Raw genomic sequence first — 72,089 nt, forward strand, 5'->3', positions numbered from 1 at the left:
AGAAATATAAAGAGCCCCTTGAGAGAGAGCAGAAACTTTTCTCTAAAGTAGAAATATCTGTGGGCCATTAGCTTGAGAGAAACGATCTCTTAAGTCATCCCAAACTTCTTTGGCATTGGTAATGTATAAAACACTATTGGCAATTTCTTTGCAAACAACATTTAAAAGCCAAGAGAAAATCATCTTGTTGCCACAACACCAAGCTCCAAAATGAGAGTTATTCTCATCAGGACAAGCAAGAGTTCTATCAAGAAAAACATGTTGTTTTTGGCTTCCAAAGCAATGAGCATGGATTGATGCCAAGAATGATAATTGTCCCCTGAAACAGAGAGGGATCGGGAAACAAGCATTGCGCCTGGGCTCTCCAAATAATGGAGGTAATAAGGGTTTGAAGGATGATCTGATCCAATCACTCTTGGACCCTTGAACTCCTTCCTCCTAGTAATAGACCCATTGGTCACAAGTGGGCGTTCAAAACTAAACTTAAAGTAGATGGATTCATTGAGCATCATAAAGTTCGTCTCATGCCCAAAGGATACACTTAGGTTGAAGGTCTCGACTACCATAACACGTTTGCCCTTGTTGCCAAGTTGGTCACAGTGTGATGTGTTCTTGCTATAGCTGCTACCAGAAACTAGTCCTATGTTTGTCATCTTCATAAATCTCTCTATGGCCTCAAACAAGCTTCTCACAATTGGTTCTCTAAGCTCTCCTCTATTTTGATTACAACTGAATTTCAACATTTTGAGGTTGATCATTCCCTCTTCACTCTTTCCCATGGTTCATCTTTTACTCTCATCCTTCTTTATATTGATGATGCAATGATCCCTCTGCCACTGAGATCAAGAGCTTCCATGCTCAAAAATTCAAAATCAAGGATCTTGGCTGTTTAAAATACTTTCGTGAAATTAGAAGTTGCCCAATCTCCTACTGGTATTTTTCTCAATCTGCACAAATATTCCTTGGATATTCCACACTGATAGTGGTCATTTAGGCACTTGCCCATCTCATTTTTCCATTGAATAGAACCTTAAGCTCACTGACACAGATGGTACCTTTCTCTTTGATCTGAGCTGATATCGTCATTTGGGAGGTAGATAAATCTATCTCACCATTACAAGGTTGGACATTGTTTTCCCTGTCAACATTTTGAATCAATTCATGCATCAACCACACCAACCACATTATGATGTTTTCTTTCTTGTGCTACATTACATCAAATCATCTCATGGTCAAGGCCTTTATTCTCTGTTGATAACTCACTGCAAGTCTCTGCTTTTTTAGACTCAGATTGGGCCAGTTGTCCTCTCGCATTAGGCTAGTTTATTTATCCAACTTGGCACTATTCTTATCACCTGACATAGGAAGAAACAAGCCACAATTTCTCATTCTTATGCTAAAGCTAAGTATCACGCCTTAGCCTACATTACCTGTGAACTTGTTAGTATCAAGACACTCCTTAATGATATTATTGATCCTCATACTTAGCCTATGTTACTTTATTGTGATAGTTAAGTTGCTCTCCACATCGCTCAGAATCTAGTTTTTCATGAACGTACCAATCACATCAAGATCGACTGCCATACTGTTCGTTGAAAGTTATGATCTACCTCTCATGTCTCGACCACCAATTAAGTTGCTGACATTTTCACCAAAGCCTTGGGCCTTATGGACATTCATGCTCCAACTCGAGGGGGAGTATTATTGATCTTGTGGATCCCATCTTTATTATATTTTATTGTATTATATCATCTTTTTATATTGACAACTTTAGTAAACTATTTACTTCCTTTTGTGTTTCATAGCATAAGGTATTTGAATCCCTCCTTTGTATTATATAGGCCACTGTACATCTATTTTGAAAATATACATAAAGTATTCCTTCAATGGCATCGCCTCTGTTTTGCTTACTTCTTAACATGGAGGATGGGACCAAGATGTTTGAAGAGGAATCCAGATAGTGGGTTAATGGACAAGGAAGATAAAGTTGTGTTTGACTACACATCTAACCATAGGATTGTTCATTCGTGTTCCGGCCGGGGAACCCGGGTATACCTGGACCGGAACAAGAGTTTTAAACCTGGGCCAGAACCCGAATGAATCTGAGTTTTGTAAAACCATGATTCTGGGTTCTGAGTTCATCCCGATTTTTTATTTTTTATTATTTTTAAATATTAGAATTCACAAAATACAAAAAAATATATAGTTGTAGCTTTATTTCATTTACAGGTGGTTGGGCCCGTTAGAAAATGTAATTTTTTCAAATTACTCATGAGTATACATGTAACATACTAAACTTATATTTGGGATTTATAAATAAATCATTTAGTTATTATTATTAGGATTATTATTTTTATCAATATTAAGGTTTATTTATTGATTATTATTATATTTTTTTTAAACCCAAAGTCTGTATTAAGTTTTATTGGATGCAGACTGAATCTCTAGTGATTTACCAGATTTTCCTAAGCTGTTTTATCTACACTGAAACCCATTTCAATTAAACCTCTCTACACTTCACATCACCCCCTTCATTATCCCTCTATTTTCGGTGATCAAACCGAGTCTTCCTCTAGCAAACTTCTTAAAGTGCATGAGACACGGTCAAGACGGTTTCTCTATTTATTCATTCATTGTCTGTATTTTTCAACCACAGAAAAGAATTAAGTACCACAAAGTACTCATGCAAGTCTTATTTGCTCTCCATCTTACTCAGAACCGACATTCATCATTTTTACCTGTGACAGGCCTCCCTCAGTGCTCCACCAGCAGCATCTCTTCCTCCCCTTAAGTTCTTTGTTTCCAAACTCCATCCCACTGCTCCTTGTTTCTCATTTGACAGCATCCAATGGTCTCTCTCTCTCTCTCTCTCTCTCTCTCACAGTGCTCTTCAGCCGCACCGCCCACAGTCGATACTCAACTTCATCGCACCGTGCCTACATTCAGACGGTGCCTCTTCCACTCGGTAAGTATTGACGCACTGGTTCTAGAATGCTTAAAGTTGCTTTATTTGTTTTCATTTTTCAAAAAAGTAAGTTCCTATAATTACAAGATGCTTTTAGGTCTTCAAAAAAGTACAAACCTATGTTCCTATAATTACAGGATTGCCATTTAAAGCTTCTTTTTCTCTCATTGCAGGTTGTTACTCTGCAACCTTGTTTTTTTTTTTTTTTTTTATGAAGTGTTGGTCTATCTACTTTAGAGATATTTTTTAAGTTAGGTTGAGTTGATATTTTTTAATTGGACTGGGTTAATATTTAATGGGCTAGTGTTATTCGAATAATTATTTTAATCCAAAAATCCTATGATTTACATAAAATTATCTATGTTATTAATTATTAAATTTTATAGTGAAAGTTCATTAAATTTTATAATAAAGAGTTTAAATTTACTTTGGAAGCCTTAAATGGAGTAAATCTCTTTTTATGAAATGAGTTTCCACTGTTATTTAATATATTTAAATACAATACGATTTCCTACTAAATTAAAATATGTTATTAGTATTTAAATAATTTAAGATATAAACGTTCATTGATTTTATATTAAACAGAATATTTATTCATTATAGTTCAACAGTATTAATTTTAAATTAAGTGGGATATTAGGACATGTTTTCCTAAACAGATTTAGTGACATTTAACACTTCATATAGGTGACAAGCTACGAAGTGAGATTCAGTAAATAGCGTTGCGAGGTAAGTAATTTGATCACAAATTAGGATCATCACAGTTCAGCTTATATATAAGTATTATTCAAGCCAACTCATTGACAATCATTATTTATACACCACTCATGTCATATGCAAATAAGTCATCCAACATAGCATGTGATCATATCATTCCACATCATGTCCAAATTTTGAAATTATAATTATGTATGTATTATGTCATGCATCTCATGTGTATAAGACACGTAAGTAATTTTAAATTCAAGTATAAGATAAGATTAGATCAGTTAATCAGATGGACATTCAGATGCATGGTACTAATGCAATTTCAGGGTGGATGTGCAAGCCACGACCTCAACCGTCGTCCACCTTAGTATGCCAGAATAATTTCAGTGGCTCGCCACGCAGCCGCTGGACGTGGGGCCGGTGCGTAGCCTTGTACACAGGGTTAAGTGTATCGGACAGTCAGATCAATCAGTTAAATCATATCAGTCAGTTAATTCAGATAAATCAATCATGTATAGCATAAACATCAGTATGAACATTCATGAATTTAAGCTCTTAGCATGAAAACTTTTATGAAAACCTTGTTTATTATGTTTATGTTGTGATGGATTTTTTGCTGTGTCTTCCACTCATTTTAGTTTATTTCATGTCTTTTAACCACCCAAGTGTGGATGATGAAGAATAGCAGGTAGGCTAGGATTTGAAGGAGCAATTGATTTAGTTTCAGACTTTCTAGAATAAAATTACTTTTATGACATAAATTTATTCAGTTTATTCATTTAAGTTTTTTGAAAGACTTTTTTATTAGATAAATCTTTTAAAAAATAAATGTTAATTTCATGCTATTAAATATGATATCTCTTGCCGGGTAAACTTTTATGAAAAACATGTGACACTCCTATCCTACGGGAAGGCTTGTTACAATACATGACCCTATAAAGCATACATCTCTGCCAGTGCTCAAGGAGTAGGTCAAAGCTTTTTATAACTTGTAAAAAAAGTAAAAAGCTGGTCTAAGAAAACGAGAGCCCTAAGAGCGTCTTGTAAACCCTCTTTGCTTTCCCACACTACAAAGACGGCTATGACAGAACAAAAACGTATTGCTTTCTCTGTACTTTGAAGAATCTGTGCGGTTCTCAAGAAAAACGATTATGTAATATATGTGGAGTATAACTTTTGGAAGGTTCTTCTGGGGCTTTGAGGATTACGTGAATGCAAGGGAATACTGTAATATTGTGGCATGATCACACAAAAGTTTGAACAAGAAGAAGTTGAATCTGGAAAAAAAAAAAAAGGTACCGGCCCGGGTTTGTTCTAGGTCACAACCTATAATAGGAACCTAATTATCCAGGTTCCGGACCTGGTCGGGAAAAAACCCGACCCAGATGAACAGTCTTATCAATCTAACCTGCATATAGTTGATGGCCAACTGAAACCTTAGGTGTAATTCCCATTCTTTTATTTCAGTATAGGAAATTATATATATGGGTACGATGTTAAAGAACAATGTAACTTTTAATCTATTGAAGTTGTTGTTGATACCATAATTCGAATATAAATTCAAAATACATCATCTAATATTTTAACAACTTAGGCAATTTGATATGGTAAAGTTGCAAAAGTACTAATGGTGCTTCGAGGAAGTTAAAGTATAATTTCTTAAAAAAAAAAAAAAAAAAAAAATAACTGCACATATTATTCAAAAGAAATATTGATGGTATTGATCGGGCAAGAGGCAATGCAGTGCGGAGAGCAAAGTACAACACAAGGCACTTCCGATCAATTTAGCTGTGAACACATACTATTGATATTTAGGTGGAGAAAAGGGCTGGATGCACGATTTGCAATTAAAGAAATGCTACGAGGGACCAGGTCGATGTGTCCGTACCGTGCGCGCATGCCTATGGTGGCGATTGGCTCTTCTCTTCCACGGCCACATTATAATATATATCTCACTGAACAAAGTTCAAATCACGTTTAAGAACATTGTTTTGTGTTCACTAAGAATTACAATCACGTTATGAGTATTGTTTACTAAAATAAACGAAGATATCAATCTTCTTTTCAATTCTTTTTATATTATAATAGTAAGGAAAATACTTTAACCATAAAGACATTTCACAAAAATAAATCTACCAGGTGATCGACGACATTGCTTGACATGGTACATTAGATTGTAAATTATTATTTATATTATAAAATAAATCTAACGTATCATATAAAGTCATGCCAGTTAGTAAATTTATTTTTATGAATCTTTTTATAGTTGTAGCACTTGTAATTGGAGAATCCGTTAATACACACATTATTCATCATTCAATAAATCAACCAATTTGGTCTCCAACTAGAACCCCAATCTTCTTATCTATAAATATTTCTCCCCAAAGCTTCATAAATCATAATAAGATCAGGCCTTCCACCTTTTCGCCTACCAAATTTCCACGGCCACTTCCTAGATAGTTCGAAATTTCTCTCAATTTCTTCCAAAACTTTGGTATATGTGGTGGCTATGAAAAGTAGGATTTTGATCATCGGAGGCACCGGTTACATCGGAAACATGTTGAGTAACTAGCAAACCAAGTGAGACCCTTTCATGGGCATAGTGATAATCTAGTTCAATATGTTTGCTTTGAGCATGAAAAACTGGATTCACAGTAATAAATGAAGAACTCAAATTATCACAAAACAAGGTAGGAGCACGGTCAAGAGGAATATCCAAGTTACAAAGAATGAAAGTAAACCATGTTAACTCTGCAATTGCTTGAGCCTTAGCTCTGTATTCTGCTTCGGAGCTTGATCTTGATATCGTTGGTTGCTTTTTTGAACACCAAGAAATTATATTACCACCAAGATAGGTATAGTATCCAATGGTGGAGCGATGAGTTAAAGGACAACCTGCCCAATCCACATCGGAGAAGGCATAAAATCAAAAGTGCTGGAGGATTGAATATGGAGGCCGAGGTCGACAGTTCCCTTGATGTACAGTAGAATGCGATGAACCATGGTGAAATTGACATTATTATTATTCGGTGCTTGCATGAACTAAGCCACGTAATTGACATTGTAAGAAATGTCGGGCTGAGTCAACATGAGGAATTGTAGAGCTCCAACCAAGGATCGATAATGGTCGAGGATCCTTGTAAGGGGAAGAGGGTGAATCAGGTTTATTTTTCTGGCAGTTGGGAGTGTTGATTGGCTTGGCTTCATGAATGAAATCTCTTTCCAACAAGTCGATCGCATACTTTGTTTGGTGAAGAAGAAGACTACCAGAAACACGTGAGACCTGTACACCCAAAAAATAATGGAGCTTGCCAAGATCTTTCATGACAAATTTAGTATGTAGAGTTGTTGTGAAAGTCTGAATTAAAGAAGCACTTGAGCCCGTAAGAATTAGGTCATCTAGATAAAGAAGTAACAACAAGATACCTTGCTCAGATTTATTGATAAAGAGACTTGTGTCAATTGAGCTGCATTGGCAACTAGTTGCAAGAAGAAATGTGTTGAACCTATCAAATCACGCCCTTGGGGCTTGCTTTAGGCCATAGATGGATTTGTTCAACAAGCATACATGGTTGGGAAAATTCAGATCTTCAAATCCTCGAGGTTGCTCCATATAAACACGCTTATTGAGGAAACGTGAAGAAATGCATTCTTCTGTCGAGTTGTCGAATGCTACATCCTTTACCACGTCAATAGAGAAATCCAACCTGATTGTACCGGGTTTGACAACAGGAGAATGTGTTTCCGAAAGATATATATTATCAATTTGAAGATATCCCTTGGCCACAAAGCATGCCTTCAGACGATCCAACATACCATCTTTGTTGAGCTTTGTCTAAACACCTAGAGAGAGCCAACGATCCCAAAGGGTCTCCCCGGAACCCTGAGGCCTCTAGCAAGAACAACCTCAGTATTATTCTGAGGGGTACCAATGGTTTGTGGCCACCACCTCGTTGGACCTGGACACAGTGAGGAGTTCCTACGAAGTGCCTGACTCCATCGTCTTGGAAGTACTAGGAGCTCGTCATGGTGCCATCAACTCAAAGGGATATGCTAAAAAGGTCACGTTATATCCTTCTATGTTTTCCAACAAATTGTGACTCCCATCCCGTCATCCCGTTTGCAATGTTCTAGATTATCTTGCATTGGCCCCTTCGTAGCTCCATCCTAATGCGTGGAGGATTCTCCTACATTGTTTCATTGTTTGGTGCCTTGTCCTAGGAGCCGAGGATGAGGAGTACCCGACCTAAATGCAAGGCAGTTTTTTATACCCATACAATCCAGTGCCATGATGGCAACTTGTGTGGTTTTTTGTCCCGTACCAAATATTGGGTAACCCTCTTGGCACCCAGTTGTCTTGTGTTAAGGACTGGTTTAAAAGGTTTTTTGTTTTTTGTTTTTTGAGTCATGGTTGGGAATTTCCTACCCGCGAGGCCGCCCGTCAAGAGTTTTCCGTTTGAGCTGTGTGGGGGGGGGGGGGGTTGTTCCAGATGACAAAGAGTTTTCCCTGAACGTGCCCGACCGATAGCGAGCTTGCCTAAAGAAAGTCTACTCTTGTTTCGAGGGACACCAGAAGGAGGTTTGGACTTATAATTATTTTACTAGAGTCAACATCAACTAGTTCTTGGTGATGCAGGAAAGATCGTCGGTTAGTGGCTACAACTTCTAGCACTCTAGTGGGGCAAACTGCTTGAACAACATACCTCACGCGAAGAACAAAGGGATGAGATAAGCCAAATGCCATCTAGTTCCTCCCGCGAAGGAGAGCGGGTTCAGCCCCGAGGCTGCCCGAATGCTTACCCCGACCCGCACTGCGATGAAGGAGTGGACTAGCCACACCGTTGTTCGAATTACCTCCTCGGGGAGAAAGATGCGATTTGGCCTGAGGCATTCCGACCTCTCCTCGGCGGAGAGCGGATCAAGTCCATGGACTACTCGAGTAATGAAGCAAAATACGTGGACATCATCAACAATGAAGAAGGCAACACAAAATATGAATACGGGCATCATCAACAAGCATCGTGAGGCATAGACCGGACAACCCAGGACAGACACTATTATGCTGATGGAAAAAGACATGTAAAGTTTCAAACTACCTAGACTATTTTACTACCCTATGGACCGAGGAGGCTAGTGGGAAAAAACCTCGCACTGAGGGCGAGGTGGTTCATGTGCCAATGGGAGTTATCAGTAGCTCAGGATCCAAGCGGGCAATTCTCTTTCCATTTGTCATCATCGGGAGATATTGGATCGATTCGGTGTGAACCACCTAGCCTGGATAAGGCGTTCAATTTTGTGACAAGGATGGGTTTTTACTGTTCTTCACCCAGTATGCTCTGTCACCCTTATTGGTTTTGCACTTTACCCCACTAGGTGATCGAGGGCTAGCTGATGCCTCCAGCTGGGATGAGGAAGAACTTGAGATGGCCATTTTGTTGGCCTTCCTCAAACCTGTTTCAAGGGGTTCTCACGAACCTGTTCTTGGTGTGCCCTTCGAGGACGTTGCAGAGGTGTCCGATTCCCTGGATGATGATGCTAGGGCATGCACGACCACCTCCAAGGTACTCCTTGGCCCGGCTATGGACAGATCACTGGGTGGTGTTGATGGTAGTGCCTACACTTCTCACTCTATTCCCTCCACAATTTCTGGTGGTAAGAAGCTGACTCTTCCCTTTGTCCCTAGGGGTTTGTCCCAAAATAATCCCTTGGTCATGGATTAGAGTAAGGATAGGATCTTGATACATTCCTCCCTCTTTAGTAATTCCTCTGAGACAGTTGCTTTGCTGGTGGCAATGGAGGAAATCGTGCCATCAACTCCTCCCATGGGTGAGCAGATGACGGATGCACCTGGGGCTTGGATCTTCCACCCCAATTTCCTTCTCCTCTTCCTTCTTACCAACATGGGCAACTACAAAGCTTGAGTCCGGCCTCTCTGAGAGGAAGGCGTGGCTCCTCAGATTGCCCGAATCCTCCAAATCTCATCCTTCTGGGTCCTATCCGAGCATTAATAACACTAGGGCTAAGTATGTTTGCAATACAATCGACAAGGTTAGAAAATTCTTGACCTCGATAAGCTTTCTTAGTGCTCTTCTTTGGTCTAGTTTTTTTTATCATCCCTCTATTAATCGACTTTCATTGGTACATAAGAGAGTTGACTCATTGTTTGCCTAGATTGTTGATGGGAGGGCCGAGCTAGAAGAAAAGGTACGAGTGTTGTGGTCTTTCGCGATTCACGCCCACTAAGAGGTCATCAAGGTGAGGGTTGAGAGGAATAAGGTAGAGGCTGCCTTTGTGCACGTGGACGCTTACTCCCACTCATTAGAGAGGAGTGTCTCTGCTTGTCATAAGGATGCAGCCTACCTTTGAAGTGATATGACGAAAGTGAACCAAGAGATAGCCCGCTGCTACCTCAAGGCCAAGCTATTGAAGGAAGAGAGGGACAGTGGTCAGGATCAGTTGGCCGGCTTGAAGGTGGAGCTGGAGGAGACTAGGAAGCACTGTTAGGGATATGTGGCTAAGTTGGACCAAGTAGAGAGATCTTGTCCAACTTAGCCTTTTGGGTGTAATGAAGAGTCTCAAGACTCAGCATGAGGTTGCTCATAGGGGTTTGAAGAGGATGGAGGAGAAGTATGTGAAGCCAAGTGACTCCTTGAAGTACTTTGCAATAATGTTAATGGAGTTCCTCTCATACATGTTTTTTTCTCTCTTCTTGGGTTCTTCTTTATTTTCTTTGTTTTTAGCTTTTCATTCCCACACTTTGGGGAGTGCACCGGGTGATGAGTGTTAAGTGTTGTGTAGATCTGGTGCTGATTCCACTCTTCGTTGTAGCGGAGGTTGGGGTAAGTTGCTGGGAAACCAAGGGGTTGGATCCACCCTCCATCGCGGGAGGGACAAGATGGCCTTAAGGCGCATCTCATACCTCTCACGGGAAGGTAAGTTACTGGTCTAGTCGACTCTTGACGCTCATAAGGAATGTAAGTGTCGGCTAGCTAAGGGTTGGCTGAGCTCTCCACTGTGAGAGGGATAAAGCAGCCTTTGAGCATAACTCATCCCTTTGGTACCTCGCAAGGAGGTAAGTGTTGGACAACTGAGCAGCCAATCTGCTTTTCACCGTGATCGGGGTGGGGTAAGTTGTCTGGCAACTCAGAAGCCGGACCCGTTCTTCATGTGAGGGAGGTTGGGTCGTCTGCCCACCTTTTAACCCTCATGGGCAGTTTGGGAGTAGACCCACTCCCGCCCGTTGATACCACGGGGAAAGTAAGTGTTGGGTCAGGCTGGTACTGATCCCACTCTTCGTCCTTGCAGAGGTCGACATAAGTTGACAGGCAGCCGAGGGGCTGGACTCACTCTCCATCACGAGTGGGACAAGATGGCCTTAAGGCACATCTCGCCGTTTACCTCCTGTGGGGAGATAAGTAACCGGGCAGTTTGGGACTGGACCCACTCCTGCCTTTTGAGGCTCATGAGGAAGGTAAATATCGGGCAGCCATGGGCTGGCCCGCTCTCCACTGTGAGAGAGGGATAAAGCAGTCTTAGGCGTAACTCACCCCTTTGATGCCTCACGGGAGGTAAGTAGTCATCGATGAAGATTTCAATGATGGAGATACATTCATGGAGATTACTATGATGGAGATTATGTTGGTGGAGATTACGTTGTTAGAGTAAGGAGCCGAGATAGGTGAGACGTATGTTATCCTTGAAAAGTCACGTTTTCATTAATATAATTTACACTGTCGACATGGAAATATAAATTACAAGTCCCCAAATTCTTTCTCCACAAAACTTCCATAGATGCTCGACATCTTATGGGCGTGGACCATGCACATCCCGACATCCCTTCGCTTTAGTTCTTGCATGTAACACTCCTGCGTCAGGACCTATTTTCCTCGAATTTCTCCCACCCCCTGAGAGGTCAGGAACTTCATCTTCAAGTGGTAGGTCGATGTTACTGGCCTTAAGACTGTTGAGAGTGGGTCTGTCGATTATGGCGTGGTATGATGAAGGAGCCTTTACCACCAGGAAGTTGACCACGACAAAGGCCATCATGGGGGTGCTGCCCACCACGACGAACAATGTGATTGTTTCAATCGGCTGAACCATATGCATGGAGAAACCCTTTAGTGGCATGGGGGCTGATTGGAGTCAGGTGGCATCTACCCTCATCCAGGTAAAGGATTCCTAGAATAGGATGTCTGTAGAGCGATCATCGTCTATAAGGATCCTCCTAGTGGTGAAGGTGGCAACCAACATAGTCACTACTATGGCGTCGTTCTGCAGATAGAGGACACCCACCTCCTCTTCCTTGATGGGTTGGCATCTGCTAGTTCATTTCTCTCGTACTTGATAGGGCTGCACTCTGCCGACTACACTTTTCTGTATCTCGCTCGCTTGGCGTGCACCTTCTGACTAGATGAGGTTGTGCCCCCACTAGCAAATCCTCTCACTATGGTTCTAATTTCCCCTAACAGCGACCCTTCTTGGTGTGGCATGCGGGGCGATCATGCTGGGGTCCCTACACTGTTACCCTTTACCTTAGGCTCCCTTCCTTCCTTGGCCTTCTAACTCTCTCTCCACACTTCTTTCTCGAGATCTCCTTCTCTACTCCCACTTTGGCCTCCAGCGGGAGGGTATCGCAACCTCAGCCACCGAGCCTTTACTCTTCCCTCTTTCAAGGAAAGGCAATCTTCATTGTTATGAGTGTTGGACAGATCGTAGGTGCAAAAAAGGCGGCTAGTGCTCTTGCAATTGTCTTTTTTGGTTGGTTGGCGGTCATCTTTCTGGATGACAACCATCGGCAGCTCAAATTGAAGCCCTAGTCCCTTCGTAGGGCTTCTTCTCTTCTGTTGTCGCATGGCCCTTTCTTTGGCTTTTCGCGAGCCTTGCCTCTGGTCGGTGCTTTCCCTTCCTATTCTGCTTGTTCCAGTTTTTTCCTCCTCGACTCGGTTGAAGCCCAAAGTGTGTCCTCGGCATTAATAAAGTTGTTGGCTTGTTCCATGAATTCTCGCATCGTGGCGGGAGTTCTCCTTGCCAATTCTGCCATTAACTGGGATCACCACCTCATTCCTCCTAAAAGCGCCACGAAAGTTATCTTCTCGTCTTAGTCATCCGTAGTCATTCATTCTTTGTTGAACCTGGATAGGTATGTCTTTCAGTCTTTCGTCTTCCCCCTGCTTGATGGTGAGGAGGTACGTCGTGGGGCGTCATATTCTTCAACTCACCATAAATTGTGTGAGGAACAAGCGGACTAGCTCCCCAAAGCTGTCTATGGACCCGGATGTCAAAGACCCAAACAATACTCTCATCGGCCCCCTCAAAGTCTATGGGAAAGCTCTGCAAGCCATTTCTCCAGGGAAACTATGCAGGGTCATGTGGGTCCTGAAGGTTTCTAGGTGTTCAAGGCCAAGGGGGTCTCTAGCCCTATCGTACATGTCCATGAAGGGAACCTGGAACTTTGTTGGTAAGGGCCTAGCCATCACCTCCTTGGTGTAGGGTAGACCTATATTGGTGAGCAATTGGTCTACAGATGACGATGTGCCCATCTTTCTTGCCACTTTTTTGTATTTCCCATTAATGTCGCAGCTCATCCTACAAGTTTTCTCTTTCTTCCTCTGCGTCACCTCCTCCTCCTATGTTTCATGATCATACGTGCTCACTGTTACTTGGTTCTGCTTCATTTTCTGGCTCGTTGGTGGCTACTCTGAGCCTCTCGTTCTCATTTCATAGGTCTTTATCTCGGTAGTTAGCTTTCCTTCAAGTTGTTCCATTGCGGTGAGTCTCACTTCCATGTTTGTTGACATCACTTCTTCTTGTCCCCGAGTTTTCTGAGAACGAGTTGTCGCATGTATATGAAGGACACGTGAAGTCTATAGAGGTGCCATAGACGGCATCACTGTTAACCTAGTATTTCTTAGGCCTTTGGGTTGGGTTCCAGCAACTTGGGTCTTGAGAATTGCTTCAGCACCATTGAGAAAACACGAAGAATGAGGGGGGTCTTGGTGGAGGCTAGGGAGTCTCCGATGCTAAAGTTAGTATATCTTTTTAGTAGTTCATGTGTGTCCTTATTGGAATCAGATAGAGTTCTTCGTACTTGGGGGTCGACTTTTATACTAGGTTTCTGAGTGGGGACGACTCAAACCTGGCTTCAGGGAATCCATGGCACTTCAATTGTTCACATAGTCAAAGTTTTTTAATGCGGCGTGGCTTCTGGAGCGGTATCATTAATGCGATGTACAATTCAGGGAGTGGCGCCATCAATGCGGTGTGGCTGTTAGACTCACTTTTCCCTGCGAACGCTCCCTGTTAAGCCATTCCACGCCTGCTGTCAGAAGATCAAGTGTTGTCCATATTTTTCGCCCACCTGCCTACATAGGTTCCTGAGGGTAGGGTGTCATCAGCGTGGTGTCAAGGTGGCAAGTCTCATCTGCCCTTGCTATCCGAGTTCCCTACGCGTGGGTTGCTTCGTGGGTGGTTTTGCTCGTGGGCTGAGTACTCTGCAAAGGCCCACTGATTCCTTTTATTGTTGGGTCGTTGGGCTTGACTAGGCTTGGCCAGATTCTCTAACTTGCTTCCCCTGTGGTCCATCGTGGGCTTGCTATACGGCTGATGGGGGAGAATCCCCTTACAGAGTTAAAATTATATTACTATGTATTAATTTTAGGATTAAATTACAATAAATCACAAGGGCTTGATTTTTAAATATGACCAAGTCTAAAATTATTGAATCGAATTTTTCGTTATTTTGAATGATTTGGATAAATCATCTAACATGTTATGGGCATTTAAATAATATTAGTATTTCATAGTTTTGCATAAAACAGAACAATTATTAAGTTATTTTCTATAGAATGTATTTAATTAACTAGAATATTATGGCACGCTTTTGTAAAAAGTTTAATAACGTACAGTGCTTTGTATAGGTGACAAGCTATGAAGCGAATCCTTTAAAAAAAGAAAGCTACGAAGTGAGATTTAGGAATTAGCACCACAAGGTTAATAACTTGATCATAAAATTAGGATTAACAAACATTAACTAGTTTAGATAATTAAAGTCCATTATTTGTATAACGACCCGATCCAATATTATTGTGGATAAATTATGGATAATTTCATTGGGCCAAAATTAGGTTAGTGGACCAATAATTGTAGAAGCCCAATTGAGGTTTATTTGATTATTTTAGATAGGTCACGGCCCATAATTTTTCAAAGAAAGTATGAAGCTCAATAAATGACTTAAATCCCATTTAATAGATCAAGTGGGCCCTAACTAATTGATAATAGCTCAAGAACTTTTCTAAAAGCCCATAAAAATTTTATGAGTTACGTTTATTTTATTGGATGAGTTACGTTTATGGCAGGTTTGGAGGGTGGGGTGAGACACAAAATTCTCATCTCTGTACAGAATATAATAAACAATTCAACTTTTTCAAATCTCAATTCAACCTTTTCAAATCTCAAAACAATAACAATACTAAAACATAATATTTTAAACACTAAAACAAAACACAAAATTCTCGTCTCACCCCTAAAACCTGCCTGACTTTTGAGAATTAAGGCTCGATTTATTATATACTCCAAGCACATGAAAGTGTTAAACTCCAAACACAATTACTATTCCACATTCCTCTACATAATACAACTTTACAAATTCACACCCCAGTAGAAGTCTATCCCAACAGAGGTATAACTTTACAAATCGCTTCATGTTAAATTTCGTAAACCAATTCCCTATATATATATACATATATTGAAATCCATGCACAATACATGAATTAGGTTCTACTTCAAGTCCACTTTAATTCCATGGTTGTTACCCTTAGCACGCCGCAAGAGACCTCACTCACGCACAACGCCCCTTTGCTTACACAAACGACCTCCCATAAACCTTATAAAATGCCGAAAACCACCCACTATCCCTTCCTCCCTCACAGCTCATAGCCTCCACTCAGTGGCTGCCACCTCCTCCCCAAAACCAACTTACGCCCCAAGCTGCAAGTCTTCCACCGAGAGAGACTAGATTTTAGCCACCTCCACACACACAACCAAAGCTCACCGTAGCTCAACCCAAGACACCACCACTACCACACAGTTTTGAGCAACTGTTGAACCAACCAAACTGCCCTAGTCCACCGTAAGCCACGGACAACCCCATACGGTAAGCCCTGTTTTACCACCCAAAAACAGAGCAACAATGAGGCCCAGTCGTGTTCTTTTCCTCCATGTTTATGTCGTGATTCATGTCCTAGGAAACTCCACGCTGCTGAGCTCGGTCTGGATCCTATTGAGATAGAGAATGGAGCACTTGAGGTACCGTGGTACCTCCTATGCCATAGTTAGTTGTTAGGTTGAAGTAAAAGAAAGAAGTATTCAATTAGAGAGAATGTGAGATGAAGTATGAAAGAGTCTGAACCCCTCTCCTGGCTGGGGGGGGTATTTATACCTAGCCTGGGTGATCCCCGAGGTGGAGATGGTGGATGTGCCACTCCGTACTGGGGTCGGGTGTCCCTGCCACCTCCTTGCTGCATAACAATTCTGCCAGACCTGACTGCGACTATCACTGACACCCAGGAAGCACGTTGTTGTGTGATAAGCCTCGCGATGCATTAAATGTGGAGTGGCTCCCTGTTGTCGCGTGCCTGTCTCCATTCCATTAAATGCGGCGTGGTTCTTGTTAGGTACATCCATCCCTTCGACCTGTCTAGATGCTAGGGTTCATGGACAGAGGATGTCCTTAAATGTCGGCCAGTAATGGTATCAGACAGTCTTGCCTTTCATCCTCTCTTGTCAGTGTGCTATGCCTGGTCGCTTCCCCTCCTGGGCCAACCTAGCCCAGCCCTTCTCCTCTGGCCTGGGACTCTTCGGGCCTCATGGGCCTGGCCTACTCTCCCGGCCCGGCCTCTCAAATTCGTAGCACACATGTGGTGGGAATTCAAAACATTCTTGACGTGCCTTCCTCGGGTGTGTTGCTCCCAGTCATTCCCCCGTCAATCCCTTGTCTCTTCAACTTCCCAATTGAAGAATTCAAGGGGGGGGGGGTGCCTCTCCCACGTCTCGGGCTATTCATTGGCCTTTGCTCTCTACGGGCCAGACGTGACTTCTCTCACATTTGGCAGCCCTGCGTCGGTTGAGCTTCCCGAGGCCACCTACCCACGTCATTCAATGCGGGCTTCACCTTGATTTCTAGGTCCACACGTTTCCTGATGGTTGGATCGGGTGGGGCGCGTCACCCCATGTCCCGGGCCATTCATTGGACTGTGTACCAGTTGGGCTTCCAATGGGGGCATCGAGTCGATTTATGCGGTCCTTACATCTCCCTACAGTTGGGGCGCATCGCCCCACGTCCCTGGCCATCTTGTTCAGCTGCTTTGATGGCCCCGAAGTCCAAGCCCCTGTACTTTGTCGGGAAGAGCTGGGAGTCATCAGTCTCCCAAGGCTGCGACGGGGTCCCCAATCTCACTTTCTGTCTTGGAGGTCGTCGATCGGGAAGATGCTGCCCCTTTAGTGTTAGGGTTCCCAAGTGTTGGTGTCGAGGGTCCATCCTCCTCTGTAGCCCCAATACCAAATCATAAGGGGAGGCGGGTCCAAGCTCCCCTCTATTGTGGAGCTAAGCAATGATCAGATGTCGATCTCGTCGCCTCTTCCGTGATCTTCCTCGGAGCTAGAGGTGGACTCCTACCTTCTCTGAAAGAGGCATCCTAGCCATGCCCTCCAACAGACAGACCAAGCTCAGTTGAGGGGGAGTTTCGGCCTACAATGGATGAGGGCCCTCCAGCGTAGGTCCCTCCTTGGAGTCCTTTGAGGAAGTGCCGCAACCTTCTTGGTAGCTGGGGTGTAGCCTCTTCTTCCTACACCATACCGGGGGCGAGCCAAACCACCGACCTAGGATTTGAGCAGGCCCGAGCCAAGGCAATTGAGCTGGAGGCCCAAAAGCAGAGGCCCCTCTTTGTCCAATTGAGTAATTTTTTGATTTATTTTGATTGATTGATGAATGTTCTACTTTTTGCTTGCTGCTTGCTTGATTTGCAATCCGAGAAAGAAGTTAAATTCTCACATCTTGCTCATTTCAAATTCTTCCTGCATATTCTTAGAAAAATCTTGGCATATATTTTCATTAGTAGCACCAAATATTGTATCATCCACATAAATATGTATAAAAAGAATATTATCTTTTTCATGTTTGATGAAAAGAGTTATATCGATTTTTCTTGTTAAAAAATCTTTTTCAATCAAGAAGCCACTAAGTCTCTCATACCGAGTTCTAGGGGCTTGTTTGAGTCAATATTGTACTTTTGTGAACTTGAAAACATGATTTGAAGAAATACGATTTTCAAAACCTAGAGGCCGCTCAACATATACCTCTTAATTTATAAAACCATTTAAAAAGGCACTTTTAACATCCATTTGAAAAAGTTTGAAATTTTTATAACAAACATAAGCAAGTAGCATTCGAATAGCTTCTAATCTTGCAATCGGTGCATATTTCTCATCATCGATTCCTTCTTCTTGATTGAAACCTTGGGCTACAAAGTCAAGCCTTGTTTCTAATGATGACTCCAGACTCATCTTTCTTGGTTCTAAAAACCCATTTTCTTCCAGTAAACAGTATGATTTTTGGGTCTATTTCTTTCAAATTGATTTAGCACTTCTTGCATAGCTAAAATCCAAGATTCATCAAGAAGTACTTCTTCATCAATATTTTTGGGTTCAATTTGAGATAGAAAAGCAGTATGATTGCAAATATTTCTAAGAGATGATCAAGTACTTACACCTAATGAAGGTTCTACTAGAATTTGTTCCTCTAGATGATCCTTCACAAGTTTCCACAGTTCGGTTGCATCTTGCATCAAGTTTTGATGATTTTTACTTACTCTATTGTGTTCTCTTTGTTGAGATTGAGACTATATCTATTTTATTTATACATTCAGTTTCTTCATCAATAGGTTTCTTGGAGAGTAGATGATTAGATTCATCAAATACTGCATGCATAGATTCTTGTACAATCAAAGTGTTCTTATTGAAAACTCTATAAGCTTTACTATTAGATTCATCAAATTTTGCATCAAATTCGCCTAAATTATCCCTGTCACTCAAAATGAAGTATTTGCATCGAAATACAAGAAAGTAACCAATGTTGAATTTGTTTTCTTATTCTAAAGCTCATTGGGGGTTTTATCTAACTTAGACCTTAACATAATTGTATTTAGGACATAACAAGCAGTACTGCCCGCTTTGGCTCAAAAAGCTAGGCAAGTTGTTCTCATTGTGCCTTGATCTTGCCATCTCTTGAAGAGATCTGTTCTTTCTCTCTACTACACCATTTCATTGAGGAGTTCGAGGAGTAGAGAAATTATGCATAAAACCATTTTCATCACAAAAAGCTTCAATATCTTTATTAACAAATGTTTCCCCCTATCACTTCGGATACTTGAAATAGTATATCCTTTTCATTTTGAATTCTCTTGCATAGCTTGGTAAAGGCATTATGTGTCTCATCTTTATGAGCAAGAAAGATGACCCAAGAATGTCTAGAGAAATCACCAGAAAGGGCCCTTCCTATCGGGGACCTGGCTTTCCTTCTTCCTAGCTCATGACCCCCGTCTGCCTAAGGACCAAGTCTCAAATCTTCAAGGCCCAAGGTCGAACTCATTTGTTAAAGTATTGTTCAACTTTCCTTTTGTTATTCGACATCCAACCTGCTAATTCTTCTCGCCTTTCTTCTAGAAGGTCTAGGTTTCCTTTCAATACTTTGTTGTTGTGGTCTGCGTTGAAGTGTTAAACTCAGTACGTGGGCATTCCCACCTCGGCTGGATCACAACTTCGGTCCCGTATACAAGCGCGAAAGGTATTTCTCCCATTGGGGTCTTGATGGATGTTCAGTGCGCCCACAATACACTCGGGATTTCCTCAGCCTATCTCCCATTCTGGTCCCCCAGCTTCTTCTTCAGGATATTCAGCAAGGTTTTGTTGGTCACCAATGTCTGTCTATTGGCTTGTGGGTGCCTTGGAGATGCGTACTTGGCCATCATCATGAGCTCAGCACACCACTCCCGGTAATGCGAGCAGTCGAACTGTCTGCCATTCTTTGATATGATGCTTTGATGAATGCTGAACCGACAGACGATGGATTTCAAAAGGAATCTCATGATCGCCTGGGCCGTGATGGTTGTCAGTGCTTCTACTTCTACCCACTTTGTTAAGTAATCGATTGCTACAACTACAAACTTCCCTCCTCCCTTGCCCCTGGGAAAAAGGGCCAATAAGGTTGAGCCCCCAATGTGCAAAAGGCCAAGGGGACACAATGGATGTTAGTTCTTCTAGTGGGTAGTGAGGAACGGGCACATGTTCTTGGCAGCGAGGGCATTTCTTCACAAAGTCCTTTGCATCCCGGTGGGAGTAGGGCCAATAGTACCCCAAACACGTGACCCTGGCGGCCAGCGCTCTTCCAGAGTGATTTCTGCAGATCCCTTCGCGTATCTCGACCAAGACATACTGGGCTTGCCCAGGCCAGAAGCACCTCAAGAGGGGCTCGGAGAAACCTTTCCTATACAGGACTCCTTCCAACAATGTGAAACACACCGCTCTGTTTCTAATCTTTCGTGCTTCCTTCTGGTTGTTTGGGACCAGAACTCTGTCGAGGTACTCCATGATATCGTTGGCCCACTCCGACGGTGTAGGCTGGATAATAGATATGTTGATTTTGATAGCGAGTTTGTCAACCGTTCGGGCTACCGTATGATCTGGCAGAAGGGCCTCTCTTCCTTGCCCGAGGCGGCCTATACCAAGCAGTCGCTTTGTGGTTCTACCCCATCGGGATTTGCTGGATATGGAAGTACTTGAAACGGTCACGTGCCTCCCCCACTTTGGCAGCAAACTTCCTCGTTACCTGGATGACTACCGCTTGGGAGTCGGCCTCACCTCAACCTTGGTGGCTCTCAATGACCTGGTTACTGACATTCCTACCAGTAGTGCCTCGTACTCAGCCTTGTTGTTGGTATGCTCCTCGTAGTTATGCTCCTCCTCGAGCTTTATGATGATCTACACCCCTACCCCCAACTCGGTAAGACGAGCTCTCGACGTAGACTAGCTAGAGCTTGCCTTGAGGTGTGATAGGCGTCTCTTCGGGGAAGTCTGAGAATTCGGCTATGAAATCTACCAGCACTTGCCCCTTTATTGTCTTGCGAGGGAGGTACTCGATGTTGAACTCGCTCAATTCAATCACCCAATTTGTCATCAGGCCAGACACATCGGGCTTCTGCAGTATTTTTCTAAAGGGAACATTAGTGAGTACCTTCAACGGGTAGGCTTGGAAGTATAGCCTTAGCCGCCTTGCAGCGATTACTAATGAAAAAGTTGTAGCATCTTTGTTCGGGGGTATCTAACCTTGGCTACTCGAAAAGTACGCCTCATGTAGTAGATGGGCTCGTGCAGTAGATGGGTCGCTAGTGTCCTCCCTCGATGCGGACTAGTACAACAGACACGACGCTCGGGGTCATGGCTAGGTATACAGTCACGCTTTCCCCAAGTTTGGTCAGATTGAAAAGTGGTGGGTGAGCCAAATACTCCTACAACTTGCTTTAGACCAAACGACATAGCTTTGTAGCAGTGGAGTCCCCAGCCACTAATGAAGGTTGTCTTGTCTTCGTCGCCTGGGCTCATCCTGATCTAATTGTACTCCGAGTATGTATCCATGAAACTGAGCAGGGGCTGTCCGGCCATCGAATCCACTATTAGGTCTATGTGTGGTTGTGGGAAGCTGTCCTTCGAGCAGGCCTTATTCAGGTCTGTGAAGTCAATACACATCTTCCACTTCCCACTCGACTTCTTCACTAGGACCACGTTAAAAAGCCATTCTCCCTGGGCTTCCCTGATGAAACCTGTTGCTAGGAGACGGTCGACCTCCTCGACGATGGCTGCGTACTTGTCCCCACTAAAGTTGCGACGCTTTTGCTTGACCTTCTTTGCCGTGGGATCCACACTCAAGCGACGTTTGATGATTGATGTGTTGATTATGGGCATTTCTTCGTGGCTCTAGACGAACACGTCTTGGCCTCAATCACCAGCTCAAGAGCCATTTTGGTTCTTCTCAGCTCAAGAGCCATTTTGGTTCCTTCACTTCTTCATCCAGCTTCTTCAGGGTAAGAGGTGGGGGTGGGTCGGTACCCTCTCACACTCCTTCGAGAGCTCGGACCTCCTTGGCCTCCTGTTCAGTTCTCAAGCACAGCAATCTCGTGCCAGGACCTACTCACCACTGATCTTGCACACTCCTGCAGGAGTTAAGAATTTCATCTTCAGGTGGATGGTGGAGCTTACTGCCCTCAAGTTGTTCAGGGTTGGTCCCCCAAAGATTGCGTTGCATTACCACGAGAAAATCCACCGTGGTAGTTGCCGTTCTTTGGGCCTTCTCTACTAGGATGGACAAGGTGCAAGAACCAATCGCCTGGACTACGTCTCCAGTGAAGCTTTTGAGGGGTGTCGGAGCTGGGCACAACCGATCGGGCATGATCCCCATCCGGACGAAGGCCTCCCATAATAGGATATCAACAGAACTGCCATTGTCGATCAGGACCTTTCTCATCGTGTAGTTGGCAATTTGTTCGGTCACTACTAAAGCATCGTCATGAGGGTGGAGAATGTCGTCCTTACCTTTTCACTGAAGGTTATGACAATCCCCCTAAGTGTCATGTTCACCCCCTCCTTGAGGCATATTGGGAGGTTATGGGCCTTCACCCTTCCCATGAGGTATCCCCGAAAACCAAGGGTTGATTTTGTCATGCCATCTCTAGAGGGTGCGACTGTCTTCACCATTTCCCTCGAGGCATCTTAGGTAGGATGTGGTAGTTTTTGTCCCCTTCCCTCAACACATCTGAAGGAAGCCGGGCATCCTCCCTCGAGGTTATGACAGTCTCCTGAGTGCCATGTTCACCCCTCCTTTGAGGTATCTTTGGGAGGTTGGGGCAGACTGTAGATTCCCATGAGGCACCTAATATCCTCAAGAGGCTATGGTCGTGTGTTCATCATGCCCCTCGAGGCATCCTTAAGGAAATGTGGCTATTTCCACCCTTGAGGGATCCTTGGAAAGCTTAGGCCATTGTTACTGCACCCTCCCTCAACGCATCCTCAGAAGGTAGCGACAGTCTTGGCGCCCCTCCATCGAGGCATTCTCAAGAAGTTACAACAGTCTTCCCCCACTTCCCTTGAGCTAGCTAGTGCCCGTTTTGCCGCACCCTCCTCCATTGAGGAAGTCCAGAGGAGGTTGCACCAATCTTTATCTCCCTCCCTCGTGGCATCATTGGGAGAGGTTAAGGCCGTCTTCACTGTCTTTCCCTCGGGTCTATCGTGGGAATGAGGGGTTGGCTTTCACTGGACCCTCCCTTGAGCAACTCTTGAGAATCTGGTGCCATCCTAACTCCGTCGAGGTACTTCACGATATCGTTGGCCCACTCTGACAGTGAAGGCTGGATAACAGATGTTGATTTTGATAGTTAGTGTGTCAACAGTTCGGGCTACGTATGATCGTGGAGAGGGGCCGCTCGGGGTCATGGCCAGGTATACAGTAAAGCTTTCCCCTAGCTTGGTGGGTGGGCCAAATACTCCTTTAGCTCGCTTAGGCCAAACGACAAAGCTTTGTAACAGCCAGTCCCCAGTCACACTGATGAAGGCCGTCTTCTCCTCGTCACCTGGTCCAATTACTCTAGCCATCGAATCCACTATTAGGTCTATGTGCGGTAGTGCAAAGCTGTCCTTTGAGCTGCAAGCCTTGTTGTGAAGCCAATACACATCTTCCACTTCCCACTGCCCTTTTTCACTAGGACCACGTTAAAAAGCCATTCTCCCTAGGCTTTCCTGATGAACCACGTAGTTAAGAGATGGTTGACCTCCTCGACGATAGTTGCGTACTTCTTTGCACTAAAGTTGTGACGCATTTGCTTGACATTTTTTGCCTTGGGATCCACACTCAGGCGATGTTTGATGATTGCTGTGTCAATTCCCGGCATTTCTTCGTGGCTCTAGACGTGTTCGTCTTGGTGCTTTATGAGGAGCAACTTTACTGATCTTCTCTGCTCAGGAGACATTTTGGTTCCCTCACTTCTTTGAGAGCTCAAACCTCCTTGGACTCCTATTTCAGTTCTCGAGCATAGCATTCTCGTGCCAAGATCTGCTCGCCACTGATCTTGCTCACTCCCGTAGGAGTTAAGAATTTCATCTTCAGGTGGAAGGTGGAGGTTACTGCCCTCGAGTTGTTCAGGGTTGGTCCTCCCAAGATTGCGTTACAAGAGGAGGAGACCTTTACCACGAGAAAATCCACCATGGTAGTTGCCGTTCTTAGGGCCTTCCCTGCTAGGATGGACAAGGTGATAGAACCAATCGACTGGACTATGTCTCCAGTGAAGCTTTTGAGGGGTGTCAGTGCCGGGCACAACCGATCGGGCGTGATCCCCATCTGGACGAAGGCCTCCCACAATAGGATATCGACAGAACTGCCATTGTTGATCAAGACCTTTCTCATCATGTAGTTGGCAATCTGTGCGGTCACTACTAAAGCGTCATCATGAGGGTGGAGAATGTCGTCCTCATCCTTTTCACTGAAGGTTATGACAGTCCCCCTAAGTGTCATGTTCACCCCCTCCTTGGGGCATATTGGGAGGTTGTGGGCCTTTACCCTTCCCTCGAGGCATCCCCAAAAACCAAGGGTTGATTTTGTCATGCCATCCTACATCCTCTAGAGGGTACGACTGTCTTCCCCATTTCCCTTGAGGCATCTTAGGTAGGATGTGGCCATTTTTGTCCTCTTCCCTCGAGGTTATGACAATCCCCCTAAGTGCCATGTTCACCCCTCATTTGAGGTATCTTTGGGAGCCTGGAGCAGACTGTAGATTCCCATGAGGCACCTGATATCCTCAAGAGGCTGTCATGTTCACCCACCCCTCGAGGCATCCTCAAGAATTGTGGCTATTTTCACCCTCGAGGGATCCTTGGAAAGTTTGGGCTATTTTTACTGCACCCTCCCTCAATGCATCCTCAGAAGGTAGCTACAGTCTGCTACAGTCTTAGGCCTCCTCCATCGAGGCATCCTCAAGAAGTTACGACAGTCTTCCCCCACTTCCCTTAAGCTACCACGAGAAGCTAGTGCCCATTTTACCACACCCTCCTCCCTTGAGGAAGTCCAGAGGAGGTTGCGCCAATCTTTATCTCCCTCCCTCGTGGCATCATTGGGGGAGGTTGAGGCCGTCTTCACTGTCCTTCCCTTTGGATCTATCGTGGGAATGGGGGCCCAACTTTCACTGGACCCTCTCCCTTGAGCAATTCTCAAGAATCTAGTGTCATCCTAGCTCCCTTTTTCCTAAAAGCATCGGGAAGCTAGGGTGATCTTCAGCACCTCTCTCTCGAGGTATGTTTGGGAAGGGCAACCTTCCCCTGGCCCGGGAGGCTGAGGTCATGTTCACCACCTCCTCGAGGCATTTGCAAGAAATGTGGCTATTTTCACCCTCGAGGGATCTTTGAAAAGCTTGGGTCGTTTTTGCAAGACCTCACTCAACACATCCTCAGGTGGTTGCGCCAATCTTTGTCTCCCTCCCTCGTGGCATCATTGGGAGGCTAAGGCCGTCTTCGCTGTCCTTCCCTTGGGTTGAGCAGTGGGGGCCGGGAGCCGGCTTTCTCTAGACCCTCCGTTGAGCAATTCTCTAGAGTCTGGTGCCAACGTCACTCCTCCCCCCTCCCCCCCAACCCTCTTTCCATCGAGGTAGTTCAGGAAGTTGGGCTACACCTTCCGTCGAGGTCGGGAGGGAAGCTTGGGTCCGCTTTCGCTGCACCCTCCCATGAGCAATTCTTGGGAGGGTAGTGCCACCCTCGCTCCTATTTTCCACGAAGCATGCTCGGGGGGTCTTCACCACCCCTTTCTCGAGGCATGCCCGGGAAGTTAGGTTTAGCTTCGTTCCCTTTTCCTTCGAGGCATCCTTGGGAAGCTAGGTAGGTGGGTCTTTGCCACCTCTTCCTCGAGGCATGCTTTGGAACTTGGAGGTGTAGAACTTGCGGCTAGTTTCGCCACCCCCAGCTTCCCTTGAGCTCGGTTGGGGTCGACTTTCACCACACCCTCCCACTTGAGCAATTCCTGGGAGGCTAGTGCCACCCTCAGTCCCATTTTCCTCCAAGCATGCTTGAGAAGCTGGGGCGGTCTTCACCTCCCTATTCTCGAGGCATGCTCTGGAAGCTGGGGCGGTCCTCACCACCCCTTTCTCGAGGCATGCTCAGGAACCTCGAGCTCTATTTATAGTGGATTTTACACCCTCCACTTGAGGCATCCTTGGCTGGCTTGTATCAAACTTTACTCATAGTGTGGATTTACACCCTAAACCCCAAAGCTGAAAGTTTTAGTGTTGAACCAATATATATGGGTCATCATTATTTGTTGCCATAAACCATGAATAAACACCCCATATAAACTACCTGCAAGAACCACCACATGAGAGGAGTGGGTCATCTGACTACATTGTCGAGGCCGAAAAATGCATCAAACTTCTGCACTCTCACCGTGTAAGGTTTTTTTCACTTTGTTAAACAAAGTTTATTTACAATACAAACTCGAAAGGAAACAACATAAATATGATTTGGGCTTTTGTGTTGCATCCTATGAGATGGAAACCAAAAATTGTTTGCCTAACATAGTAGAACATAGTAGGATGAAAGAAAAGTTGCTCTGATAAAACCAGAACATACCTACCTAGTTTATAAAACCAGTTGTAGCCTTCAAAGTTCAATATTTTAATCACTGAAAAAAAGCTGCATCAATACCAATTGCATATATTTTGCTTGAATTCCTGATATACCTCTTTCCTGATCCCCAGGCCCTCCGGTATGTCTGCCTAGACCATTATTTTCTTCAATGCACTTGATCAAGTCGTTTGCATACTCTTCCCACGTCTACACAAAATCAAATCCCTAAACAAAAAGGCAAAATCAGAAATGAAAACCAGATTGTAATTGCCGACTAGTGAATATAGAAGAAATTTGCTGCCATAATGTTTTAGTGTCAACCCAGAAATTTAAAAAACTAATTATATGTTCTTCCTTTTCTTCAAAGTCTTATGAGCAAATGACCTTCTCAATATAGTCTGCATTTCCTGATTCTAGTCTGCATTTCCTTCTAACCCATCGATCAAGGACACACAGATATTGCCCCTTATATATTTTTAGACTCATCAGCATTTTATGCTGCGTAACAACAATACCCACTATCAGTCCAAGTCGTCGTTTGTAACAAATTAAAAACAATATCTGTTTTTAAAATTTTCAACCCACGACTTGGGTTGATTTTGTTTGTTACAAACGATGAAAAACTCAAGAAGAAACTGAAATTTTCATCACCAAGAAGAATACAAAAGAATCATTAACAATTTTTCCCAGCATTGAAGAAAAATTCGAAAATTCGAAAATTTTTCCCAGCAGAAATTGAAAGTTGGATGCAAAGCAGAAAATTTTGTCACAAATAGAGTTCATAGATTATCTTGATTTCAAACAACGTCAATTATCTGTAAACTCAAACCAAGAAGCCAAGAAAGACTCACTCCAATGGGTTTCTCAGAGGAAGAGGCGCTTGAATTTCTCAGAGTTTTAAATAAAAGCAAGAAGCCAACGAAGACGAACTCGCAAGGGTCTAGAAATTGTTTTGGTCCCAGCATTTATGCAGGCAAGGGATTTTTTTCTTTTTCTTTCTTATTAAAGGGTTGTTTTCACCTATTTAAACCCATTTCCAGATTCAATCTATTCCCGAGAAAACCAAATCCTATTGCAATTTCGGCAAATAGATTGTATATTAAAAGGAACACCAAGTTGCTGATTACGCACAATAGAACAAAACAGTAATGAAATCAATGTCTATTTCACAGAGTTAAATACATCAGTGAATAAACGGAAATGGATTTACACCTGAAGAAAAAGAGAATGGAAAGTGCTCCTGCTGCAGAGGAATGGCAGCTCTCTTTGTCAAATGCTGCTCTTGTTCTTGTTTTGTGTTCGTCAACAAGGAATATTATCATATTTATAAAGAAAAATATAAAACTCCAACGTCCTAATTCTTCATGAAAATCTGACCGTTGTGTGAAGCGAAAAGCAACGGCTATCCGATTTAAAGCTCCAACATTTTAAATTCAAGTTTTTGAGTGAGACGTGCAAACCTTGGCTATTACTTATCCCTACTATCTCAATCCCTAGGCTACAGGTTGATGATGTTGTTTGCATCTGGTGTAATCACATTTGCACCGCTATCAGCAAACCAATCTACATTATTGAACTAAGATTTGATCAAAGCTGTGCGAGTGACATCCTTGGCAGGAGTAGTCCATGTGATGAAAGCAATCAAGAGCTCAATGATTGTTTTTACCACATATTTTGACAAAAATAGAATAGAGGAATGGAAAAAAAAGCTGTAAAGAAGCTTCTCTATTGAAATTGAGGAGGCAATACAAAAATACAGTGCAATGGAAAGGTGCTTGTCATGACCACTATATACACGAGGCCTCTGCTCTATACTGACAGTGAGGCAAAATGACAAAAAGAATCCTAACAAACTTTAACAAACTTATTGACATGTATAAGACTAAAAACATACATATATGAAAATAAACAGTACACACCAAATAACTTTTAACACTCCCTCTCAAGATGGACCATGTAAATTCAATAGTCTCATCTTGGAAACTAAGGCCTTGAATTGTTGTTGTCCCGGAGCCTTGGTGAAGACATTTGCCAACTGCATATTGCTTTTAACATGCAATGTCTTGATCAAACCAGCTTGAAGGTTCTCTCTCACTATATGGCAGTCCATATCAATGTGCTTTGTCCTCTCATGGAAGACGGGGATGCTGCTATATGCAATGCTGCTTGGTTGTCACAAAATAACAAGGCTGGATGTGAGTGAGAGAAATGTAAGTCTTTGAGTAACTGCAAAGGCCTTTAAGTGTAACTTTGATTTTGAGGACAGAAAAAGGCAGGAGTACCTTTGATGTATTGAAGTACTCTATTTGTTGTTGCAAAGTGTGTATGAGTGGGTTTGTCCATGAATTGAGAAAGAACTTACACTGCATATGAATTGCCAAGCCTTGTAATGGTTAAATATATTAATCAACCAATTACATCCTGTATGGTGTTCGATCGTGAAGCAAATTTCTCTCTGTTTTGTTGAGTTTCAAATTCTGCTCTATTGGAAAATTCTGCACTTTACTTCCCAGCATTCCACTGTATTCAAGAATCTCTAGTTCATATCTTCTTTGACTGAGTATGATTCCACTAGCTAACCTAGCTATCTCAATACCTAGAAAATATTTTAAAGGTCCTAAGTCCTTTAATTTGAATTTGCTGTTTAGAAAAATAGTGAGTTCTTGAACAACATTCATGTCATTGGAAGCTATCAAAATGTCATCTACATAAACAAGTAGAGCTATAAAGGATGAACCCATGACCTTAGTGAGAAGTGAGTAGTCTGCAGTTGATTGTATGAAGCCATGTGTGATCAAAGTTCCTGAAAATTTGCTAAACCATTGTCTCGAGGCTTGTTTCGAGCCATAAAGAGACTTAAGAAGGTTACACACTTGTTGATTCTCCCCATGTTTAGCAAATCCTGGTGGTAAGCTCATATAAACTTCTTCATGAAGTTCACCATGCAAGAATGCATTGTTGACATCTAATTGAGTTAGATGCCAATTAAAATGGAAGCAAGGGCCAAAACTGTCTTAATAGTTTCCATTTTAGCTACTGGAGAAAAGGTTTCATTATAATCAAAGCCTTCTAATTGTGTATAAGCCTTGGCCACTAATTTGGCCTTGTACCTCTCAATTGACCCATCTGACATGAGTTTAACTTTGTAAACCCATCTACATGTAATGGCAGATTTACCAGTAGGTGAAGTAGTTAATTCCCATGTATGATTTGCTTCTAGTGCAGCTACTTCAGTTTCCATGGCTTTTCTCCAGTGAGGATAACAAACAGCCTCATTAAAGGATTTTGGTTTAGAAATAGTGCATAAGTTGAGAGTGAAAGCTTTATGAGATGGTTAGAGTTGATAATAAGAAAGTGTAGAAGCTAGTGAATGGGGAGTACCTGCTTGTAGAGGACCATCAGGAGAGGAAGACTGAAGTGGAGTTTGAGAGGGAAGAAGCATGTGATGAAAATCAGACAAGTAGCCTGGAACTCTTCTAATTCTAGTAGAGGCACGAGTAGGTAAAATGGGAGGATTAAGAGGTGAAGAAGGAGGTTCTATATTTTGAGGTGAATGAGAGTTATCTGAGTCTAGAGAAGGCATGGTGAAAACATAATCATGAGGTGAATGAAAGGAGAAATCATGGGAAGAATCAGGTGATGATAAGGGTAGTACAAGAGGAGAGGTATCATTGGAAGGTGGAGGTGGCAAAACAGAAGTAATAAAGGGAAAAATTGTTTCATGGAATACTACATCCCTTGATATAAAAATTGTTTTAGTGGCAAGATCAAAAAGTTTGTACCCCTTTGAATCATATGGATAACCAATAAAAACACACTGTCTAGCACGAGGGGAAAACTTGTGTCTATGACTGAAGGGTGTTGTAACATGGCATAAACACCTAAAAGCTCCAAAATGATCAAGGGATGGACTGGTTTTATAAGGGGCAGCACAGGGTGAAATGTTACCTATAACTGTCTAGGGAATCCTATTTATGAGGTAAGTAGCTGTCATCATGCAAACACCCCAAAAAGATAAGGGAACACGTGATTGGAATATGAGGGATCTTGCAATGTTTAACTGTGTTTGTTGTTTTCTTTCAACTCTAGCATTTTGTTGTGGTGTTTCAAGGCACAATCTTTGATGTATGCAACCTTTAGAATTATAAAATTCTGTCATAAGGAATTCTAGGCCGTTATAAGTTCGAATACTTTTAATGCCATATTGAAACTGAGTGCAAACAAGCTCAAAGAAAGATTTGAGAATGGACCTAGAATTAGATTTATGTTTCATCAAGTAAGTCCAAGTACATCTAGTGCAATCATCCGCAATAGCGAGAAAGTATTTGAATCCAGAATAACTGGGTACAAAAAATGGCCCCCAAATATCACAATGAATGAGATCAAAGGGATGAGAAGCAATAGAATCACTAACATAAAAGGGAGACGTTTCTGTTTTGCTAGCGGGCAAGTATTACAATGAAAGAAGTTTGAGTAAGTAATATTGGAGTCTAATTTTACAAACTGATTCTAGAAGTATAAATGTGACCAAGTCTGAAATGCCATAAATAAAAAAGACATGGTGTAACAGTAGTACTAGAAATAAAGTTATTCATGGTTGTATGTTTGTAGAAATATAGGCCATCTCGCTCTTCACCCACTCCAATCATTCTCTTGCTGGTAAGGTCCTGAATCAAGCAAAAATTAGGCATGAAAAGAAGAGAATAGTTAGAATCAATACAGATTTTACTAGCTGAAATCAAGTTAAAATGGAAAGTCGGAACACAAAGGGCATTAAACAAGATCAAATCAGAGGAAAGCTGAACTGTGCCTATGTGAGAAATAGTTATGGATGTGTTATTTGGGAGTTTAACAAGTGAAGAACAAGGTATAGAAGAAGTAAAAAGGGAATGATCATTTATCATATGATCCGGGGCACCTGTATCTCTGATCCAGGTTGTAGAAGAACAAGATAAAGGGTGAGAGGAAGAGAAGCATGCTATACTTGAAATATTGTAAGAAAATGCTAGATTGGCAGACTGAGTAGTAGAACCTATGGGCTTCACAGAGTTTGAATTTATCAGAGAAATCAGCTGCTAGTACTGCTCAGTGGTGAAAGACATAGTGGATGCTTCCATAGGGGAAGAAACATTAGATTGGGATAGAGAATCATAAGAAGCATGAGTTGAATCTGATGTAGTAGTGATAGTTGTTGTAGATGATTTATTTTTGAATTTAAAACCAGGTGGGAAGCCATGTAGTTTGTAGCAACGATCAATAGTGTGGCCTAAAATACAACAATGCCTACACAGAGGTCTTTCTTTGGCATGAGAGAGAGGCTATCTATTGGCTTTGGTATAGTCTTGTCGAGATAAAAGAGCTATAGGTTCCATAGGAGGGGTGGGAAGAATCTCACGTTGTCTTTCCTCTTGATGGACTAGAGAAAAAACTTGATAAATGGGTGGGAGGGGCATCATAAGAAGGATATGAGCTCTAACTGCTGAAAAGGATTCATTAAGACCAACTAGAAATTGAATGACATATTTAGAGTGTTGAGCAGCAACAACTTCTTTAAGGGCACCGCATGAACATACATGGAGGGGTTTGTAGTTATTGAGATCATCCCACAACACTTTGAGAATAGTGAAATAGGCAGAAATAGAAAGAGCCCCTTGAGAGAGACCAGAAAGTTTTCTCTGAAGTTGAAATATCTGTGGGCCATTAGCTTGAGAGAAACAATCTCTTAAGTCATCCCAAACTTCTTTGGCATTGGTAATGTATAAAACACTTTTGGCAATTTCTTTGCAAACAACATTTAAAAGCCAAGAGAAAATCATCTTGTTGCAACGAATCCAAGCTCCAAAAAGAGAGTTATTCTAATAAGGACAAGCAAGAGTTCCATCAACAAAAACATGCTTGTTTTTGGCTTCCAAAGCAATGAGCATGGATTGATGCCAAGAATGATAATTGTCCCCTGAAATAGAGAGGGGTGGGGAAACAAGCATTGCGCCTGGGCTCTCCAAATAATGGAGGTAATAAGTGTTTGTAGGATGATCTAGGTTCACAGTAGGTGGAGGTTGAGCCATGAGAATGTTGTTTGGTGACCAAGAAAAGGAAGGAAAGCAAGAACACAAAAACTCTTTTCTCAAGAGTTCTCTGATAACATGGCAAAAATAGAATATAGGATTGGAAGAAAAAGCTGTAAAGAAGATTCTCTATTGAAATTGAGGAGGCAATACAAAAATATAGTACAATGGAAAGGTGCTTGTCATGACCAATATATACACACGGCCTTCGCTTTATACTGACTATGAGGCAAAAGGACAAAAAGAATCCTAACAAACCTTAACAAACATACTGATGTGTATAAGACTAAAAATATACATATATGAAAATAAACAATATACACAAAATAAATTTTAACATATTTGGCAAGGTGATATATTGCCTTGTTACTAGCTGAGGGGTTCTGAGGTTTGGGTGAGTTGGAGCCAAAGGCATTTGATTGTGGTTTTTTATTGCCTTTTTTTATTTTAGGACAATTTAGGGTGATGAAAGGGTTGGTGAGTAGAGTTATTTGAAGAAGGTTTGGTAGTTTAAACGGCAAAGGATCCATTACCAGCAGCAATAGCAACATGTTGATGTTGGGTCTCTAGGAGGATTTCATAATTTAGTAGCTTAGTTGGGAATTCTTAAAAGAACATGTCATTGTCACGAATTGAAAATGTGAATGCAGTTGTGAAAGAGTTATATGTGGGGCTGAGTCCTCCAAGAGCAAATGAGATTAAATCTTCATCTAGGACAAGTTTGCCTACAACAACAAGCTTTCTCAACAAGATTTAGTGCCTTGATTAAGACTGTCCAACTGTCACTCGAAATGGGAGATCCTTGATCTAGATGCAGTAGTATATTGACTACCAAGTGTATCCGATGTTAAGTACTAATGACTTACATAGATAGACTATTGTTGATGAGAGAGAACAAATGATTCAGCTTAATAGATGTCGGTCCTTTTTCTATGAAAGGACATAAGCTGGATTGACATTCCAGTATCACCATTGTTTCTGAAAGAAATTTAGAGGACCTGAGTTTTGTACCATCAACTATCCCTAACATATCATAGCTACAAAGAATAGGAAGAAATTGTGAGATCCAGCAAAGATAGTTGGTGTCATCAAGTTTAATCCTAGGAATGGAGTTGAATGAAAGAAGCATGGTGATGATGAAATGAGTCGTAGATATGAAGTATTACGAATCTTGTAGATCCCATCTTTATTATATTCTATTGTAATATCTTCTTTTTATATTGACAACTTTAATCAACTATTTCCTTCCTTCTTGTTCCATAGCATAAGGGATTTGAATCCTCCATCTGTATTATATAGGCCACTATACATCTTTATGAAAATATACAGAAAGTTTTTCTTCAATGGCATTGCCTTTGTTTTGCTTATGTCTTCACATGGCATTAGAACCCACATCGATTTGACGTTCCTACCAATATTCTCACCGTCTCTTTTTTTAACATGGCTTCTTCGTCTCTTCTCAACTGCACATCCCAATCCATCACGAAAATTTCATCGCCATACTCCCTTTAATCAGGAGATCACCCTGGTTCCCTTCTTGTTTCTACTCTTCTTACCTATGATAGTTACCTAACATGGAAGCATGCCATGAAGATGGCTCTCAAGGCCAAAAAGAAACTCGATTTCATTGATGGATCACTCACCAAACCAACTGACCCTCTCGCTGATGCTCGTCTCTAGGATTGTTGCAACGACATGGTACTTTCATGGCTTCTCAACCCCACTAATAAGTCACTGGTCTCCAGTCTTATCTACCATGAAAATGCTCATGTTGTCTGGACTAATCTTGAAGCTCGTTTCTCTCAAAGTAACAATCCCAAAATTTTCAAATTGAAGCGAGACATCACCACGTTACGTCAAGATTCCATGTCCATCTCTAATTACTACATGAAAACCAAATCAAATTGGGAAGAACTAAACATGTTACAATCCATTCCTCCATGATCTTGCTATGCTTTCTCAGTAATTCATCAAATACACGACACAGAGCAAGTCTTCCAATTTTAATGGACCTTCATGATTCCAAACGCCTTCATTCGAAATCAAATTTTAGCCATGGACCTGCTTCCTTCCATGAGCAAGGTTTACTCCATCCTTCACTAAGAAGATAAAAAATGCCTTCTCCATTTTCCTACATCTCCTTCAGATACTGCTACGATGTTTGTAACTCGCTGTCCATACCAACACTGTCATTCTGACTCCAAAAGCAATGTTCATGGTCTTCCCAAGTGCGATCACTATGGTGCTCTTAGACATTGGAAATCCACCTGCTACAAGCTCCTTGGTTATCCCACCAATCGACAAGGACCACGCCAACACTCATCCTCCTCTTTAGATGAGCAACCCAAGTTCTCTCTTAGAGCACTCTCATTGGATTAGTTAAATGTTAAATCCAATGAGAATTTAGCTATTGAACCATAAAATGTATCACATTGGAATAACTATATTCCAAATATTTGGAATATAGCTACAGTAACTTCTAAAGTTATTTCCAAATTTGAAAGACATTGTTTATTCATCAAATCTATTTTATATTATTTGTTTTTCTCTCCCAAGGTCTCCATCAATATCTTTCTAGTTTCTATTTTTAATCCATAATTTAATTAGAATATGATTACTAATTAATATATAATATTATGAATAGTAAAATATAATAAAATAAAATAATTTCATAATTAAAAAAATTAAAATACTTTTGAAATTAATATATAAATTTGAGTTAGTGATATATTAATTTAATAAGAATATGATTATTAATTAATATATAATAGGTAGAATAGTAAAATATGATAAAATTAAAAAAATTAATAATTAAAAAAATTAAATATTTTTGAAATTATTAATTATTCATTACTATATAATAAATAAATATATAATCTAATGTGGAGATTTGATGTGAATAATTAAAATCAAATTTATATTATACTATTTTATTATTATTATATAATGAAAAAAATAGCTATTCCAATGTGGATATTTATGTGAATGGAATAGCTAAAAGTCAAATTTCTCTTACATTCATAAAAAATGTCCTTTAACTTTAGCTAATCTAATGAGAGTGCTCTTATGGTGAACAGTGTCAGTACTCTTCAAAGTTCTTCAATGGATAGTGCTATCCCTAGCCTCACAGTACAGCAATATCGAAAACTTATGGATCTGCTCTCGTTTACATCCTCCACCTTCCTCAACTTTGTCGGTATGTTATCCTCGTGCAACCTTGTTTCTTCCCCACATGAATTGGATTGGGTCAATGATACAAGTGTAGAGGATCATATGCCCTCCCAATCTTCTTGTCTTGTGGATGTCTGCCCCCACGATACTCAGTGCCCCATTCAACTACCCACTGGTGATACCATTTCTATCACACAACTTGGCACCATTCACTTGTCCCCAAATCTTTCCTTAACTAATATTCTATATGTTCATTTTTTAAAATTTAATTTATTGTCCATTAGTAAAATCACCACAGCCCTCTATTGTGTTGTTTTATTTTATTTTTTTCCCATTTTGTGTTTTTCAGGACTTGTCCATGAGGAAGCTGATTGGACTGAGTGAAGTACGTGATGGTCTCCACCACTACAAACCACTACTTTACATGGCCTTACACTCTCAACGTCTTCACAATCATTCTCTTTGGGATCAACGTCTTGGTCACCCGTTCTCATCTTGTATTCTCAAAACTTTGTCAATTTTTCCTTTTAATTTTCCATGTGATGTTTGTGCACGAGTGAGACACACATCTTCTTTTTTCATTAAATACTAATGAAAGCTCTTTTATTTTCCATCGAATTTATTGTGATATATGGGGTGGTTATTCTACTGCTTGTAGTTCTGGTGCTCACAATTTTTTTAACCATAGTTGATGATTATTTTCAAGCCACATGGGTTTATTTGATGTCGAAGACCCAAACAATACTCTCATCGGCCCCCTCAAAGTCTATGGGAAAGCTCTGCAGGCCATTTCTCCTGGGAAGCTATGCAGAGTCATGTGGGCCCTGAAGGTTTCTAGGTGTTCAAGGCCAAGGGGGTCTCTAGCCCTATCGTACATGTCCATGAGGGGAACCTGGAACTTTGTTGGTAGGGGCATAGCCATCAGCTCCTCGGTGTAGGGTAGACCCGTATTGGTGAGCAATTGGCTACAAATGACGATGTGCCCATCTTTCTTGCCATTTTTTTGTATTTCCCTTTAGTGTCACAGCTCGTCCTACAAGTTTTCTCTTTCTTCCTCTGTGTCACCTACTCCTCCTACGTTTCATGATCCTACGTGCTCACTGTACTTGGTTCTGCTTCATTTTCTGGCTCGTTGGTGGCTACTCTGAGCCTCTCATTCTCGTTTCAATGGGTCTTTATCTCGGTAGTTAGCTTTCCTTCAAGTTGTTCCATTGCGGTGAGCCTCACTTCCATGTTTGTTGACATCACTTCTTTTTGTCCCCGAGTTTTCTGAGAACGAGTTGTCACATGTATATGAAGGACACGTGAAGTCTATAGAGGTGCTACAGATGGCATCACTGTTAACCTAGTATTTCTTAGGCCTTTGGGCTGGGTTCCAGCAACTTGGGTCTTGAGAATTGCTTCAGCACCATTGAGAAAACACTAAGAATTAGGGGGGTCTTGGTGGAGGCTAGGGAGTCTCCGATGCTAAAGTTAGTATATCTTCTTAGTAGTTCATGTGTGAGCTTAGTGGAATCAGATAGAGTTCTTTGTATTTAGGGGTCAGCTTTTATACTAGATTTCTGGGTGGGGACGACTCACACTTGGCTTCGGGGAATCCATGTCACTTCAATTGTTCACATAGTCAAAGTTTTTTTAATGCGGCGTCGCTTCTGGAGCGGTGTCATTAATGCGACGTACAATTCGGGGAGTGGCACCATCAATGCAGTGTGGCTGTCCGACTCACGTTTCCCTGTGGACTCTCCCTGTTAAGCCATTCCATGCCTGCTATCAGGAGATCAAGTGTTCTCCATATTTTTCGCCCACCTGCCTACATAGGTTCCCGAGGGTAGGGTGTCATCAACGTGGTGTCAGCGTGGTGAGTCTCATCTGCCCTTGCTGTCCGAGTTCCCTACGCGTGGGTTGCTTCGTGGGTGGTTTTGCTCGTGGGCCGAGTACTCTGCAATGGCCCACTGATTCCTTTTATTGGAGGGTCGTTGGGCTTGACTAGGCTTGGCCGGTTCTCTAACTTGCTTCCCCTGTGGTCCATCGTGGGCTTGCTATACGGGCCGATGGGGGAGAATCCCCTTATAGAGTTAAAATTATATTACTATGTATTAATTTTAGCATTAAATTACAATAAATCACAAGGGCTTGATTTTTAAATATGACCAAGTCTAATTATTGAATTGAATTTTTCATTATTTTGAAAGATTTGGATAAATAATCTAACTTGTTATGGGTATTTAAATAATATTAGTATTTCATAGTTTTGTATAAAACTGAACAATTATTAAGTTATTTTCTATAGAATGTATTTAATTAACTAGAATATTATGGCACGTTTTTGTAAAAAGTTTAATAACGTACAGTGCTTTGTATAGGTGACAAGCTATAAAGCGAGTCCTTTAAAAAAAAAAAAAGCTACGAAGTGAGATTTTGGAATTAGCACCACAAGGTTAATAACTTGATCATAAAATTAGGATTAACAAACATTAACTAGTTTAGATAATTAAAGTCCATTATTTGTGTAACGACCCGATCCAATATTATTGTGGATAAATTATGGATAATTACATTGGGCCAAAATTAGGTTAGTGGGCCAATAATTGTAGAAGCCCAATTGAGGCTTATTCGATTATTTTAGATAGGTCACGGCCCAGAATTTTTCAAAGTATGAATCTCAATAAATGACTTAAATCCCATTTAATAGATCAAGTGGGTCCTAACTAATTGGTAATAGCTCAAGAACTTTTCTAAAAGCCCATAAAAAGTTTATGAGCTACGTTTATTTTATTGGATGAGTTACATTTATGTCAGGTTTGGAGAGTGGGGTGAGACACAAAATTCTCATTTCATCTCATCTCACCCTTACACATTTTTTCAAATCTCTATAAAAAATATAATAAACAATTCAATTTTTTCAAATCTCAAAATAATAACAATACTAAAAACATAATATTTTAAACACAAAATTCTCATCTCATCCCAAAACTTGCCTAACTTCGAGAATTAAGGCTCGGTTTATTATAAACTCCAAGCACATGAAAGTGTTCAACTCCAAACACAATTACTATTCCACATTCCTCTACATAATACAACTTTACAAATTCACGCCCCAACAGAGTTATAACTTTACAAATCGCTTCACATTAAATTTCGTAAACCAATTCCCTATATATATATATACATATACTGAACTCCATGCACAATACATGAAATAGGTTCTTCTTCAAGTCCACTTTAATTCCCTGGTTACCCTAAGCCACCGGAAGAGACCTCACTCACGCATAACACCCCTTCACCGAAAACCACCCACTATCCCTTCCTCCCTCACACCTCACAACCTCCACTCAGTGGCTGCCACCTCCTCCCCCAAAACCAACTTACGACCCAAGCGGCAAGTCTTCCATCGAGAGAGACTAGATTTTAGCCACCTCCACACACACAACCAACGCTCACCGTAGCTCAACCCAAGACACCACCACTACCACACAGTTTTGAGCAACTGTTGAACCAACCAAACCACCCTAGTCCACCGTAAGCCACGGACAACCCCATATAGTAAGCCCCTGTTTTACTACCCAAAAACAGAGAAACAATGAGGCCCAGTCGTGTTCTTTTCCTCCACATTTATGTCATGATTCATGTCCTAGGAAACTCCACGCTGCTGAGCACGGTCTGGATCCTATTGAGATAGAGAATGGAGCACTTGAGGTACCGTCGTACCTCCTATGCCTTAGTTAGTTGTTGGGATGAAGTGAAAGAAAGAAGTATTCAATTAGAGAGAATGTGAGCTGAAGTATGAAAGAGTCTGAACCCCTCCCTTGGTTGGGGGGGGGGGGGTATTTATACCTGGCTTGGGTGATCCCCGAGGTGGAGATAGTGGGTGTGCCACTCCGTACTGGGGTCGGGTGTCCCTGCCAACTCCTTGCTGCACAACAATTCTGCCAGACCTGACTGCGGTTATCACTGACACCCCAAGAGGCACGTTGTTGTGTGACGAGCCTCTCGATGCATTAAATGTGGAGTGGCTCCCTGTTGTGGCGTGCCCGTCTCCATCCCATTAAATGCGGCGCGGTTCTAGTTAGGTACATCCATCCCTTCGACCTGTCTAGATGCTAGGGCTCATGGATAGAGGATGTCTCTGAATGTCAGCCAGTAATGGTATCAGACAGTCTTGCCTTTCGTCCTCTTCTCAGTGTGCTATGCCTGGTCGCTTCCCCTCCTGGGCCAACCTAGCCCAGCCCTTGTCCTCTGGCCCTGGGACTCTTCAGGCCTCATTGGCCTGGCCTACTCTCCTGGCCCGACCCCTCAAATTCCTAGCACACATGTGGTGGGAATTCAAAACATTCTTGTCATGCCTTCCTTGGGTGTGTTGCTCCCAGTCATTCCCCCATCATTCCCTTGTCTCTTCAACTTCCCAATTGATGAATTCAGAGGGGGCGGGGGGGTGCCTCTCCCCACATCTCGGGCTATTCATTGGCCTATGCTCTCCACAGGCCGTTTGGGCGTACGTCCCTATAGACAAGAGCCTGTCCTTCGACTTGTCCAGGAGGGAAGAGGCCAGGTTAGCGATGATGTTATCTTGCGTATCGGCCACCCTTATGATGTGGAGACCAATGTGGTGCTGTCCGAGGTCAATATCACGAGCCTTTTTACCATTCCCGACCGCTCGTACGTTCTCAAGTGGGACTTCAAGGGGGACCCCTCATCTCCTTGGGGTTAGAAGCATCACTCAACTTCTCCTGCAACCCACAACAAAAGGAAACAGGCAAAGGTGGTTCATGAGGAGGTGAGCAGGGCTCCTCGAGGTGACGTCAGGGGGGTCCCAGAGCAGAGAGGGCTCGTTCCGAAGTTTAGCTAGAGGAACCAAGTCCCCCTTTCCCCACAAGGGTTCAAGGAGCGAGGTCGGGGGATCCCAGTGCATGCATCCCGTGAGCCTTGAGGTCCTAGTTCCGCCTATTTGAGGGTCTACTGGGAGCGAGGCAGGGGATCACAACAAATGCATACCGAGTGCCCCGAGGTCTCGATTCTACCTACGGGGGTCCATTAGGAGCTGGGCGCAGTGTTCGACGTTTGCCTCATCGTCCATTTTGTCAGCGTCTGTCTCGCCGGTGTTTATCATCAAAAAGGAGAAAGATGACAAAGTCTTCTAGGCCGCCCACTTCACCGCCTTCACTCAACCAACCCCTTCGTTGGATCGTGGTCATGGAATCTTCTATCTCCTCGAGGAGACACTTGCTCGAGAGGCCTTTCTGACCATTCCGCCCATGGCCGCGACGGGGTCCCCAATCTCACTTTCTGTCTTGGAGGTCGTCGATCGGGAAGATGTTGCCCCTTTAGTGTTAGGGTTCCCAAGTGTTGGTGTCGAGGGTCCATCCTCCTCTGCAGCCCCGATACCAAATCATAAGGGGAGGCAGTCCAAGCTCCCCTCTATTGTGGAGCTAAGCGATGATCGGATGTCGATCTCGTCTCCTCTCCTACGATCTTCCTCGAAGCTAGAGGTGGACTCCTACCTTCTCCGAAAGAGGCATCCTAGCCATGCCTTCCAACAAACAGACCAAGCGCGATTGAGGGGGAGGTTAGGCCCATAGTGGATGAGGGCTCTCCAGCGTAGGTCCCTCCTTGGAGTCCATCGAGGAAGTGCCACAACCTTCTTGGCAGCTGGGGTGTAGCCTCTTCTTCCTGCACCGGACTGGGGGCGAGCCAGACCACAGACCCAGGCTTTGAGCAGGCCCGAGCCAAGGCAATTGAGCTGGAGGCCCAGAAGCAGAGGCCCCTCTTTGTCCAATTGAGTAATTTTTTGATATATTTTGATTGATTGATAAATGTTCTACTTTTTGCTTGCTTGATTTACAATCCGAGAAAGAAGTTAAATTCTCACTCTTGCTCATTTCAAATTCTTCCTGCATACTCTTAGAAAAATATTGGCATATATTTTCATTAGTAGCACCAAATATTATATCATGTACATAAATCTTAATAAAAAGAATATTATCTTTTTCATGTTTGATGAAAAGAGTTAAATCGATTTTTCTTCTTAAAAAATATTTTTCAATCAAGAAGCCACTAAGTCTCTCATACCGAGCTCTAGGGGCTTGTTTGAGTCAATATTGTACTTTTGTGAACTTGAAAACATGATTTGAAGAAATATGATTTTCAAAACCTTGAGGCCGCTCAACATATACCTCTTAATTTATAAAACCATTTAAAAAGGCACTTTTAACATCCATGTGGAAAAGTTTGAAATTTTTATAACAAACATAAGCAAGTAGCATTCGAATAGCTTCTAATCTTGCAATCGGTGCATATTTCTCATAATCGATTCCTTCTTCTTGATTGAAACCTTGGGCTATAAAGTCAAGCCTTGTTGCTAATGATGACTCCAGACTCATCTTTATTGGTTCTAAAAACCCATTTTCTTCCAGTATACAATATGATTTTTGGGTCTATTTCTTTCAAATTGATTTGGCTCTTCTTGCATAGCTAAAATCCAAGATTCATCAAGAAGTACTTCTTCATCAATATTTTTGGGTTCAATTTGAGATAGAAAAGCAGTATCATTGCAAATATTTCTAAGAGATGATCGAGTACTTACACCTCGGGAAGGTTCTACTAGAATTTGTTCCTCTAGATGATCCTTCACAAGTTTCCACAGTTCGGTTGCATCTTGCATCAAGTTTTGATGATTTTTACTTACTCTATTGTGTTCTCTTTGTTGAGATTGAGACTATATCTATTTTATTTATACATTCAGTTTCTTCGTCAACAAATTTCTTGGAGTGTAGATGATTAGATTCATCAAATACTGCATGCATAGATTCTTGTACAACCAAAGTCTTTTTATTGAAAACTCTATAAGCTTTACTATTAGATTCATCAGATTTTGCATCAAATTCGCCTAAATTATCCCTGTCATTCAAAATGAAGTATTTGCATCGAAATACATGAAAGTAACCAATGTTGAATTTTTTTCTTATTCCAAAGCTCATTGGGGGTTTTATCTAACTTAGACCTTAACATAATTCTATTTATGACATAACAAGCAGTACTTACCTCTTCGGCCCAAAAATAACTAGGCAAGTTGTTCTCATTGTGCATTGTTCTTGCCATCTCTTGAAGAGATCTGTTCTTTCTCTCTTCTACCCCCATTTCATTGAGGAGTTCGAGGAGTTGAGAAATTATGCATAAAACCATTTTCATCACAAAAAGCTTCATTATCTTTATTAACAATTTTTTCCCCTATCACTTCAGATACTTGAAATAGTATAGCCCTTTTCATTTTGAATTCTCTTGCATAGCTTGGTAAAGGCATTATGTGTCTCATCTTTATGAGCAAGAAAGATGACCCAAGAATGTCTAAAGAAATCACCACATAGGACCCTTCCTATTAGGGACCTGGCTTTCCTTCTTCCTAGGTGGTGACCCTCGTTTGCCCAAGGACCAAGTCTCAAATCTTGAAGGCCCGAGGTCAGACTCATTTGTTAAAGTATTGTTCGACTTTCCTTTTGTTATTCGTCGTCCAACCTGCTAACTCTTCTCGCCTTTCTTCTAGTGGGTACCTTCAACGAGTGGGCTTGGAAGTATGGCCTTAGCCGCCTTGCAGTGATTACTAATGTAAAAGTTGTAGCATCTTTGTTCGGGGGTATCTAACCTTGGCTACTCGAAAAGTACGCCTCATGTAGTAGATGGGCTCGTGCAGTAGATGGGTCGCTAGTGTCCTCCCTCGATGTGGACTAGTACAGCAGACATGACGCTCGGGGTCATGGCCAGGTATACAGTCACGCTTTCCCCAAGTTTGGTCAGACTGAAAAGTGGTGGGTCGGCCAAATACTCCTTCAGCTCACTTTAGACCAAACGACATAGTTTTGTAGTAGTGGAGTCCCCAACCACTAATGAAGGTCGTCTTGTCTTCATCGCCTGGGCTCATCCTGATCTAATTGTACTCTGAGTACGTATCCAGGAAACTGAGCAGGGGGGTGTCCGGCCATCGAATCCACTATTAGATCTATGTGCGGTAGTGGGTAGCTGTCTTTCGAGCAGGCCTTATTCAGGTCTGTGAAGTCAATACACATCTTCCACTTCCCACTCGACTTCTTCACTAGGACCACGTTAAAAAGCCATTCTCCCTGGGCTTCCCTGATGAAACCCGTAGCTAGGAGGCAGTTGACCTCCTCAACGATGGCTGCGTACTTCTCCCCAGTAAACCTAATACGCTTTTGCTAGACCTTCTTTGATGATTCCGGGCATTTCTTCGTGGCTCTAGATGAACACGTCTTGGTGCTCTATGAGGAGCAGCTTTACGGATCTTCCCAGCTCAAGAGCCATTTTGGTTCCCTCACTTCTTCATCCAGCTTCGTCAAGGTGGAGGTGGGGGCGGGTCGGTACCCTCTCACACTCCTTCGAGAGCTCGGACCTCCTTGGCCTCCTGTTTCAGTTCTCAAGCATAGCATTCTCGTGCCAGGACCTGGTCACCACTAATCTAGCACACTCTCCTACAGGAGTTAAGAATTTCATCTTCAGGTGGAAGGTGGAGGTTACTGCCCTTAAGTTGTTCAGGGTTGGTCCCCTACAGATTGCGCTGCAGGAGGAGGGGACCTTTACCAAGAGAAACTCCACTATGGTAGTTGTCGTTCTTAGGGCCTTCTCTACTAGGATGGACAAGGTTCAAGAACCAATCGACTGGACTACATCTCCAGTGAAGCTTTTGAGGGGTGTCAGAGCTGGGCACAACCGATCGGGCATGATCCCCATCCGGACGAAGGCCTCCCATAATAGGATATCAACAGAACTGCCATTGTCGATCAGGACCTTTCTCGTCGTGTAGTTGACAATCTATTCGGTCACTACTAAAGCGTCGTCATGAGGGTGGAGAATGTCGTCCTTATCCTTTTCACTAAAGGTTATGACAATCCCCCTAAGTGTCATGTTCACCCCCTCCTTGAGGCATATTGGGAGGTTGTGGGCCTTCACCCTTCCCATGAGGTATCCCCAAAAACCAATGATTTTGTCGTGCCATCCTACGTCCTCTTGAGGGTGCGACTGTCTTCACCATTTCCCTTGAGGCATCTTAGGTAGGATGTGGCAGTTTTTCTCCCCTTCCCTTAACACATCTGAAGGAAGCCGGGGCATCCTCCCTCGGGGTTATGACAGTCCCCTAAGTGCCATGTTCACCCCTCCTTTGAGGTATCTTTGGGAGGTTGGGGCAGACTGTAGATTCCCATGAGGCATCTGATATCCTCAAGAGGTTGACGTCGTGTTCACCACGCCCCTCGAGGCATCCTCTAGAAATGTGGCTATTTTCACCCTCGAGGGATCCTTGGAAAGCTTGGGCCATTGTATTTGCACCCTCCCTCAACGCATCCTCAGAAGGTAGCAACAATCTTGGCCCCCCTCCATCGAGGCATCCTCAAGAAGTTACGACAGTCTTCCCCCACTTCCCTTGAGCTACCACTAGAAGCTAGTGCCCGTTTTGCCGCACCCTCAAGGGAGTCCAGAGGAGGTTGCGCCAATATTTATCTCCCTCCCTCGTGGCATCATTGGGGAGGTTGAGGCCGTCTTCACTGTCCTTCCCTTGGGTCTATCGTGGGAATGAGGGGTCGGCTTTCACTGGACCCTCCCTTGAGCAATTCTCGAGAATCTGGTGCCATCCTAACTCCATCGAGGTACTTCACGATATCGTTGGCCCACTCCGACAGTGAAGGTCGGATGACAGATATGTTGATTTTGATAGCTAGTGTGTCAACAGTCCGAGCTACCGTATGATTCGGGAGAGGGGCCGCTCGGGGTCATGGCCAGGTATATATAGTAAAGCTTTCCCCTAGCTTGGTGGGTGGGCCAAATACCTTCAGCTCGCTTTAGACCAAACGACAAAGCTTTGTAGCAGTGGAGTCCCCAGTCACTGATGAAGGTCGTCTTCTCCTTGTCGCCTGGGCCATTGAATCCACTATTAGGTCTATGTGCAGTAGTGCGAACCTGTCCTTCGAGCAGCAAGCCTTGTTGTGAAATCAATACACATCTTCCACTTCCCACTCGCCTTCTTCACTAGGACCACGTTAAAAAGCCATTCTCCCTGGGCTTCCCTTACTTCTTTGCACTAAAGTTGCGATGCTTTTGCTTGACCTTCTTTGCCTTGGGATCCACACTCAAGCGATGTTTGATGATTGCTGTGTCAATTCCTGTCATTTCTTCGTGGCTTTAGACGAACACGTCTTGGTGCTCTATGAGGATCAATTTTACGGATCTTCTCAGCTCAGGAGACATTTTGGTTCCCTCACTTCTTCATCCAGCTTTGTCAGGGTCGGAGGTGGGGGCGGGTCGGTACCCTCTCACACTCCTTCGAGAGCTCTGAAGAGGGGCGGGTCGGTACCCTCTCACACTCCTTGAGGCATCCCCGAAAACCAAGGGTGGTTGATTTTGTTGTGCCATCCTACATCCTCAAGAGGGTGCGACTGTCTTCACCATTTCCCTTGAGGCATCTTAGGTAGGATTTGGTTGCTTTTGTCCTCTTCCCTCAACACATCTGAAGGAAGCCTGCCATCCTCCCTCGAGGATATGACAGTCCCCCTAAGTGCCATGTTCACCCCTCATTTGAGGTATCTTTGGGAGGCTGGGGTAGACTGTAGATTCCCATGAGGCACTTGATATCCTCAAGAGGCTCAGGCCGTGTTCACCCCACCCCTCGAGGCATCCTCAAGAAATGTGGCTATTTGGAAAGTTTCCGCCATTTTTACTGCACCCTCATTCAACGCATCCTCAGAAGGTAGCTACAGTCTTGGCCCCCCTCCATCGAGGCATCCTCTAGAATTTATGACAGTCTTCCCCGACTTCCCTTGAGCTACCACAAGAAGCTAGTGCCCGTTTTGCCGCACCCTCCTCCCTCGAGGAAGTCCATAGGAGGTTGCGCAAATCTTTATCACCCACCCTTGTGGCATCATTAAGGGAGGTTGAGGCCGTCTTCACTATCCTTCCCTCGGGTCTATAGTGGGAATGGGGGCCCGGCTTTCTCAAGAATCTAGTGTCATCCTAGTTCCCTTTCTCCTAAATGCATCGAGAAACTAGGGCGATGGTATGTTCAGGAAGGGCTACTCCCCCCCCCCGGGAGGCTAAGGTCGTGTTCACCCCACCTCCTTGAGGCATCCGCAAGAAATGCGACTATTTTCACCTTCGAGTGATCATTGAAAAGCTTAGGCTGTTTTTGCGGGACCCTCACTCAACACATCCTCATAAGGTAGTGACAGTCTTGCCCCCCCCCCTCCCCTCCCCTCTCGTCTCGTCAAGGCATCCTCAGGAGTTTAAGATGGTCTTCCCCCACTTCCACTTCCCTTTAGCTACCATGAGAAGTTAGTGCCCGCTTTGCCGCACCCTCCACCTCCCTTGAGAAGTCCTCAGGAGGCTGTGCCAATCTTTGTCTCCCTCCCTCGTGGCATCATTGGGAGGCTAAGGCCATCTTCGCTGTCCTTCCCTTGGGTCTAACATGAGAATGGGGGCCGGCTTTCACTAGACCCTCCGTTGAGCAATTCTCAAGAGTCTGGTGCCATCGTCACTCCTCCCCCCTCCCCCCCAACCCTCTTTCCATCGAGGTAGTTCAGGAAGTTGGGCTACACCTTCCGTCGAGGTCGGGAAGGAAGCTGGGGTCAGCTTTCGATGCACCCTCCCATGAGCAATTCCTAGGAGGATATTGCCACCCTCGCTCCCATTTTCCACGAAGCATGCTCGCGGGGGTGGCAGGCATGCTCTCGGGAAGCTAGGTTTAGCTTCGTTCCCTTTTCCTTCGAGGCATCCTTGGGAAGCTTGGTGGGTGGGTCTTCGCCACCTCTTCCTCAAGGCATGCTTAGGAACTTGGGGGTGAAGAACCTGCGGCTAGCTTCGCCCCCCCAGCTTCCCTTGAGCTCGGTTGGGAAGTAGGGGTCAACTTTTGCCACACCCTTCCCCTTGAGCAATTCCTGGGAGGCTAGTGCCACCCCACACTCACTCCCATTTTCCGCCAAGCATGCTCGAGAAGTTGGGGCGGTCTTTCACCACCCCTTTCTCATGGCATGCTCTGGAAACTGGGTGGATCTTTATCACCTCTTCCTCGAGGCATGTTCAGGAACCTCGAGCTCTATTTATAGTGGATTTTACACCCTCTAGTTGAGGCATTCTCGGCTAGCTTGTATCAAACTTTACTCAGAGTGGATTTACACCCTAAACCCCATAGCTGAAAGTTTTAGTGTTGAACCAATATATATGGGTCATAATTATTTCTTGCCATAAACCATAAATAAACACCCCATATACACTACCAGCAAGAACCACCACATGAGAGGAGTGGGTCGTCCGACTACATTGTCGAGGCCGAAAAATGCATCAACAACTTCTGTACTCTCACCGTGTAAGGTTTTCACTCTGTTAAACAAAGGTTTATCTACAATACAAATTGGAAACGAAACAACATAAATATGATTTGGGCTTTTGTGTTGCATCCTATGAGATGGAAACCAAAAATTGTTGCCTAACATAGTGGAACATAGTAGGATGAAAGAAAAGTTGCTTTGATAAAACCAGAACATACCTACCTAGTTTATAAAACCAGTTGTAGCCTTCAAAGTTCAATATTTTAAGAGTAATTCTACGTACAACCGTGAAGTGCGTAACCGCCGCGTAATCGCTTTGAAAAAGAGTGGGGTCCACTATTAAAAAATTAATTTTTTTCATGTGAGTCCCATGTTTTATTCATTTTTTTCAAAGCGATTACGCGGCGGTTACGCAATTCACGGTTGTAAGTATTTTTTCTCATATTTTAATCACTGAAAAAAAGCTGCATCAATACCAATTGCATATATTTTGCTTGAATTCCTGACATACCTCTTTCTGATCATCAGGCCCTCCGGTATATCTGCCTAGACCATTATTTTCTTCAATGCTCTTGATCAAGTCGTTTGCATACTCTTCCCACGTCTACACAAAATCAAATCCCTAAACAAAAAGGCAAAATCAGAAATGAAAACCAGATGTTTTAGTGTCAACCCAGAAATTTAAAAAACTAATTATATGTTCTTCCTTTTCTTCAAAGTCTTATGAGCAAATGACCTTCTCAATATAGTCTGCATTTCCTGATTCTAGTCTGCATTTCCCATCGATCAAGGACACACAGATATCGCCCCTTATATATTTTTAGACTCATCAGCATTTTATGCTGCGTAACAACAATACCCATTATCAGTCCAAGTAGTCGTTTGTAACAAATTAAAAACAATATCTGTTTTTAAAATTTTCAACCCACGACTTGGGTTGATTTTGTTTGTTACAAACGACGAAAAACTCACGAAGAAGCTGAAATTTTCATCACCAAGAAGAATACAAAAGAATCATTAACAATTTTTCCTAACCCCCAAAAAGAATAAAAAAACAGACATTTCAAATTCGAAAATTTTAATATAGCACAAATTGAAAGTTGGATCCAAAGCAGAAAATTTTTTCACGAATAGAATTCATAGATTATCTTGATTTCAAACAACGTCAATTATCTGTAAACTCAAACCAAGAAGCCAAGAAAGACTCACTCCAATGGGTTTCTCAGAGGAAGAGGCGGTTGAATTTCTCAACGTTTTAAATAAAAGCAAGAAGCCTACGAAGACGAACTCGCAAGGGTCTAGAAATTGTTTTGGTCCCTGCATCTATGCAGGCAAGGGATTTTTTTCTATTTCTTTCTTATTAAAGGGTTGTTTTCACCTATTTAAACCCATTTCCAGATTCAATCTATTACCAAGAAAACCAAATCCTATTGCAATTTCGGCAAATAGATTGTATATTAAAAGGAACACCAAGTTGCTGATTATGCCCAATAGAGCAAAACAGTAATGAAATCAATGTCTATTTCACAGAGTTAAATACATCAGTGAATAAACGGAAATGGATTTACACCTGAAGAAAAAGAGAATGGAAAGTGCTCCTGCTGCAGAGGAATGGCAGCTCTTTTTGTCAAATGCTGCTCTTGTTCTTGTTTTGTGTTCGTCAACAAGGAATATTATCATATTTATAAAGAAAAATATAAAACTCCAACGTCCTAATTCTTCATGAAAATCTGACCGTTGTGTGAAGCGAAAAGCAACGGCTATCCGATTTAAAGCTCCAACATTTTAAATTCAAGTTTTTGAGAGAGACGTGCAAACCTAGGCTATTACTTATCCCTACTATCTCAATCCCTAGGCTACAGGTTGATGATGCTGTTTGCATCAGGTGTAATCACATCTGCATTATTGAACTAAGTGTTGATCAAAGCTGCTATGGCTACCAGTTGTGCGAGTGACATCCTTGGCAGGAGTAGTCCATGTGATGAATGATTGCTTTTACCATATATTTTGACAAAAATAGAATAGAGGAATGGAAAAAAAAGCTGCAAAGAAGCTTCTCTATAGAAATTGAGGAGGCAATACAAAAATACAGAACAATGGAAAGGTGCTTGTCGTGACCACTATATACACGAGACCTCTGATCTATACTGACAGTGAGGCAAAATGACCATTATATACACGAGACCTCGGGCGCATGGCGAGCATTGGCCATTGAGGCGGGCGTGGGAGAGCGCCCATGGGACCATCAATTGGGAAGTTGGAAAGACAACGAGAGTCGAAGTGCCTTTATGTTAACGACGGGAGAATGCCTGCGAGCGACATGCCCGAGGAAGGCACAATAAGAATGTTTTGAATTCCCACCACATGTGTGCTAGGAATTTGTGGGGACGGGCCAGGAGAGTAGGCCCAGCCCATGAGGCCTGAAGAGTCCCGGGGCCAGAGGACAAGGGCTGGGCTAGGTCGGTCCAGGAGGGGAAGCAACCAAGCATAGCACGCTGGCAACAGGGTGGAAGGCAAGATTGTTTGATACCACTACTGGTCGACATTAAGGGACATCCCCTGTCCATGAGCCCTGGCGTCCAGACAGGTCAGACGGATGGATGTACCTAACTGGAACCAAACCTCATTAAATGGGATGGAGACGAGCACGCCACAACAGAGAGCCACTCCACATTTTATGCATCTCGGGGTTCGTCACACAACAACGTGCCTCCTGGGTTGTCAGTTATAGCCGCAATCAGGTCTGGTAGAATTTGTTGCACAATAGGGAGTTGGTAGGGACACCCGACCCTAGTACAGAGTGGCACACCCACCATCTCCACCTCGCGAATCACCCCGACCAGGTATAAATACCCCTTAGCCAAGGAAGGTGTTCAGACTCTTTCATACTTTAGCTCACATTCTCTCTAATTGAATACTTCTCTCTTTCAATTCATCCCAACAACTAACTAAGGTATCGGAGGTACCACGGTGCCTCTGGCCCACCATTCTCTATCTCAACAGGATCCAGACCGAGCTCAGCAGCGTAGAGTTTCCCAGGCTGTGAAACACGACATCAATAGGGAAGTTGTAGGTGTGGAGGAAAAGAACACGACTGGGCTTCGTTATTGCTCTGCTTTCAGGTGGTAAAACAAGGGCTTACCGTATCGGGTTGTCTGTGGCTTACGGTGGACTAGGGGGTTTGGTTGGTTCATTGGTTGCTAAAAACTGCGCTGTAGCGATGGTGTCTTGGGTTGAGCTACGGTGAGCATTGGTTGTGTGTGTGGAGGTGGCTAAAATCTCGTCTCTCTCGGTGGAGGACTTGCGGCTTGGGGCATGAGTTGGTTTTGGGGGAGGAGGTGGAAGCCACTAAGTGGACGCCGTGAGCTGTGTAGGAGGAAAGGATAGTGGGTGGTTTTTGGCATGTTATAAGGTTTAGGGGTGGTTGTTTGTGTAAGCAAAGGGGTGTTGTGCATGAGTGAAGTCTCTTATAGCGTGCTAAGGGTAACCAGGGAATTAAAGTGGACTTGAGTAAGAATGTGATTCACGTACTGTGCATGGAGTTCAGTATATGTATATATATATTATTAGGGAATTGGCTTAAGAAATTTAACGTGAAGCAATTTGTAAAGTTATAACTCTGTTGAGATAGACTTCTATTGGAGTGTGAATTTGTAAAGTTGTATTATGAAGAGGAATGTGGAATAGTAATTGTGTTTGGAGTGGAACACTTTCATGTGCTTGGAGTTTATAATAAACCGAGCCTTAACTCTCAATGTCCAAAATAATTGTAACTCATCCAACAAAATTTTTATGGGCTTTTGGAAAAGTTCTTGAGCTATTACCAATTAGTTAGGGCCCACTTGATCTATTAAATCGGATTTAACTCATTTATTGAGTTTCATACTTTCTTTGAACAATTTTTGGGCCTGTGACCTATCTAAAATAATCGAATAAACCTCAATTAGACTTCTATAATTGTTGGCCCATTAACCTAATTTAGGCCCAATGAAATTATCCATAATTTATCCCTAATAATATTGGATTGGGTCGTTATAGAAATAATGGACTTTAATTATCTAACCTAGTTAATGTGTGTTAATCCTATTTTAAGATCAAGTTATTAACCTTGTGGTGCGAATTCCAAAATCTCGCTTAGTAGCTTTTTTGTTTTTTACAACACTCGCTTCATAGCTTGTCACCTATACAAAGCACTGTACGTTATTATACTTTTTACAAAAAGTGTCATAATATTCTAGTTAATTAAATACATTCAATAGAAAATAACTTAATAATTGTTCAGTTTTATACATAACTATGAAATACTAATATTATTTAAATACCCATAACATGTTAGATTATTATCCAAATCTGTCAAAATAACGGAAAAATTATTTAAAAATCAAGCCCTTGTGATTTATTGTAATTTAATCATAAAATTAATACATAGTAATATAATTTAAACTCTGTAAGGGGGCCCAGAATGGACCACATGGAAAGCAAGTTAGAGAACCTAGCCAAGCCCAGTCAAGCCCAACAACCCTCCAATAAAAGGAATCAGTGGGTCTTTGCAGAGTAGTCGGCCCACGAGCAAAACCCACCCACGAAGCAACCCACGCATAAGAAACTCGGACGGCAGGGGCAGATGTGACTTGCCGCCCTGACACCCCGATGACACCCTACCCTCGGGAACCTGTGTAGGCAGGTGGGTGGAAAATATGGAGAACACTTGATCTCCGGATAGCAGGCATGGAATGGCTTAACATGGAGCGTCTGCAGGGAAAAGTGAGTCTGAGAGCCACACAGCATTGATGGCGCCACTCCCTAGACTGTGCACCACATTAATGACACCGCTCCAGAAGCCACGCCGCATTAAAGAACTCTGACTAAGCAAACAGTTGAAGTGACATGGATTCCCCGAAGCCAGGCGTGATTCATCCCCACTCAGAAACCTAGTATAAAAGCCAACCCTCAAGTACGAAGAACTCTATCTGATTTCACTAAGCTCATGCGCGAACTACTAAGAAGATATATTAACTTTAGCATCGGAGACTCCCTGGCCTCCACTAAGACCGCCTAATTCTTCGTGTTTTCTCAATGGAGCCAAAGAAAGACTCAAGACCCAAGTTGCTGGAACCCAGCCCAAAGGCCTAAGAAACACTAGGTTAAAAATGGTGTCGTCTATGGGACCTCTATAGACTTCACGTGTCCATCGTATACATGCGACAACCCGTTCTCAAACAACTCGGGGACAAGAAGAAGTGATGTCAAAAACATGGAAGTGAGGCTCACCACAATGGAACAACTAGAAGGAAAGCTAACTACTGAGGTGAAGACCCTCTCAAAAGAGAACGAGACGCTCAGAGTAGCCACCAACGAGCCAGAAAATGAAGCAAAACCAAGTAACAGCAAGCACGTAGGATCCAGAAACGTAAGAGGAGGTGACGTGAAGGAAGAAAGATAAAACATGCAGGATAAGCTATGACCTTAAAGGGAAATACGAAGAAATGGCGAGAAAGATGGGCACATCGTCGTCAGTAGACCAATTGCTTACCAGTAAGGGCCTACCCTACACTGAGGAGGTGATGTCTATGCCCCTACCAACAAAGTTCCGGGTTCCCCTCATGGACATGTATGATGTGGCTAGAGACCCCCTTGAACACCTAGAAACCTTCAGAAACCTAGAAACCTACATAGTTTCCCGAGAGAAATGGCCTACAGAGCTTTCCCATAGACTTTGAGGGGGTCGGTGAGAGTATGGTTTGTGTCATTGGCACCCGGGTCCATAGACAACTTTGGGGAGCTAGTATGCATGTTCCTCACACAATTTATGGTGAGTCGGAGAATAAGACTCCCCACGATGTACCTCCTCACCATCAAGCAGGGGGAAGACAAAAGTTTGAAGACCTATCCAGGTTCAACAAAGAATGAATGACTACGGACGACCAGAACGAGAAGATAACTTTGGCAATCCTTTTAGGAGAAGTGAGGCCGCAATCCCAGTTCATGGTAGAATTGGCATTGAGAACTCCCTCCACGGTGCAAGAATTCATGAATCAAGCCGACAGCTTTATTAATATTGAGGACACACTTTGGGCCTTAATCGAGCCAAGGAGGAAAGAACCGGAACACGTAGAACAGAAAGGGAAAGCACTGACCAGAGGCAAGGCTCGCGAGAAGCCAAAGAAAGGGCCATGCAACAACAGGAGAGAAGAAGCCCAATGAAGGCACTGGGCTTCGATTTGACCTGGCGACGCTCACCATCCAGAAAGATGACCGCCAACCAACCAAAAAAGGCAATTACAAGAGCCCTAGCCGCCATTATTACACCTACCATCAATCCAACACTTATAACAGTGAAGACTGCCTTTCCTTGAAAGAGGGAAGAGAAAAGACTGGGCAGTTGAGGCTAAGATACCCTCCTGCCAAGGGCCAAAGAGGGAGTAGAGAAGGAGATCTCGAGAAAGAAGTCTGGAGAGAGTCAGAAGGCCAAGGAAGGAAAGAAGCCTGAGGCAAAGGGCAGCAGCGTAGGGACCCCAGCACGATTGCCCCCGCATGCCACACCAAGAAGGGACGCCCTTGGGGAAAATTATAACCATAACAAGAGGATTCGCTAGCAGGGGCACAACCTCATCCAGTCGGAAGGCGCAGGCCAAGTGAGCGAGATACATAGAAGTGTATTCGGCAAAGTGCCACCCCACCAAGTATGGGAGAAATGAACTGGTCCCCATCATTTCCTTTGGAGAGGATGAGGAGGTGGGTGTCCTTTATCTGCACAACGACGCCCTAGTAGTGACTATACTGGTCGCCAACCTCACCACTAAGAGGATCCTCATAGAGAGCGATCATTCTGCAGACATCCTATTCTAGGAATCCTTTACCCGAATGGGGGTAGATGCCACCTGCCACCTGACTCCAACCAGCCCCGATGCCACCAAAGGGTTTCTCCAAGCATATGGTCCAGCCGGTTGGAACAATCACATTGTCCGTCTTGGCGGGCAGCACCCCTCAATAGCCTTTGTCATGGTCAACTTCCTGGTGGTAAAGGTTCCTTTAACATACAATGCCATAATCGATAGACCCACTCTCAGTAGTCTAGGGGCAGTAACATCGACCTACCACTTGAAGATGAAGTTCCCGCCCTCTTAGGGGGTGGGAGAAATTCAAGGAAAATAGGTCCTGACATGGGAGTGTTACATGCAGGAACTAAAACCAAGGGATGGCGGGATGCACATGGTCCACTCCCATAGGACGTCGAGCATCTATGGAAGTTTTGTGGCGAAAGAACTTGATGACTTATAATTTATATTTCCATGTTGATTGTGTAAATTATATTAATGAAAATGTGACTTTTCAGGGATAAAATACATCTCACATATCTCGACTCCTTACTTCAACAACGTAATCTACATCAACGTAATCTCCATCAAAGTGATCTCCATCAACGAAATCTCCATCGATGACTACTTACCTCCTTGTGAGGCATCAAAGGGGTGAGGTACGCCTAAGACTACTTTATCCCTCTCACGGTGGAGAGCGGGCCAGCCCATGGCTGCCCGACATTTACTTTCCTCATGAGCCTCAAAAGGCAGGAGCGGGTGCAATCCCAAACTGCCTGGTAACTTATCTCCCCTAGGGAGGTAAAGGGCGAGATGCGCCTTAAGGCCATCTCGTCCCTCCTGCGACTAAGAGTTGGTCCAGCCATCGGCTGCCTGACAACTTACCCCGACATCCGTCATGACGAAGAGTGGGATCAGCACCAGCCTGACCCAACACTTACCTTCCCCGTGATATCAACGGGCGGGAGCTGGTCCAATCCCAAGCTGCCCGTGATGGTTAAATGGTGGGCATGCAGCCCAACCTCCCTCACATGAAGAACGGGTCCAGCTTCTCAGTTGCCTGACAACTTATCGCGCCCCCATCACGGCGAAAAGTAGATTGGCTGCTCAGTTGTCCAACACTTACCTCTTCATGAGTTACCTCTTCAGCCAGCCCTCAGCTACCCGACACTTACCTTCCACGTGAACGTCAATAGGTGACTGGACCAGAAACTTACCTTCTCGTGGGAGGTAAAGGGCGAGATGTCCCTTAAGGCCATCTTGTCCCCCCCGTGACGGAGAGTTGATCCAACCCCTCGGTTGCCCGGCAACTTACCCCAACCTCTGCTGTAACGAAGAGTGGAATCAGCGCCAATCTGACCCAACACTTAACACTCCTCTCCCAGTGCACTTCCCAAAGCGTGGGAATGAAAAGCTAAAAGCAAAGAAAAGAAAGAAAGAACCCAAGAAGAGAGAAAAAAACATGTATGAGAGGAACTCTATTAACATTATTGCAAAGTACTTCCAGGAGTCACTTGGCTTCACATATTTCTCCTCCATCCTCTTCAACCCCCTATGAGCAACCTCATGCTGAGTCTCGAGACACTCAATTTCACCCTTTGAGCAACCTCATGCTGAGTCTTAAGACTCTCCATTACACCCAAAAGGCTAAGTTGCACAAGCTCTCTCCGCTTGGTCCAACTTAGCCACATATACCCAACAGTGCTTCTTGGTCTCCTCTAGCTCCGCCTCCAAGCGGGCCAACTGATGCTGACCATTGTCCCTCTCTTCCTCCAACAACTTGGCCTTGAGGTAGCAATGGGCTATCTCCTGTTTCACTTTCGTCATATCACTTTGAAGGTAGGCTGCATCCTCATGAAAAGTAGAGACATTCCTCTCTAGTGAGCTGGAGTAAGCATCCACGTGGGCAAAGGCAGCCTTTGCCTTATTCCTCTTAACCCTCACCTTGATGACCTCTTAGTGGGCTTGAATTGCGAAAGACCACAACACTCGTACCTCTTGTTCTAGCTCGGCCCTCCCATCAACAATGTAGGCAAACAATGAGTCAACTCTCTTACGTACCAATGAAAGTCGATTAATAGAGGGATGATAAAAGAAACTAGACCAAAGAAGAGCAGTAAGAAGCTTATCGAGGTCAGGAATCTTTTAAGCTTGTCTGCTGTATTGCAAACATACTTAGCCTTAGTGTTATTAATGCTCGAACATGACCTAGAAGGACAGGACTTGAAAGGGTGAGATCCGGAGGATCTGTGGGCAATCTAAGGAGCCACGCCTTCCTCTCGGAGAGGCCAGACTCAAGCTTTTTAGTTGCCCATGTTGGCAGGAAGGAAAGGGAAAAGGAATTCGGGGTGGAAGATCCAAGTCCCCAGGCATATCCGTCATCTGCTCACCCAGATCTTTTGCATCACCCATGGGAGGAGTTGATGGCATGGTTTCCTCCATTACCACCGGCGAAGCAACCTCTGGCTCATACGAACTGCTAAAGAGGGAGGAACATATCAAGACCCTATCCTTATCAGATCCACGACCAAGGGAATATTTTGGGACAAACCCCTAGGGACAAAGGGAAGAGTCGGCTTCTCACGACCAGAAATTGTGGAGGGAATAGAGCGAGAAGTGCAGGCACTACCATCAACACCACCGAGTGATGCGTCCATAGCTGGGTCAAGGAGTACCTCGAAGGTGGTTGTGCATGCCCTGGCATCATCATCCAGGGAATCAAGCACCTTTGCAACATCATCGTAGGGCACACCAAGAACAGGTTCGTGAGAACCCCTTGAAACAGGTTTGAGGAAGGCTGACAAAATGGCCATCTCAAGTTCTTCCTCATCCCAACTAGAGGCATCAGCTAGCCCCTGATCACCTTGTGGGGTAGAGTGCAAAACCAATGAGGGCAACGGAGCAGACTGGGTGAAGGACAGTAAAAACCCATCGCTGTTGCAAAATTGAACTCCCTGTCCGGGCTAGGTGGTTCATGCTGAATCAATCCACTAGCCCCTGATGATGACAAATGGAAAGGGAACTACCCGCTTGGATCCTGAGCTACTGATAACTCCCATTGGCACATGAACCACCTTGCCCTCAGTACAAGGTTTTTTCCCCTTCCCCCACTAGAGTGCTAGAAGTTGTGGCCACTAACCGGTGATCTTTCTGGCATCACCATGAACTAGTTGATGTTGACTCTAGTTAAAAAACTATAATTGCAAACCTCCTTCTGGTGTCCCTCGACACAGGAGAAGACTTTCTTTAGGCGAGCCTGCTACCAGTCGGGCAGATTAAGGGAAAACTCTTTGTCGACTAGAACAACCCCCTCGCCCCCCCCACACGGCACAAACGGAAAACTCTTGACGGGCGGCCTTGCGGGTAGGAAATTCCCAACCATGACCCAACACAAAAAAGAACCTTTTAAACCAATCCTTAACACAAGACAATCGGGGTTCCAAGTGGGTTACCCGGTATTTGGTACGGGAACAAAAACTACACAAGCTGCCATCATGGCACTGTATCGTGTGGGTATAAAAAACTCCTTGGCAATTAGGCCAGGGTACTCCTTATCCTCGGCTCCCAGGACAATGTACCAAACAATGCAACATGACAAGAGAATCCTCCATGCATTAGGATGGAGCTGTGAAGGGGGCAATGCAAGATGATCCAAAACATCCCGAACGGGACAACAAGATGGGAGTCACAGTCTGTTCGAAAACATAGAAGGATACAACGTGACCTTCTTAACATATCCCTCCGAGTTGATGGCACCATGGTGAGCTCTTGGTACTTCCAAGACGATGGAGTCAGGCACTTCGTAGGAACTCCTCACTGTGTCTAGGTCCAACGAGGTGGTGGCTGTAGACCAATTGTACCCCTCAAAAGATTGAGGGTTGTTCTTGCTAGAGTCCTCAGGGTTTCGAGGAGACCCTTCGGGATGTGACAAATGCGAGCCTCAAGATGAAAAATTGGAGGTGTTCTTGGGCGCCATTAGCAACAAAAGGAAAGATTAGAGAAAGAAAAGCAAGTGGTTTTCAAAGAAAGGGAAAGAACGAGTAGGGAGCAATATGAAAGAATTGATAAAAGCTACGACTTGGGGTTTAAATAGGAGGACATTGTCTATTAGATGGTTCCTAGTAGGAGAGTGGCAAGTGATTGAGCTGAATTATTGTATATTTTATACATTTAGAATAAATATATTTCAATTATTTCATAAAATTATAATTGTTTTTAGATGGATAAATGGTTAAGAGGCATAAATCCGAGTTGTGGCTTAAATTAGTTAATAGTATGGTTTATACTTAATTTTATAACTTGTGATTAATTGGACAATATTTCTTCACGTGCACAACACATCTTTAATATTTTATTCCTCCATTTAATTTTTTTTCTTCTTTTTTCTATTTGTTGAGATAGGCCAAAAACGCAAGCTAGGAAGATGCTAGGCAACACGCGAAGACACAAGGCTGTTGGGGAATAGAAAAAAAGAAATACGCAGGGGACGAATGCATGCAGCTTGAAGAACCTCTAGGGGTCCAACTGCCACTGCCCAGCCTCCCTCCACTACCTTCCACCTCCATCTCCAGCCATCTAGCTTGCTCTCTATTCCCTAGTTTTTTATTTAGTTTTAGCTTAAATTTTATGGTGGATTTTTGAGATCTTTGGCATAGAACCATTCAGTTTGGGCATTTTATTTCCTGCTTGTTTAACTTGATGTTAATTTTTTTTTTTTTTTGCTCTTTTAAACTTCCATTAGATAGGTATTACAATGGTTATGGAATGATTTTGTGAATTTTGTGATTTGAATACAAGGATGAACCCTAGAATCATGACTTTGGGGCTTTTCAATTTTCAGCTCGTATTACATCAATTATTCCTAATCTATCTTAGTTCTTGGCTTAGTTTTGTTAATCTCTTAGTTCCATTAGACATTAGATTGATTAAGGTTTAATTAGGGCTTAATTAATTTAGGTTTTACTAATTAAATTTTAGTTAATTAAGATTGCTTAGTTTAGTTGGTTTCTTGATTGTTTAATTTCAATTTGTTAGATTTAGTTGTTAATTTTGAGTCTTGCAATTAGTTTGGAAATTTTTGTTGGTTAGTAGGGAGGTAACTTAGATTTAATCTATTTTGCTTCATTAGTTGGTTAATGTTTGATTAGTTAGCATGCTTTATAATATGGGATTTAACTAGTTCCAGATTTAATGTTTAATGTGCTCTTAATTAAATTAGTCTATTAAGTTGCTTCTTGGTTAATTAATTTCAGTGAGTTTAGTTTAGTTATTAGTTTACTGCTTTGTATCTTGGTCCTTTACTCTTCCTTGCAACACTCAAAAATCCAAAAATATTGAATCTAGTCCACGACTAGTGCTCTTTTTATTTCCATTGCACCACTTTTATTTTCACTTTGTGAATATTTTCACCAGTTTACACGAGTTTAATTTTAAACAACTTTCCCCAATGAGACTATTTAGGAATTTTATTTCTAATTATTATGCGACAACCTCCTACACTTAGGACAACCTTTGTCCTGCTTAATCTAGTCCTTCCTTTTGTATTTTTTTGTTTCCTTGTACAACCCTTAACTCTCGGCTGTTCTTGTAAATTGGACAACTCATTCTTTAAATATACATGACATACCACGTTGTCTGGTGTGGTGAGATTTCTCAATTCCATTGATTCTTCTTTTTCTACTTGGTACTAGAGCATCCAAACATGTCTTCCGCATCTATCAATGTTGGCAATTTGTCACACTACGACTCAAACCAAAAACTACTCTCTATGGCGTGAACAAGTTCTCGCCTTAGCCGAAAGCCAGGATCTCGTTACCTACCTTCTTGGTGAAATGCCTCAACCACCTGCAATACTTCTAGCAGTAGAAGGCTCTACCGCTGCACCCATAGCAAATCCAGAATACCAACATTGGAAGACTGCAGATCGTCTCCTTCATGGAAGGATTGTTGGGACTCTTACAAAAGAGACGCTTGGTCTCGAGATTAGCCTAGAAACCTCTGCTCAAGTCTGGTCAACCCTCAAAGAAGCCTACACACAGTCATCTCAAGAGAATTCCAACTCACTCAGCAACTTACATACTTGAAAAAGGAACCAGAAACTTCTCTCAATGACTACATTTGCAAATTCAAGAGCATTTGTGAAAGTCTAGTTGCCATTGGCCCTGGGGTAAGTGACAAAACCAAAGTGTTTTCTTAGCTCACAGGACTTGGAGCACGCTATGAGCTTTTTACCACCTCAATGCTCAAGCCTCCAATGCCAACGTATGGTGAAGTTGCTCCTCTACTCTAGAGATACGAGACTTGCATAAATTTCCACACTCTTGAGCCAGCTCCCTACACTGCATTCTTTAGGTAGGCTAACTCTTCAGGTCCTCTAACAAAGGAGGAAGAAATACCAATCCTCTTCCATGGGAAAAGGTTTTGCACCGGCCAACTAGTCTACTTCTAAGCCTCGAAATCTCAACAACTCTGGAAACTCAACCCCTCGTGAGACAAATGGAGAGACACCACTTGTCAGATCTGTGGCAAGCGTGGGCATGTCGCTATTCACTGTTGGCACTAATTCAATCATTCCATCCAACCAGACAATCTACCTTAAGCCTTGTCGGCTCTTAATCCTCATACTAAAACCAGTCATGAGGAATGAACGTCCGACACAGGTGCCTCCGCACACATGGCTTCTCATGAAGGTAACTTAACCAATGTTCATCCATACACTGGTTTTGATCATGTTCTTATTAGCAATGGAGAATTTTTACGTATAACCCATGTGGGAGATACTTCCATTGGATCCAGTGACACTCAGATTGTTTTGCGTGATGTGCTTTTAGTTCCTGAGTTAGAAATGAACTTACTTCTGATTATCCAATAAATTGTGAATTCACTAACAGTGGCTTAATGGTAAAGGACCGAGTAAGAAGTCTGGTGCTGATGAGGGGCATCAAACATGGTAATCTATATTCTGTTCGTGCATCTCCAGTAGCTCTTTTCTCCACTAGATTTCGAGTTGTCCCTTAAGACGTATGGCATAGTAGCCTCGGCCATCCTCAAGCTGTTGTGGTTGCACATCTCCGTCAGTCTGGATTAATTCAAGTTATTTCCAATAAAGCAACTCAATTTTGTGAAAGTTATCAATTAGGAAAATTGTCTAAACTTCCTTTTTCTAGTTCGTCTTCTAAGACTACTACACCCTTTGATAAGACTCATGTAGATTAAGGGGGACTTGCCCCAATTACTTCAGTGAATAAATATCGTTATTTCAGCTATTGTCGATGACTTCACCAAATTTATTTGGTTAATTCCTTTAAAGATGAAGTCTGATTTTTTCTCTCAGTTCCTCTTATTCGAGAAATATGTTCTATGTCAATTTTATAGCCATATTAAGATAATCCAAGCCGATGGGGGAGGTGAATTTGTTAATCACTCTTTTACCAATCATCTTCAAAAATCTGGGATTATTCATCACATTTCTTGTCCATATACTCCTGAGCAAAACGAGACAGTTGAAAGGCTCCCTGTGCACCTTTGGTTCACGCTGTTTTCCTTATGGTACAATAAAGGTTGTAAATTTGATAATAAATCTCTACCTTGTGTTTTCATGGGCTACAGTGATAGGCACAAAGGGAACCGGTGTCTTTTCCCTCCAATAGGTTGAGTTTTTATCTCTCACCATGTGGTGTTTGATGAATCTGTTTTTCCATTCAAAGTTTCGGATATGCACAAGGTCAGCTCTTCTGAGCCCATGGTCACCACCTTCAAGGAATGGATCAATGCTATATCACCATCACCTGTCGATACAGCTAGTTCAAGCTCACCTCCAATAACCAACACTGATGCACCCATGATTGATTTACCTTTATGGCAACCCATTGTCCTTTCTGATTCGCTGCAAGAATCGTCACCTATAAACTCTTCTCCAATTTACATTGTCTCTACCTACAATGCTCATGAAACCAAGGACTTATGTAACAGCCCGCTAGAAATTCATTGGCGGAATTTCTATTGACTTTAGGAATCTCGTGAAAATCCCATAAGTTTTTACGAATCGACCTATTGCATAGGTTTTAGTCTGTCAACATAGTCAGTGTTATCACTCACTATGCTGCTAGAAATATGAGTTTTATTTGTTTGAGGTGGTTAGAAGTGTCAGAATGCATTATGGTCTACGCCATTACACTCAGTAGATTATTTAGGATTTTATGGCACAATATCCTATTTTCATAATTTCGGACGAAACGTCTGTTGGAAATTGTGAAATTATTTTTAGGGACACTTCGAGGTTAAATTTCGGTAAAAGATTTTCACTATAGGTTAATATGAATATTTAGGAATTTTTAGTACTAAGTTTATGATTCACTTTTTCGAAGTGAATAGTAACCTCGGTAAGCGCACCAATTGCAGTGTTTCGAAATCACAGTGTGGAATGTCCAAATTGGATTAGAGAAGTTTTATTTGGACACTTGGCAAGATCTTAGCCACACTTAGTGAATAATTTTAGACACTTGGCACCATAAGGAACGTTTGTTGGATTTGAAGGAATCAAGGTGTGAGATCATGTCGCTTAAGCAAAACTTTGTTTCATCTGCTCAACCAAATTGTGCCAGATCAAAGAGGTTTTCAATCCTAGTGAAATTCTAAATGGTGGGAATCCAATCGAAAGCCCAAAAGCATGGTTGAAATCAAAACCCTAAACGGTTTCCCCAAAACCCTAAAGTTGGCCTCTAAACATTTTCTAATCCGATTTCTAGCATTGTGTTTAATCACTTGATTAAATCACTTCCACATGCTATTAATCCTTCAAATTTGTGTTAGAACATCATTATTCAACCTTGTTAACCTTGAAAAATTGATTGGGCCAAGTGATATTGGATTTGGGCTTGATAGCAACCCAAACCCTCTTTAAACCCCAAATTTTAGGCCCATTCGGTTTAGGCCCTTTAAGGCCCACGAATTTGGTCACCATAGGATTGCTTCATGGCTAAGTTTTGTACCCCCACTTGGCTGGCCAGATCTGTACAAGAAGAGCCTAGAAGGTTCTTGAAAGACATAGCTAAAGGGCCACCTCACTCATTCACTCTTACACTCCACCTTAAGAAAAGATCTTGGTCTGATTTTTATGAGAAGAAAAGGCCAACACTCAACCATTCCTTCAGTCCTATCACTTTACATAGCTTGTGTAAGAAGCTCTTCAGTCCACTTCCCACGAAAAAGCAACTCTCCTTTACACTTTTCCTTCATAGAACACAAAAGACACTCTCGGACAGTTTTTCGTACCTCTTTTGAATGCCTGTTTCGAAGCTTTTGTAAGTGTTTCCTCGCAACGTTTCCTTCATGAAAGTTGTTTCTTTTGGAGTCTAGTTTACGTGGATATCTTATTTGTTTCATTTGGAGATCATTTGATTGGTAAAAAGTTGTTTAGACCCCAGAAAGGTCATTCTGGGCGATAAACTGGAGAGTGTGTTATATTTTGGAGTTTTGACCAAGCTAATGAATAGATCTTGGTCCGAAATTTTTATGGAGTACTGTTAACATGTGTATATGATTATTGGTTGAGGATTTGTTGCATGATTAAAAGTTTTTGTGAAATATTTTCTTAGGTCTAGAAACTTAGAAACTGGAAGAGGAAAAACAGTTTCTGTTTTGAGAAAGTTTAAATCTTTTATGGTTTAATCTTATTCCAATGGCTTTGATATTTTATTGGAAGATCCTAAGCATCTTATATACATGTTAGAATGTTATTTTGAAGATATTTGATGTTAGTTTCGAACATATGAAATTTTATGGAAGGAGATATTCGGTTAGGGCAAAGTGATGATGTTCTTGGCTAAATTTATGTTTTGGTTGATGTTTACCCATGTGATCTTGAGTTTGAAGCTTGGATCTATTTTAGGACACCTTTTTGAACCATGTGATGTTTTAGTTTGAAGATCACTTCTTTATAAGTCATAGATCAAGAGGTTGATCAAAACAAGTTAGAAACAAAAATCTGTTTTGAACTTAGAAGAGAAACCAAAAAGTTCAAGTATGGTTTTAGTGATTTTGATGACTTTTGTTCATGATTAAAAACATGATTATTCTTAGGAATATGTTATGAGTATAGTAGAAAAAAAATTTTAGTTTAATCATGAGTTTTGAGATTTGAAAGAATTACAACAAAAATAAAAGGAAATAGCCTTTGTAAGTTTCGGCCCTATAGAGTTTTAATAGTTGTATTTATTTTTAAATTTTTCTGAATTAATATTTGATTTTAGGACAAAATTTACATAAGGTATGTAAATTTTGGTGATTTTTTGAGTTAGGATGCAAAATCCTTAAGTTAGGGGTAAAATGGTCATTTTTCCACATGTAGAGGGTAAAATTGTAATTTTACTCTAAGTTGATATTTCTCCATATTCATAATTGTTAGTGATTAAGTTCTCATTTTTAGAAATCACTACTTTCAGTTTCTCGTGATCACACTTGACTTTTGTCTCGAAGCACGAAGATCGAGGTAAGTTAGCTTTTAACTTACTATCAATTTAATGTGTATGAGTGATAAGTGAGGGAACTAAAGTGTATGTATTCATGTTAACATATGTGCCATGTCAAGTCATTACATATTTATCTGTTACACAGAATTTATTCTGTCATGATTTATTCATCTGTTACACAAGATATTCCGTCACGTATTTCTATACATTGCAAGTATGTCATGTTAAGTTAAGTATGCCATCTGTTACATATATTTCATGCCACGTAATATTCACTGTCACATATTACGCTATGTTAAGAAATGTTGTCTGTTATATGGTTTGCCATGTTACGAAATGTTGCATGTTACATGTATGCCATGTTATGAAATGTTCTCTGTTACATTTATGTCTCGAAGTATGTCATGTCTTTCATCTTAGTTCATGTCACGTTATGCTACGTCAAGACTTCTGTCTTTTATGTTACGTTCATGTTACGTTACGTTACGAAATGTCATATATGCCAGTTAAGTTATTCATGTCAATCACGACCCTAAGCGCTAGGATGGGGTAATATTCTAGTGGAACTCCTTTGTTCACACTAGAGTGTCTAAATAGGTGTGAAATTCCCTAGGTTGAAGAAGTACAGTCAACAGGTTATGAATGAGACCTAATTAGCTGGTCACCGGAGTGCGCCAGACACTAATGCCGATGGTGCCACACATTATGTTACATGTGTCCACAGTAAGTGTGGCACAAACAAATAAGTCATGGGGCCACAACAACTGTGGAGCATATACACTACGTGAGACACAACAATTGTGACACGTAGAATACGTGGGGCCACAATAACTGTGGAGTACGTATTAACGCACTCACAGCTGGTATAGAAACCTGTGATGTGATGCGGTAATCGGTAGGGACACACGGCTCAAGGGGATCTGTGTAGCACCCATTTGGTCACTTTAATGATTAAGTCTATTGAATAAGATTCCAAGTTCATGCATTTCACGTTCAAGTCATGTTTCACGTTATGTTATGTTCAAGTTTACGTTCACGCAATCATGGTAATCCCATAAGACAAGAATATGTTCCAAGTTCATGTTATGTTATGTTCACGTTTACGTTATGTTCCAAGTTCACATTTATGTTATGTCATGCTCAAGTTCATGTTCAAATTATGCATGTTCATGTTCATGTTATGTTTCAAGTCCATGTTATGTTTCAAGTCACGTTCATGCTAAGCTTCAGTTTCAGTTTAAGTTATGCCAGTTATGTTATGTTGTATGTCAAGTTATGCTATGATTACTTACGATTTGATTATGCATTCATGCTTTTACTGCCATGCATGCATCATTAACCTGTGTGGAAGTTTTCTGTTAACTTGCTTTGATTTGTAATCAAATCTCACTGTGGTAGTCCCAACTACCATTCCCCCCGAATGGTAGATTTTGTTACAGGATCTGAAGGAGAATCGGGAATCGACCAACTGGAAATGGTCGACTAAGCGACGATGCGATGTAGGTGTTAATACAGTAGTTACCTCAGATTACTACTTGTATTTGCAGAGTTCAATCTCCATCACTCTTTTGATCACAACCATATGGATTAATATTGTGATCTCAGTTATTTAGTATGTCATTATGTATGAAGTATGTTTTAAGTATTTGGGATATTTCGGTTTGGTGCATAGTATTGCTAAAAAGAAAAATTATCCGCTGCGAATATTGCATAATGCTAGATGCATGTTAGGAATATTGCATCTTACATGTCATGAACGGGGGCAGGTAACCTTGTGTTGCATGTCTCGACGCTTCAAATGTCCGTCCGATCCCAAGCGGAATTTGCGGGCGTCACAACTTAAGTAAGCCCCGTGCCTTCAACAATCTTCCATCACATGCGTACTCGGGCTTAGGCTGGAATTCGAAAACCGAATCCAAAGTATGCTTTACTTCATTCTTATGATTCCATTCCTCAAGAACCTCGCACAATTCATGCCGCATTGTCTCACCCTGGATGGAAGAAGGCTATGGAGGATGAGCTTGCTGCCTTATCTCAAAACCTGGATATTAGTTCCACATCAAGATCCCATGCATGTCGTTGGCTCTCTCTGGGTGATTAAGACAAAGTTCAAAGAAGATGGTACGTTGGATCGCCTGAAGCCACACTTTGTGGCCAAGGGATATCTTCAAATTGACGGTATACATTTTTCATAAACACATTCTCTCTATTGCCATGGTTCAAGGATGTAGCATTCGACAACTCGACGCGACGAATGCATTTTTTCACATTTCCTCAATGAGCGTGTTTATATGGAGCAACCTCCAGGATTTGAATATCCGAATTTTTCCAACCATGTATGCTTGTTGAACAAAGCCATCTATGGCCTAAAACAAGCCCCAAGGGCGTGGTTTGACAGGTTCAACACTTTTCTTCTTGCAACAGGTTTCCAATGCAGCTCAGTTGACCCAAGTCTCTTTATCAAAAAATCTGAGCAAGGTATCTTGGTGTTACTTCTTTATGTAGATGTAGATGACATAATTCTTACGGGCTCAAGTGTTTCTTTAATTCAAACTTTCACGGCAACTCTACGTACTGAATTTTTCATGAAAGATCTTGGCAAGCTCCATTATTTTCTGGGTGTACAGGTCTCACATCTTTCTCGTGGTCTTTTTCTTCACCAAGCAAAGTATAAGATTAACTTGTTGGAAAGAGATTCCATGCATGAAGCCAAGCCAATCAACACTCCCATGTGCAACAAAAATAAACCTTATTCCCCCTCTTCCCTTTACAAGGATCCTCGCCATTATCGATCCTTGGTTGGAGCTCTACAATACCTCATGCTGACTCGGCCCGACATTTCTTACAATGTAAATTATGTGGCTTAGATCATGCAAGCACTAACTGATAATCATTTCACCATGGTTCATTGCATTCTACGGTACATCAAGGGATTGTCGACCTCGGCCTCTATATTCAATCCTCTAGCACTTTTGATTTAATGCCTTCTCCGATGCGGATTGGGCAGGTTGTCCCTTAACTCGTCACTCCACCACTGGATATTATACCTATCTCAGTGGTAATAGAATTTCTTAGCGTGCAGAAAAGCAATCAACTGTATCAAGATCAAGCTTTGAAGCAAAATACAGAGCTCTGGCAAAAGCAACTGCAAAGTTAACATGGTTAACTTTCCTTCTTCGTAACTTGGATATTCCTCTTGACTGTGCTCCTACCTTGTTTTGTGATAATTTGAGTTCTTTATTCATGACTGTGAATCCAGTTTTTCACGCTCAAAGCAAACATATTGAACTAGATTATCACTATGTCTGTGAAAGGGTCTCACTTGGTCTGCTAGTTACTCAACATGTCTCAACTCACTCCCAGATAGTTGATGTCTTCACCAAACCTCAATCTCGGGTTGCCCTAGAGCTGTTACGAGACAAATTGTGCCTAACCACCATTCACAATTTGAGGGGGGATGATAAGATTATTCAAAATTCAAATGCTAAAGATCAAGACACAGCTGCCACAATCCCATGATTTCTGTCACAGCAATATCCATAGTGATTTGTTGTTAATCTGATCCTTCCTTTTGTATTTTTCTATTTCCTTGTACAACCCTTAACTCTCAGCTATTTACTTGTAAATTGTACAACTCATTCTTTAAATATACATGGCCAACCACATTGTTTGGTGTGGTGAGATTTCTCAGTTCCATTGATTCTTCTTTTTCTATTGAAATGTCAGGGACAAATCCCACAATCCCCGTTGCATGAAGAGACATGGGAGCCAAGATATCACACGTTACCCCAGGCATGGAAATGTGTACCACCGCAAACGATGAACACAGGTGACTGAAGTGATGTGGGGTAGAAAAGTAAATTCTTACTGTACTCGTACAATAAGAATTCAAGGGGTAACTAGATGGATAGATATTTCACCAATCCGGTTGGGCCTAATCCATCTCGCCAGGGCCCAAGAGCCAAGTACTATAAGCCCAATGAACAAGAAGTAAGGAGGGCCATGAAGTTTAGCCCTGAAAATATGCCTCCAGGATATTAAAGTCCTTTTAAGGAAATAACCGTTGAGGGGATCTCGAGCCTTCTTAGTAAGGATAGATATATGAGATATTCCCTTATAACAATATATCCTTATTAATTTATTGACATCCAGAATGTGATACTCATCACTTCTAAGATCATCGGAGTAAATCATGCAGTTTCACTATCCTTATAGGTTGAGCAAGTGCCTAAATAATGGACACCAACTAGTGATTCGAGGTAACTCTTTACGACCCTTTTGAATTCATACTTGACCATCACAAACACTTAGGCATGTGAGGTGTTCTACCCACCGAGCCCTCATGCTTCTTTTGGTGTAGATTGAGTGAGTTCGTCGGTAGTGGTGTGAAACACGTCTTAACAATCTCATCTCCATAAAACTTTCTGATAACTAGGGACCAATGTTTTATATTCAACCACAATTGAGAATAAGAAAGATGTAACCTTCAAAGTCTATCTTCCTCATTTTATTCATCATCTCAATTTCTATTATATTTTATATTTCTATCATATTGTTGATTTGATATTATCTCTAATAGAATAATCCAAAGTATATAGCACTATCATCCATGATTGCCTTTTAGAAGGGAATACTAGAGGAGAAGGCACAATGACAAAACGACACCTAACAAAAGGTTTGTGTTCAGAGGCAACCATGGTCAACAAAGACAACAAAATTTGAATTGAGGGGAGTCTAGCGATCAAGACTTACGGATACTAAACATTTGACTAAGAAAGGAGAGAACAAGTTTGAAATTGAAGAGAGGCAAAAGGCAAGGAAATACAATAGGCAAAGAGAAAAAAGTCTCTTTCATAGACCTTGAGGCCAGGGTATCAATAACATGTTATCGAAAATCTAGTTTTAGATATATCCATATGCCTCAAGGAGGAGATTGGAAGAGATACAAAGTGTTTATCGAGAGAAGAATGCTGATTGCTAAGATTTGCAGAGGAGAGGAAGAAATTCTAAGGCCTAGTTGCATAAACCTAAAAATCAACGGATCCAAACCTAGAACCCACAGATCCACACCACAATATATAGATCTAGAAAAAATAAACATAGATCCAACAAAATATACAAAGAATATGCGTGAAAAAAAAAGGCCTCTTATGAGATGTTGAGATGATTTGAGATAAGATGTTTTATGAAATTTTGAGAAACGAAAGATAAAAAGTTAAGTAAAAATATTATAATGTTAAAATATTGTTATATTATAATTTTATAAAATTATTTTTGTTTTGAGATTTGAAAAAATTGAATTATTTTTTGTGTTTTGTTTGAAAATTTAAAAAAATTATAATGATTAAATAAAAATTTTGAAAATTTGAAATAGAAAAATGTTTGTTTTTGAATGCTGATCATCCAAACCAACCCATGAGCAAACCCAGTCATGGAGAATAATAAAATAAGATCAAGAAAAAGAGGAGGGGATGGAGAAGATGGTAAGAAGAAGTTGGGGTGTAAGAAAAAGCCGGTGAACCGGTACTGAGTTTGGTTCGGTTTGCTACCAGTTTTATTTTCATTAAAACCGGTCAAAATCGGTCCGGTTCTCATTTTTCTTTTTATAAAACCGGATTGGACCGAACTAGACCAGTTCATATATATATTATAATTTTTTATATTGTATATAATTTTTATATGTAATATATAATTATATATAAAATAATCTTGTATTAAATGATAAATTATTAATTAATATAATATTATATTTTAAAATCTTATATAACTATAGTCTATTGTATTAATAATTATACTAATACTATATCATTATATATTATATATTATAATATATCACTATAGTTTTATATACTATAATATACTATTATATATATATTATATAATATAGTATATAGTATATTAAAATCGAAAAACCGGACCGGAACCGTTAAAATCGGAAATACCGGTTTAAGGGAAAATTAGTACGGAATCGATTCTTGAAAATACAAAATTGATACATACTGGTTCAGTCCTAAATTTTATCTAAAATTGGATCAAACTGAACTGGTTACACTCTAAACAAAAGAGAAGAAGAAAAGTTGGTTGAATTAGAGAGAGGGATGAGAGAGAGGTGGATGAAAAAAATGTATGGGTTGAGAGAGAAAAATTGGGTTTTCTTTATATACTGGTCCAGGTGGGCGGGTACCCTACTCGCCCCTAGCATGCCTGATCCCGAACGGTGGGCTGATTGGCCACTCCAATACTAGGTTGGTGAGGATGGATGGGCCAGTCCAGCAACCCTAGCCATTTGAACATTTGATAGGAGTTAGATATGAAGGACTCGATTGGAAATTTTTTAAAAAGCATATATATATATATATATATATATATATATATAAAAAAGGAGTAAATCAAATTATCTCATCTCATCTTATCTCATATAATTATTATAATTTTTTCAAACTCTTATACAAAATATAATAAACAATTTAACTTTTTCAAATTCTAAAATAAAAATAATATTATAACAATATTTTATTCAATTATCAACAAAATATTTTCTCTTATCTCATCTGAATTGCGTAACCAAAATTTGAAATGAAAAACATCGGGTTTCTCAAATCTGACTTCATCAAATAGAAACCTTCTTTTTGCATCCTCAAAATCGTGTAAATCTTTGAAACACCAACTATAAATACTTAGTGTCGACTCATTTGATGTGTTTATTCTTCTCACTTTAGATCATAGAGCTCAAATAAAAATTCTAAATTAGCCAAATATGGAATGCAATAATGTTTGACAACAAGAACTACAGAGAGAGAAGATGATACAACAAGAAATATGCATAACTACTCATACTAGATCATCATCTTTGTTCATTGAACTTATTG

The 72,089-nt window shown here is 42.0% G+C and overlaps 1 protein-coding gene and 1 long non-coding RNA gene across 4 annotated transcripts in view; both read right to left on the reverse strand.

Moving 5' to 3' along the window:
• Window positions 1-30,982: 30,982 nt before the first annotated feature.
• Window positions 30,983-49,552, reverse strand: LOC109019724. Its single transcript, XR_004801781.1, has 3 exons — window positions 49,504-49,552; window positions 48,445-48,555; window positions 30,983-31,047 (listed from the first exon to the last, which is right to left on the reverse strand). It is a non-coding gene; the product is annotated as an uncharacterized LOC109019724 (long non-coding RNA).
• Window positions 49,553-53,142: 3,590 nt separating this feature from the next.
• The window catches only part of LOC118348784 (phenylcoumaran benzylic ether reductase Betv6-like), a 22,717-nt gene continuing 3,770 nt past the window's right edge, over window positions 53,143-72,089 (reverse strand). For 2 of the 3 annotated variants that reach the window (XM_035691278.1, XM_035691280.1), the window contains exon 5: window positions 71,977-72,089. This exon is cut by the window's right edge and continues 241 nt beyond it. Coding sequence is in view for 1 of the 3 variants with exons in the window: in XM_035691279.1 (XP_035547172.1) it covers window positions 53,149-53,156; window positions 67,855-67,856; window positions 71,385-71,392 (18 nt within the window). In the remaining 2 variants the exon portion in view is untranslated. Of the gene's footprint in view, window positions 53,157-67,854; window positions 67,857-71,384; window positions 71,393-71,976 lie in introns of those variants that run through there. The other variant, XM_035691279.1, reaches the window with a different exon arrangement.

This window comes from Juglans regia, chromosome 6 (genome assembly GCF_001411555.2).
Source record: "Juglans regia cultivar Chandler chromosome 6, Walnut 2.0, whole genome shotgun sequence".
NCBI lineage: Eukaryota > Viridiplantae > Streptophyta > Magnoliopsida > Fagales > Juglandaceae > Juglans > Juglans regia.